Source organism: Gastrolobium bilobum, unplaced genomic scaffold (genome assembly GCF_033153095.1).
Source record: "Gastrolobium bilobum isolate Gb01-03AN ecotype WA unplaced genomic scaffold, APGP_CSIRO_Gbil_v1 utg6234, whole genome shotgun sequence".
Taxonomy (NCBI): Eukaryota; Viridiplantae; Streptophyta; class Magnoliopsida; order Fabales; family Fabaceae; genus Gastrolobium; species Gastrolobium bilobum.
Genome location: NW_026897242.1, coordinates 82,274 through 154,362, shown reverse-complemented (window position 1 = coordinate 154,362; position 72,089 = coordinate 82,274). Strand labels below are relative to the sequence as shown.

Genomic DNA, 72,089 nt, shown 5'->3' with positions numbered 1-72,089 from the left:
CAGCTTAGACTGATCTGTTACATCAGAAAAGAATGATCCTTGGGAAGTTGTTGGGTTGACCACCGTTGTCGTTGATCGACCACCGTTGACCGCGTCGCCCACCGTTGACAGCCGTCTCCGACGAATTTTCCGATGAATTTTCCAATGACTTTCCGGCGACTTTTTCGGCAATCCACCACCGTCTCCGACGACTTTTTCGACGACCCACCGCTGTCTCCGGCGACTTTTTCGATTCCGCGAAGCTTTGTTTTTCTTTAATCTTCTTTCTTCCCAAGATGGAGTATTTACACTATTCATCATCCATCTTGAGGGGGAGCACTGTCCATGTTGCTGATGGTCATTCCAGCACAATTGTCTTTGCCGATGATAATTCCGGCACTGTTTAGAAGTTCCTCTTGAGGGGGAGCACTGTCCATGTTGCTGATGGTCATTCCAGCACAATTGTCTTTGCCGATGATAATTTCGGCACTGTTTAGAAGTTCCTCTTGAGGGGGAGCATTATCTATGTTGCTGATGGTCATTCCAGCACAATTGTCTTTGCTGATGATCATTCCGGCATCTTCCATGTTGATGTTCATTTCGACGCCATTTTTAGCACATTGTTGATTTTTGGTTTCTCATTTAGGAGATTTATTTTGATGTTATGTTACTTGGTCTTCTTGTAATAAGCTTGTAGCATAGTCAAGAGGAAACCACGGCTGCTCACCAACTGTTAAATGAAATGTCTGAGAGGGATCTTGATGCTGATGTCCTGGTCAGCTCAGTTGTCTTGCCGATGATAATTCCGGCACCATCCATGCTCTGATGTCCATTCCAGCACTGTCTCTTTATCAGCTCTTCAGACTGATGGTCATTCCAGTTGATTTGTTGTACATGGTCATTTCATTTCGTTGATGTAGCATTGTTGTTTTTGGTTCCTAATGGGAGTATTATTTATGTATCAAGCTTGTAGCATATGATCTATATGCTACAGCTTGAGGGGGAGTGTTAAGAGTGTTAGTGTTAATAGTGTAGAAGTCCCACATTGAGTGTGTCTCTTTGTATTCTTCAATTGGTTTGCTATATAATAGCACCAATGTTGTGTAGTTTAATATAACAAGGATTACTATCATTTCCTCTTGTATCTATGATATTTAACACTTTATACGAAGACGGATTTTAAAATCTTTCAATGGTTTTAGTCAATAACAAAATACCAACAAGGGTTTTATTGTATGTTATATCATAATAGTAACTTTGGTTAATAAGTCTCTAAAAGGCACTTGCTGAAACTCAAGCTGGAAACGTTAAGGTCCCATAAATTATAGCGAGATGTGAACATGATCAGAGTGTCATCGAAGTTTTTCCTATAAAAGTGACTCATAATTTCATGATAAAAGTAAAACAGATGATATAATTGAGGATACCGCAGAAAAGACTGATGAATGCATTTATTTTTCTGTACAAATGAAAATGGCTATCCAAATAGAATATGCACAAAATGCCAAATTAAAGCATGATTTTCACAATTGTACCTGGAAGAATGATAACAGATTCCTCCTTTGCAAGTTTGAAACAGAAATCAATATCATCGCTAATATCTTCCAGAAGGGAAATGTTTAGTTTCACCTGCATTCCATTCAAGAATAAATAAAGATGTATCTTTATGTTTTCAAAGAACTCCAATTCTAATATATCCTCAATTTCTTACCATCATAGCCATGGACCCTTCTGGTTTGCAAGGGCAAAATATGCATGGAATATCCTCTATCTCTTTACAACATAAATCTGAGGTATGCTTCAAATTGTCAATGGTTTTCTCGAAGAAAACCTCTTCTGTCTGCGAAATTATACGAGGCACAGCCGCCTGTAAAACCAGAAATGCTATCAATTAGATAGAAGAAATGAGTAATATATGATTTCATGTCATGGAAAGAAATTCTGGCTGAGCAAGAATTTTGGATGAAGTTCAGACATATATCAGCACTAAATAACTTGGATTTGACCACGATGTAGCAGCAGCATGAGAATAAAAACCACTCTCCATTAAACTCCAACCAGCGAGAGTGAAGTGAGGGCCATCCTTGTATGCAGTCTTACCCTAGCATATTTGCAAAGAGGCTATTTCTGGAATTTGAGTACTACATTAAAATGACTTTGAGTTCTCAGAGCAGAATTGAATATTTTGTCAGCAAAATGTCTTTGCAAGAATAAATATAAATACAGTCTGTTATGGCTTTCTTTGAAATGTGACACTTTTTTTCTAATTCATGCTTCTATATTTATCATCATACAAATTTTGAATGGAAACTCTTCCCTTTTCTTTCTTCCTTTTTTTATTTTTTGTATTTCCTTTTGAGATGGTAGTATCAAAGCTTTAAGTAAAATTGAGTTGCTTCAATTAGAACATTATTGTTAGCCAAAGAGGACATGCATACATTTCTTTACTTGAAAATAAGAATGCAGAGAGAAAATTAGAAAACCTGGATGAAAGTGGCCGGACCTCCCAAAAGATCAAAGTACTTTTTAATGCGCTCAACTACCTGCACAAGAAACAAATGATTTTCAACATCACATCAGAAGGAGATTGAACACAATGAAGAACCATTTTGAATTTAGAAGCCGCAGTAAAATCTTTACACTATTAAATTTTTATATTTTAAAGTACTAAAAGTTGAATCCGGTCAATTATTGAAGTTCAATATAGAATAGTACAAAAGAGTGAAGCAAACAAATTGGAAACAAAGGTAGATAGACAAAAACAAAATAAAGCATTACATAGATATATTGGAACCACCAACAAACATACTGACAAAAGATCAATTCCCTTGCCAGCATAAAGGATAATATGGTGCTATAAAGCTCCCCATATGAGCATGGTCTACTGAAGGGTCAGATCCATTATATGGATGTAGAAGGGTCAGATCCCTTGTGTGAATCTATAATATGCAGCCTTACCTTGCATTTGCAAGAGGCTGATTACATGATTTGAACATATCAACCGTTGTGCCAAGGCTCCCCTATCCATGTCCAGCATAAAAGAACATAAATCACAGAGCAGTTATAAGATCAGTCAGGGATCTCTTCCCAGATTGAATAATGGACTTCTAATTGCAGTTTGATTGTTCAACTACCATGTGATCAATGATGTAAGAGTTAAGATATAAAAATATAAAAATATTATTCAAGGAAGTACCTTGGGTTTTCTAAAAGTGCCACATGGATCATTTGTCACAAACCAACCAAGCCTCCATCCAGGAACTATCCATCTCTTTGACAGGGAGCCAAGAGTGAGAACAGGAACAATAGAGCCAAAAACTCCCATTGGAACAAAAGGATTGGCACCAAATGCAAGGTGACCATAAACTTCATCAGCAATTACAATAGTTCCAAGCGTTTTTGCAGTTGTTGCAATCTAAGTCCAATATAAAAACGATTTCAATAACTCCTGTTAATGCTCTCAAATTTTAGAAACAAGTTCTCTGACTCTCAAGTTATTTGGTCTGGGGCCATATATCTGAAGCAACTAACCTTCTCCAAATGATTGTAACTGTATACATTTCCACAAGGATTCCCTGGGTTTATAATCACCAATGCAACTGTGTTCTGATCTGCAAGAGCTTCAACAGCATCCAAATCAACCTCCCAACCTTTCTCTGGTAGCAAATCATAGTGCCTCACTTCAACTTGTCTAAATGCAGCACAAAGTTCATAGATTGGGAAGCCAGGTCTTGGAAGCAAGATGTTTGCACCGGGGCGAGCAAGCATCGCCACTGAAACATCAATAGCTTGTGTGCATCCACAAGTGATAAAAACATCATCAGTTGATAACTGGTAAGGGAGATCACGAGACAGATATTCAGCAATTGCTCTGTCACCAACATGCAAAGTAACTTAGTTGGCATACAATTAAAAATAAAATAGTATAAGAAGATGAAACAAAAACACAAGCAAGTTAATTCAACTACAGGAGCAAAAAGGTCACAAACAATATTCCAACACTGAATGTAAGATATTATGTTCCCATTCTAAGAGGTCTTTTTTCCTTAGTTAATAACATAATTGAATAGGAACTAAAAAACATTACATTGAAGCTAAATTGTTACACCAGACCCAGCAATGAATGAAACTGTGTTAATATGAATATCCCCCTACCCACTCCTGCCACAAAATAAATAAATAAACTAAATAACCCACTTAAAGACAAAAGAAAATGAGAAAAGGGGAACAGAAAAAAAATCTAAAACAAGTTAATGAGTACAATTAATTCAGTAATATCAAAAATAGTACAGAATTTCTATGCCAAATTAAGAATAAATTCCAAGTGATTAAGACAGAAAGAGGGCATCCAATTCAACACCACAAGCCTGAAAATAGTGACCAATAAGTCAGAACTCAAAAAATGAACAACAATAGTAACAAGGGCAAGAAAATTAAAAAATTCCCAAACGGCGAGAAAAACAAGGAAACATTACTTTCTGGCCTGAAGAAGACCAGGAGTGGGAGCATAGCCATGAAACTTGTGAGTTTGAAGAACTTCAACAACAGCTTCTTCAGCAACCTTTGGGGTGTGGAAGCACGTGGCAAGTGTTGGGTCACCCATGCCCAAAGATATAACTCTCTTGCTATCATCATGTTTGTCATCAATGCTTTCCATTAGAAGGCTGAGAATACCCTTAATGGTGATGGTTGAAGTTGCTTTTGATTCATGGTTCACTGCCACAACACCACTTTCCATGGCTAAGCTTGGAGTTTTTGTAACCTCTTATTAGCTTAGTGTTTTGGGACTTTGGAATGCTTATTATATACAGCGATGGGCTTTCTATTACTCTCTGAGAAACCACAATTTGGTTTATCTGTGCATGAAAACAAAAACATGTCAGTTACGTCTATCAATTTGAGTGTTTTAGAAACACAACTTGGGAAAATCAAACTTTGTTGTCTTATTAAATATGTGTGGAAGGAAACTAATCATCATGGCTACCTTTTGAGCCTAACAATGTATGATTATTTATTTAACTAAACGACAATGGACAACCAAGATAATGTAAATTTAACCATTGACTTACTGAAAAGAACTTTTCATGGTAAAAAATTTGATAACTCAATTCATTAGTCTTATTAAATCTTGTCAAATAATGTGAAATTAACTCCCGGCTTATTGAAGAGAACTTCTCATGTTTAAATTTTGATAACCCAATTCGTTAATCTTTATCAGATCTTATCAAATGATGAAAATTTAACTATTCACCTAGTTGGTGAAATTTTTTATAGAAAGTAAATATATATGATTTGAGTTATGATGAATTATTTTTACAAATGATGTACAGATAAAGGTGTTCTTTATATTTTATCGTAAAAAATTCTAAATTGTTGTCATGATATATTAAGGATTATATTACTCTTATATTATATGAGATTAATAAAACTTCCTATAAATTTATCGATTTATGTGGCTTTCTCTTTTTTTTAATAAATAATAGGGCCACCATATAATTGTATCTACAAACTATGATGCACGGACACGGACATGGGACACGACACGACACGACACGCCGACACATAAAATGTCATATTTGGACACGTTGGGACACGTTTTGATATTAAATAAAATTTTTAATATATATAATATAATTTATATTTAATACATATAAGAGTCCATAATAAGTCATATAACCAATCAAATATTTAAATTTTATAACATAAATATAAATATAAATAAATTTTCGTACTTTGTTAATTTTTCATGTCAAATTTCATAACAGAAAAAAATTAATTTATAAATTATTTCTTTTATATTTAGTTAACAAAATAAAAATAAATTTATTTAAAAAAAAAAACGTGTCCGAGCATGTCCGAACGTTGACTGCGTGTCCAAAAAAGTTGGCCGCGTGTCCGAAAAATGTGTCGGAGAGTTGACCACGTGTCCTCAAATAATAACCGCGTGTCGGACGCGTGTCCGAACGTGTCCGTGTCGGACACGTGTCCGACACATAAATTTTTTCTCAGGGAGCTTGTTCGTGCTTTATAGTCTACAAATGAGATAATATATTTTCGTGAGAGTAATATAACTCATATATTAATAGTCCATAAAAAATTATAGATTGTTGTAAAATATGAATTATTTAAATCATGTTATCGTTGGTACTAATAGTCTAATTATTTCTCATTCATGATTTCAGAACCTCCACATTAATAGAGTATTACTCCCTCATTTATGATTATAATTTTATATATTGACATTATTTGAATTGGATATTACAGCTGAATGAGAATCATACTTCTCTTCTCCTTCTCTGTTTATTTGTATTGTCATTTCTCTCCCTTCATTTTATTACACGGATGTAATTTTGAAAAATTTATTAAATTCACACAGATTACACAAAAACAATGATAAAAAAAGCGTTATTATTTTAAAATTTTAATTTTTAAATCAATACTCTTATTCAGGACATACTATTAACCTTAGTAAACATATAACTAATGACACTCTATAATGTAAAAGCTTGAATTTTGCAAGACAATTTGACCATAATCTAATTATTGATACTAAAAATCAATATGAATTTACTCCAAAGTTCCCTTGCTTTTACACACTAATATTCAATCCTTCTGAAGATTCAGCTCAAAGTTATACACTTATATACCCATCCACTCAATCTTTTTACTTCCTTAAATCTTCTAATATGTTATTTTAACAAAATCACAGTTATTTATAATTAACAGTCAGTAATCAAGATAATTAAAAAAAAATCATTTTTACGATATTTATTATTAAATTATAATTATTAATTGTTAATGAATGACTACATTTTTTTTACATTATATGATTGAAGAATATTATATTGCTTACCTATTTAATCTTCCAATCCTTACTACTTTTTATCATCGTTGATTACATTAAAATTAAAGGTAAAAAAACAATTGGTGTAATTAGCTGAGAAAAATAAGAGAAAGATAAATAAAATAAAAAATATTATTATGATTGAGAATATTGATTTGAATATAATCAACAGTGATAAAAAAATAATAATGATAGAAAAATTAAATAGATCGGTGATATAACTATTTTAATATCATTATATTAAAATGAATGGATAGGTTATTTTATTTATTATTATTTATTTATTTATTTTTATTTATTTATTTTTAATATTATTAAATTAGAATTTCAATAAAAAAAACAGAAATAATAAAAATAGTTGTGATAAAAATGAAAAACCAAATTTGTACTCTACCTGCTCCTCGAGATTCCAAACAAGATATTTGAAGTCTTGGTTAGCTTAGTCTTTCAAAACAAATCCTTTGTATTCAACTCCAAGACGCAAATGGATGAATGATATAGGATTTGTTTTCTATGCGTGTCGTGTGTCACCCCATTTTCCTGCATCGCAAAAATTTATAGGTTTTGTGGTTGGGTCAATCGGTGTGAGTTCTGACATGGAAAGCCCCGTGAACAAAATGTCATTAATTCTTTTATGGAAATAGTGTGTCATTTTTTTTAATTTTTTTTTTTTTGAAATATTTGAATCGGTTCTATGTTTCACGATTAGTTTGATTCAGAGAGAGTTTAGGATTAAGATTTTAAACTCCTCCCAAAAGTAGTACTAGAGAGGATCGAACACATGCTCTCTCACCTCTACTTGCTCAGCTCTCATGCGCCAACTGAGCTATCACCATTATTATTTTTTTTGATGAAAGAGCTACCACCATTTAGTATAGTGTGTCATTTTAAATGACACAAAATTATCTCATTTTAAATAAAAGAGAGAGACAAATTATAAAAGAGAAAGCGAATTTTTTTTAATATATAGATTCCACTTTTTTATAAAAGTGAAATTACATAAAATATATTATTTAAAATGATACACTTTTTTACTTCTTTTATTTTTGAACTCATTGGATAAGTACGATGATTCATCCTATCTATTTCTCGTTCATGATGTTGACAAGATACATAATAAGCATTAATATTCGTACAATTATGCTTCTGATTGGTGTACCATACGGCACTTCCTCTCACGATCATCGTCAATAAATATTTAGAGTAATTAATACATAAAAGATTCAGTATATTTATCATTCATTTTATGATACGTAATCAAAAAATATTATATTATCTAAAAAGAGAAAAATTAAATGACAACTGACCAGATGTGATATTCATACAAAATAAAAAATAAATGGACTTAATCTTCTATGCATCAGTTTTTCTAGAGATCTATTCGATCACCGTTGTCATTTTAAACTTGAAAAGATACATGAAAGTTAGATAAGTCATGTGGTAAACGTGTGTTCGAATTTTTCCGAAAACCCTGTAGACTTTCTTATAAAATATATCACTATACATAGAAAAGGAGAGTTTGCAGTCAATTAAGATTTAATATATGTGTTATTTAATTATTATCTCCTTTACATACATAAAAATATAAAAATATATAAAGTTTACGTGGATCTATTTGTAAAAAAAGGGAAAAAAAGAAACCGTTAACAACATGAAAAACAATATATATATATATATATATATATGAGAAATGTTATATTTATATATTTTTTGTTTACAAACTCTAATAATCAAATTTTAACTGTTGATTTTTGTCAATCTGATGATTATAATTTAGGGAAAAATGTTTCCGCAGTTAATGCAGAGAAGATATCTGCATTTATTCCCAAAACGACGTCGTTTTGGTATTGAAATCTTAAAAAAATATAAATATAAAGACTATTATAACCCTAAAATGAATTAAAATTTCAAAAACACCATGATTTCCGTTCCAAAACGACGTCGTATTGACTTACTGCAGATAACTTATCTGCAGTAACTGCAGAAAAAGCAAACCCTATAATTTATTAGTAATTAATAATTAGTTAATAAGTGAAATTATAACCGTCAGATTAATGAAAATAAATGGTTAATATTTGGTTGTAAGAGTTTGTAAATGAAAAAAAATTATAAATATAATTTTTCCATACATAATATATATATATATATATATATATATATATATATATATATATATATATATATATATATATATATATATATATATATATATATAAGGGTTCTCTTAACTCCAGAGTAAGATTTAGAATTTTTCATCTCAACCGTTGATGGACGAAAATCAACGGTTATTATTTGTAGTGTAATTAATAATTAATTAATTAGTATTACTTCCTAAAGTATAACTGTTAAATAGGCGTAAATCAACAGTTAAAACGGAGAGTAAGACTTGTAATTACGTTGTTTTAGTGTATTTTTGTATTCTCTCTCCTCCACTTTTTTTTTCTTCCTAATTTTATAAAAAAGAAAAATGTTAAAAAATAACAAAAACACATCAAAACAACGTAGTTTTATTAAAAATGGCACAAAGTTATTTCATTTAAAATTACAAGTACTTTTCCTATATATATAGGCAATGAGTTTTATAAAATTTATGTTGTAGGAAAAGTGATTGTGTTATGTTATAGAGATTCGTTTTGCGTGCTGTAGTTTTTTTTTTTGCTTCAAAAAATGTGGGCCCCACAAAATATTGTGTGTGTAGAAAACTTTTTCTTGTCTTGTTAAATGATGAATGCAAATCTCATAGGCAAAATGATTTGTAAAGTGACTATATATAAGGTTTGGTGCGGTCAAAATTTTATAATTATGAATTTCTGAGAATACATAGTTATAATGTTAAAAGTTTTTTTTTCTCTCTTCAGAATTATAACCATGTATTTCCGGGAATATGTAATTATAATATTAAAGTTGTTTTTTCTCTCTCTCTCTCTTATCGACAACTTTTCGGACATTGTCGGATGACGTAGAAAGAGAAAAACAATAACTTTAACATTATAACTATGTATTTCCAAGAATACATAATTATAAATTTTTGACCGCATCAAACCTTGTATATAGTTACTGTACATTCGAAAACCCATATATATAGAGGGGTTTACATTTCTCCAGCCGCTTAATGTCCAACAGTCAAATATTTATATAGGTGATAACATTAAATGTGGGGAGTCATAATCATACACCTGTCATTGTTGGACGTAAAGCGATTGGAGAAATAATTTTATAATATATATATATATATATATATATATATAGAGAGAGAGAGAGAGAGAGATAATTTCCTACAAAACAGCAAATCACGAATTATAAAACAAAAAGGCAAGGCACGGAAATCGAAGGGTCACCAACATGAGAAAACACTTATCCAGCAACAAGAGAAGTGCTTTTCCCACACACACACACACATATATATATATGAGGTAGGATCCTTTGACATCGGTGTCAAATTTGAAGTTTGACACCTCATCTGAGAGCCGTTAGATCATAAAAGATCAACGACTCTGATTTGTAAGCATGTGATACCATCGATATTTTTCGATCTAACGACTCTAAGATGAGGTGTCAAACTTCAAATTTGACACCGGTGTCAAAGGATCCTACCTCTATATATATATAGGGATAGGATCCTTTGACACCAAATCTTAACCTTTGATTTTTGTCAATCAACGAGTATTATTTATTGAGAATTTTTTTCCCCCACTAAAACAAAGGAAATAATAAGAAATTTACAAAAAGAGATTGTTTTCAAAGCAGCATTACTCGAAACAAAAGAAACAAAGTGGATAAATATTTTCCTAAAAAAAGAAAAAGAGGATGTTCATGTCAATGCTTATACATTTTGGCCCAAACCCGTCTTAGAAAAACTTCCATGTGAATAAATATTTTTAAGGCTTATTTTGGTAAGTTCCCATAGCAAATCTAACCCATGCATTTATTATTTTTGTTATTATTAGAAACCACGATTTATGTATGGTTAATCTAAGACAATGATACCAATGAATGTCAAAGAATTTCAACAAATTATACTTGCAGGATTTAGTTAAGGCCGTTTGGTGCACCTGAAAAGGGAAATAAAATATAATAATTTATCATATTCTGTCTGTATCAGTTGTTTGGTGTGTTCAACATATAGGATTAAGTTATCAAATTGGTTAATATTATCCTAGCCAGAGTTTGATAACTTATCTCAAGGGAGGTTTGGGGTAGAATCTAGTAGGATAGGATAGCAAAAATAATTTTTATTTTTCCCAACAAAACCCTTGTAATGTCACAAACCCCTTCTCATTCACCATCAATGTTGCCTCCATATGCCTAGATCAAAATTACCCTAGCTAACGTTGTCTTCAACTGTAACAACCTGTTACGTACTGGTAATGTTATCATTGCATATGGTATTAAGCGCAGTTACAATCACAGTAATTGAGTTAATTAAATTACGGGTCAACTTTTTCTTTTATTACATCCTTATATTTAAACATTAACCATTTCCGTAATCAACTAAAACAACACCGTAATTGTAAGTGCAAAATTTGCAGAAGCATAAAACTTATTTATTATAACCCCTTCAAGCAATAACATTAACTCTAGGTCATAAAAATACTTATTTCCAAAATTTTCACAGTGGTAATCAATTACCATTCTTGAGGTAATCGATTACCAGAAGTTGCAGAATGAGGAAGTAGCTCAATTTGGGCTCCCCTGTTTTTGGTAATCGATTACCTTGACATAGGTAATCGATTATTGAACTAGGTAATCGATTACTTATGCAAAAGTAATCGATTACTTTGATCACAGTGGCTCAAATCTTGCGTCCCCTGTTTCAGGTAATCGATTACCATACACTTAGGGTAATCGATTACCCTACTGTGAAAATGACAGATGACATCATTTTCTTTATAAAAAGGAACATGTAATCTACTCCTAACACTCCAATACTAATTACACAACTTACACAATAACTAATGTAGGCTCTAGGCCTTTCCATCATGCATAATCTAATACCAATCATTTACATCATTCACCACTTGTTTTGCCATGTACACATCACATGACTCATTTACAACAATATATCTCTAAATGCTTCAAAACATAATGTGTGGCCATGGACAAGTCTCATGCTCACCAAAAAGGTCAATGTAAACAATAGGCATAAATATACACCAACATAGATTTAGAATCTAGTCATGAACACCACAAAAACATGGAAATCTCAACATGCAACATGTTCATGTTCTAAGTCCAAAATGCTAAATGTAATGCTATGTGCATCAAATATACTCCTCCAAAATGACATGCTCTCCATATGCACATCATGCTCAACTCCTCCATTATGCGGGCCTCTTGCCCGAAGGTCTTCCATGCTCACCATAACCTGAAATGATGTCCCCAAATGCAGGGTGAGATATACAAATATATCTCAGTAAACCAAGGGTACAAGAGGATCACTCCATCCCATGACTCACTCAATGTGCATACAAGGTGCACTCTACATGAAAGTCACTCACAAGATGATGAGGAACAACTTTGTAGTTGAGAGTTTCTCTCAAAAGTGTCTAGAAAAAAAGTTAAAAATTCAAAAGCTCACTTACCCTTACAATGGAGGAGATCTCGGCGGGAGAAGAAGAAGAAGGAGAGAAAAAAGTGAGGAAAAATTGATTTTTCATGTCACTTTGTCCATTTGTCACTTAAGTGGGTCCCACACGTCAATTTACTTTCTTAAATAACCCAATTTAACCCACAAATTCATAACCTACGTATTTTTCTCGTTCACCTCATATTTTTACTTCCTAGAAACACTGATCATATTTTTGTGCTTATAGGTACAATTATACCGTAGTATTTTACACCGGTAAAATCATTATTCATCAAATTTTCTGAAACTTGCCTGTCCACTCGATTTTTCGTTCTGAATCCATTTTCGACATTATTTTTTCCATTTGAGACCTTCTACTCAATTTTTCTTGCCTAGGGTTACGTGTTTGGTAAATTACCATTTTGCCCTTTTTACGCATTTTGGCCATAATTTCAAAATTTTCACTAATCCTACCCTTTGATCATCATTATCTCATATAATTATACATTTACAAATACGAGGTGTTGTATCAACAATGTCATTGCCTACAAATTATGCACCTCCAATCGAAAGAGAAAATGCATTCGTATTTGTCGCTGATATCGCATAAATCTATACTTGTCAAAATCGACCTGTGCTAGGGTTTTAAGAGAGTTTGAAGTTATAGCGCTTCCCAAATAGTACCAATCAAACAGAGAACGTTGTGACACATGAAGACGAATCAAATTCATTTATAAAGAAATTACCACACTGGGTTTGTGGTATTTGGCCCTTAAACTCTAAACACCACCTCCCACACATTCCTTCCAGATAAATATTTTTAGGGCTCGTTAAGTCACCAAGAACTATAGTTCAGCCCGAATATACTTGCCGTCACCGAAAAGTTTACTCATCCTAACTTCTCTGACGACTATTCCTTTAACGTCTGTTGTTGTATAAATTACTCTGGTGGTTCCTTTGTCGTCTCCGGTGGAGCCGACATCTCAACAACCACCATATGCAGTTGCACCAGTGCCTCCAACCGCCACTGTTCCACCACCTTCAACACATTCATTGCTAGAAGGAATGCCTCTACCACCTCTGGCGACTATTCCTCCACATTACTAGTACTAGAAAATGCTGAAATTGCGACGAGATTAACGTGGTCGCAATTTGCAACAGGGAACCAATTGCGAACAAAATTTTGTCCAAATTTTCGACGCAAAAAATTGTTCGAAAATACCATTGCAGATCCGTCTCACGACTGTCACAAATTGCAATGGAATGATTTGCAGATGAAAATTAAGAGACATTGTGACAGAAATTTACGACGAAATATTTTTCGACGGCCTTGCGACCGTCTCATACATTGCGAGTGAACCTTGTGACGGTGATGAGACTGTTTTTGCCATAAATTGTGATGGATTTTGCGATAGAAATCCGGATATGATTTGATAGGGATTTTGAAATGGAAAGTCATTATTTTTTGCAATGAAATATAATTCCATAACAAATTTTGAAATAAAATTAGGGGTATTTTATAATACCTCAATTAATCAATTATGAAATTAAAGAGATACGGTGTCGAATCTGGACCTTTGGGATGCTATAATTGCCCAAAGCTAACAAGCCATAGGTAAGACCAGTAATGGTAAACATTCTTTGTAATTTTTAAATAAATAGTATGAGGCACATATATATTGTGCTCAACAAATAACTTGGAGACATCAAGCTTTCATGATTGGGAGTTCTAGATATTGATGAATGAGAAAGTGTATATAGTATCAATCTCCGTAGAATGAAGCAGAAACAGATGAAATTTTCCTTAGCATCATCATTTTAATTACATGTATGTTCTGTAAATGAGAGATAGACAACTGACAATATGGTTGGTAATGGTACTTCATTTATAGGGGTATACATATAGATTATGTTTAAAAGGGCAAAAGGCATAGAATTTAGGAAGTTGGAGCTATAAGCAGGGGAAGACTACATGCAGGAGATGAAGTAGCTAGGAGAAGAAGTCAACCCACCATCATAAGGTAAAAATTATGCATGCATCATTATTGGGACACAACAATAGATTTGTGCTCAACAAATAACTTGGAGACATCAAGCTTTCATGATATGGAGTTCCAAATTTTGATGAACGACCAAGCGTCATGCCAAAATCAAGTCCATCTATGTAACTTGGTAGCTAGAGCTTGATAGCATTCTTCATAATGTCATCATTAAGATAGAAAGGCACAATCGTACTTGCTGATGGGCACAAGCTGACCTAACATAATATATTCAGTGACATCTATTAAGTTAACAGTCTCAACATATACTTCAGTATCAAGGAGAATATCAATAGTCTCTTCAAATGAGCATCTCATCATTAATTGGTCCAATATCATTCTAGCATGGTACCATGACATGTAATTGCCATCAAATTGTAAAGAAAGAATGGCAACACAACACCACAAAAGGGGGTGAATTATGGTTAACTTTTAATCCAAGAAACAAAGAAATTCAAACCCCTTTTTCAAGGAAAGAAACCAAAATGTGATAATATAACAAACAAACAATCCCTTCTCCAAAAACAAATTAAAACCAATCTAAATAACACTATAAATCAGAGAATAATAGCGAAAATTAAAAGGATAGGAAAAAGAAAGATCAAGAGCCAAGATTTATCTTGGTTCACTCTCAAACCACTAGAGAGCTACATCCAGACCGAGGTCATCGATCCATTATGCTCAGAAATTTCAACCGGTGCCTGAGAAATCGATGTGCAATTGAAATTTTACAAGATCTTTGATCAAACTCTACCTATAACCCTATAGGATCACTCCAACTATGGCAAACAAAATTATAACATTCCAATCACTCAAAACAGATGTAGAGCAACCTCTCTATGTTCACAATTACAAAAAAAATCAGAGAAAAAGATGAAAAATAGAAGTGTATTGAGCTTTTCCCTCAAAGTATGCAAAATAAGCCTAAATGAGTATAATTCTTGGGTTCTACGTGTTTCAATATTTTTGTCTATGCAATTATCATTAGAAACCCTAATTATATGTTTATATAGGTGTCTGTTAAGTTACTAGTCATTTATAGCCGTTGGATATCAAATTTGATCATTAACTTTCTTGATTTGATGACAAAATAAAAAGTTGCAAATTCAAGCTCACCTATCATGGAAGTTTCGGCCAAGCATGTAAAGGAATGAATAAGACAAGCCAAAATAATACAATTTCAAGACAAAATAAACTTAGCCACCAAATGTGACTTTTTGCAAAAGTTATAAAATCTATAAAATTCAATTTACATAATCATCCTTAAGACAATAATCTCATTTGAGTTTCCTGGTAAAATTATACTACGATATTTCATCCGGTAAAAATCACTAATCATCAATTTTTTCAAAAATTACCTATACACTCCAAATTTCGTTCTGAATCCAAATCCCACATTATTTTCACCAAATAATGTCTGATTACATCATTTCATAATTTTATGGTTAGAATAACTATCAAATTACCATTTTGCCATTCGAACGAATTTTTACCTCAAATTTAGGTTTTTTACTAATTAAATCCTCTAATCCACAATTTAATCATTAATAATGCATTTTCAAATATGTGAGGTGTTATAATGTGCAGCTGCTAGGTCACTTCAAACCAATCAATGAGGATCTAAGTTTCAGATTTCTTGTGATATTTTTATTTACTTTGTTCGTGAAGTTAGGAAAGAAGGGATATTTTGATCTGTTGCATACCCCAATAGCAGGTATGAGATGATGGGAGTATCAGTGCTGAAAGGGATTTGGGGAATGGAGGTACATTTCAAGTAGAAGGTAAGAAAAACAAGCCTTCTTTTGTCAGCTTCGTAGATAGGAAGGATATATGCACATATGTTGGGAAAGATACAATTAATTTTGGAAAATCCTGTCCCTGTCGTGCTTAAGTGATAAAATAGGGATAAAATGGACAAGTTAGTTAAATTACTACCGGTGTTAACTTAATTGAAAAAAAATCAGATGGGATAAATGATAAGAAAAATAGCACAGGGGTATAAGTAATAAAAGAGTAAATTATAGGGGAATTTATGAACTTTTCCCTTTATTTTTATATCACTTTTATACAACTCTCATTTCTTTGTTTCCACTTTCTTTCTTCTCTTTTTCTTCCCTTTAATTTTCTTTCCTCATCCAAACGAAGGATAAATAGAAATTTTAATAATAGAAGAAATAGGCAAAGGGTAAATTTACATGCTAAGTGAACAAGTAAAAATTGTTCTCATTCCTTGCGTGTGTTTCCACAAACCAAAGGTATCCAGCTAACAATAAAAGAGAAAAATATAGAGAACCACAATTTATTGAAACCATTCCAAGAATATGTAATTCTAATGGAGTAGTTGAGATAAGATGACTGCTTTTGCAAAAGCAGTGTAAATGGCCGACACATGAATGCAAAGAATTATTAATAGCCATTTTATTTTTAGATTTCGTAGTCTTTTGACCATTTTCTGGCATGCCTTTGACAAAAATATTTTATCCGTTTCATACCCTCTTCAAGAGCAGATTGGTCAGCAGCAAAAATAATACGAAGCCAATCTTTTAGCCCCACTGCAGTTCCTGCAGATTAAAGAATTTTTGTTTTGTTTCTTAAAAAAATTCAACAAATTTGTGAGTCATGCTAAAACCAAAGCCAGCAGTCAATAGCAGACTAAATCATTTATCAATTGAATTTATTTTAATCTACTATATGATTTAATTATTTTAAATTTGCAGCTTATTTTCGTTTAAACAAATCATTGAAATTGTTATCTAAGGTGTTCCAATAAATGTAACATACAATTTCGTGATAAAAATGAAACTGATTATGAAATTGGTTATACTCAAAATGAGTCCAACAAGTGCAAAGGATAAAGTCTAGTGCACAAAACTTCCCCACTTTTGGGCATAGAAGTGAGGGTAAAATTTACCCTTATATTTTTCTTAAGTTAAACTTATAACCTTTCAGTCACAAGAATAATCTCACCGCTGCTACAATGCTCACCCTTTATAAGCAACGAAGACTAACAAAAAAAATATTTTCCTTGTACAAATGAAATTGGTCTTAAAAAAATTGCACAAAATATCAAACTAAAGCATGATTTGGGCAATTGTACCTGGAATAATGATAACAGATTCCTCCTTAGCAAGCTTGAAACAAAAATCAATATCATCGCTAATATCTTCCAGAAGTGAAAGGTTTAGTTTTACCTGCATTTCATGCAAGAAGATTTTAAAAAAATAAAATAATATATCTTTATAAATGACATCTATTCTGTTCTCAAAGAATGTCAAATTGTGGTGTATCCTCACCATCATAGCCATGGACCCTTCTGGTTTGTAAGGGCAAACAATGCATGGAATATCCTTTATCCCCTTAAAACATATATTTGAGGCATGCCTCAAATTCTCATTGATTTTCTTGTAAAAAACCTCATCAGTTTGCAAAATTATGTGAGGCACAGCTGCCTGTAAGACCAGAAATGATTAATCAGATAGAAGAAATAAAGAAAAGATGAATTCATGACATGAAAGAAAATTTTGACAGCAAGAGTATTGGATGAAGTTCTATCATATATCTGCATAAAAAAAATTTGGATTTGACATTGAACTAGCAGTAGCATATGAAAAATATTTCAAAATGAATACTGTATCAAGCTTTAAGTAAAATTAAGTTGCTTCCATTTCTTTGCTTGAAAAAAAATAAAAAGCTTGCAAAGAGAAAATTTTAAAAACCTGGATGAAGGTGGCTGGACCTCCCAATAGATTAAAATACTTTTCAATGCGTTCAACTACCTGCATAAGCAACATATGTTTTTTAACATCACATAAGAAGGTGATTGAATATAATGAAGAACCATTTAGAATTTAGAAATGTTTATATATTAAAAGTACTAACAGTTGAATCCAGTCAATTAGGGAACATCAATATAGAATATATAGTACAAAAGAATGAAGCAAAGAAAGAAGAAATAAAGATACATAGACACAAATAAAGCAATATATACATAGCTATATTGGGAACCACCTGCAAAGATACTGAAGAAAGGTTGATTCCCATTTTTAGCATAAAAGTTCATAAATAACAGAGCATTTATATGATCACTCAAGGTTCTTAATTCTCAGATTGACTAATCTAATTGCAGTGTGATTACTCAAGTACCATGTGATCAATGATGTAAGAGTAAAGTTATAAAAATATAAAAATATTATTCAAGGAAGTACCTTGGGTTTTCTAAAAGTGCCACATGGATCATTTGTCACAAACCAACCAAGCCTCCATCCAGGAACTATCCATCTCTTAGACAGGGCCCCGAGAGTGAGAACAGGAACAATAGAGCCAAAAACTCCCGTTGGCACAAAAGGATTGGCCCCAAATGTAAGGTGACCATAAACTTCATCAGCAATCACAATTGTTCCAAGCCTTTTTGCTGTTTTTGCTATCTAAGTCCAACATACAAAAAAATTTGTAACCCCTGTTAAAGCTGTCAAATTTTAGAAACATATTCTATCGGCTATTGATCATTTTACCACTCTTTTGAAATTTTGAGTAAATATCTTTTTTGGTCCTCAGCAAATCTTACGATCCCGCATTAATCCCTAACAAATAAAAAGGCTATTCGTGATCCCTAAGAAATTCAAAATGGACCCATTTAGTTGAAATCGTGTTCCCTCACAAATTCAAAATAGATCTATATTAGTCCCCCAAACGGACTAAAATGGGTCCACTTTGAATTTTTTCGGATCATGAATAGCCATTTTATTTTCTAGGGACTAAAGCAAGCATCATAAAATTTGTTGAAGACCGAGAATGATATTTACTCTAAATTTTTTTTATCATTTTTCCCCTTTCCAAATCACATACCGATCTATCCCATTTTTAAAAAATTTAACAATTTATCTCTATTTGATCAAAATTTGACTGATATTTAATCAAGTAAATAACTTATTAAAAACAATGATTTGATTAAACTTTAGTCAAATCAGGACAGTTTGATATATAATTTAAAAAAAGGGACAAGTTCTTATATAATTTTAAGTAAATATTATTTTTGGTTCTCAACAAATTTCACGATACCTGCTTTAGTTACTAATAAATAAAAAGGCTATTTGTGGTCCTAAGAAATTCAAAATGAACCCATTTAGTTGAAATCGTGGTTCCTCACAAATTCAAAATAGACCCACATTAATCCCTCAAAAGGACTAAAATGGGTCCACTTTGAATTTCTTAAGGACCACGCATATCCTTTTTATTTGCTAGGGATTAAAGCGGGCATCGTAAGATTTGTTGAGGACCAAAAATAATATTTACTCTATAATTTAAAACCGAGAACAAAGTAGTAAATATTTTAAAATATGGACAAAATGATAAATCGGCCTATTCTATCTCTAAGGGGCCGTTTGGTTCAGGGAAATTTTTTGGAATAGTAGGGAAATAAGATAGATAGAGAAATGATTGGAAAGATAGATAAAGTGAGATAGGTAGAAAAATGTAAAAAAAAGTTGTTTGGTGAGAAAAAACTTTACTGGGAAAATTAGGTAACTTTATGAAATCAACAGTGCATTAAAAGCCAGATAACCGGTTTTTCGAAAAATCCCACCTTCAAATTGGGTTTCTAAACTGTGCGGATATCTATGTTTCTCATAAATCCAGACAAATTGGATAGATGGATTTTTGGTGAAAAACGTTGAAACAAACATGGTGTTTCTAAAAGTCATACTTGAGAAAGATAGATATCCGTTGAAAAGCTTCCAACCAAACACCACCTAAAGTTATTTGGTATGGGGCCATGTATCTTATGCAACTAACCTTCTCCAAATGATGGTAACTGTATACATTTCCACAAGGATTGCCAGGGTTAATAATGACCAATGCAACTGTGTTCTGATTAGCAAGAGCTTCAACAGCATCTAGATCAACCTCCCAACCTTTCTCTGGTAGCAAATCATAATGCCTCACTTCAACTTCTCTAAATGCAGCAGAAAGTTCATAGATTGGGAAGCCAGGTCTTGGAAGCAAGATGTTTGCACCGGGGCGAGCAAGCATTGCCACTGAAACATCAATGGCTTGTGTGCCTCCACATGTGATAAAAACATCATCCGATGATAACTGATAAGGGAGGTCTCGAGACAGATATTCAGCGATTGCACTGTCACCAACATGAAAGTAACTTAAGTGACATTAGATACAAGAAAAGAGGGACAATAACCATGAACAAAATCTAAAACAAGTACTTATGATGTTTCTTTTTGGTCAAGAAACAAGTATATGCTAGTTCGATACTTCCATGTTTCTTTTTGGTCAAATAACTTTTTGCTAGATAATTTTATAGAAAATAAGTTTTTCATTTTGCGTGGAACAATTTTGTCATGTACACATATAAAGTGAATAGAATTTTTTTTTTTTCTTCTCTCTTTTTCTTAGTGCTTCTCATTCATTTTTTTGTGTATTGTATAAAATATTTTTATCTCATCTAACATGAGATATATAATCTCCTAATTTTATCTCAAAATCTATTGTTGGATTAAAAATTTATATTATTTACATCATATTTATAAAATACGGCATCAATTCAATTCTTTTAGTACATCATTAATGTGCTTCAAGATTAATTAATAAAACATATTCTCCAAAAAAAAAGATTAATTAAAACATACTTTTGAAAAATATGAAAGTAAAAATTATTTGATTAAATTTTTACGAGATTTGACCTAGACAATCAAGGTGACGGAGAATTATAATTCATAGTTGGAATGATAAAAAACAAATCACATTTTATATATTTATTGAATAGTTGTAAACGAAATTTTAATTTAATCTGAAGTTCTACTTTTAAGTGATCGCAATACTCTTAATAATGGGACATCTAGAAAAATTTGCGTGACAATGATGGAACTCTAAACTAATTGATCATAAAAGTTGTAATACGATATCATAAATCAATTATTCATAAATTCAAGCTATTAGATTTATCGTGTTATAAATCAATTATTTCAAAAATTTAAGTTACTGGATGAATACATATATGTATTTTAATATCATATTTTTAACAATTTTTAACAATATAAGTTCTGTTGGACTTCCTCCTTCAATGTTATGCCCAAGCCTATCGAGGGATTTCTCAAGAATCCTAAACCTTAAATCCTAGATCTCACCTCCTCTATATATATTCATTAGTTGTGGGTGGAGGCGAGGTTAGAGAATAGATTTGAGAGAAAATTATTTGAGAGATTTGTGAGCAAAGCTTTAAGCTTTGTATTTGAGAAATCTCTAGAGAGAGTTTGAGCGAAACATCTCTAGGGTAGTTTGATTATCACCATTGTTGGAGAGGTTGTGTTAACCACCACATTGGTGTATTTTGATTCTCTGTATCCATTATTTTCATAGTGGACGTTTGATCTGGACTAGGTCCCGTGGATTTCTACTTCTTCAATGGAGAAGGTTTTCCCACGTTAAAACTGTTTGTGTTCTCCTTCTCACTCTCCTGTTTGCGTTTTTGATTTTCCGCTACGCTGCCAGACTTGGTGAAGTTCAGGCCAAGGTAATTGCCGAGATCCGAGATCCAGGATCTTGTTGATTGACTTCCGCGAAAAGGCTGCTTAGCCGAGCTTGAGGGAACCGAGTTCCCAACAGTTGTATCAGAGCCCAAGTTCGACGGGTTCTAAGGGAGACGAGATGGAGACCAGTGGTATAACCCATAATGGAGATATGTTCAAGCTGACCGCAGACAATTTCACCTATTGGAGACCGATGATGGAAGATCATCTCTACTGCAAAGATTTACATGATCCCATTATCCTTGATGAGAGACCGGCAGGCAAGACCGATAAGGAGTGGGAGAATCAGAGTCGTAAGGCGGTAGCTACAATCGGAAAATACATAGACAAAAGCCTCTTTGAGCACGTGTCCAAGTTCACGAACGCGTATGAGTTGTGGACGAAGCTGGAGTCCATGATTCAGAAGAAGACTCCCAGGAACAAAGCACACCTGGTTCGCCGACTTGTGAAGTTAGAATACAAGGATGATGACATGAGCATGATTGAACACCTCAACACCTACAAAGATATTGTGAATCAGTTGTCAAAAGCTGAGATGAAAATTGATGATGAGATGCAGGCTTTGCTGCTATTGAGCTCGCTGCCAGAAAGCTGGGATACTCTGGTGGTGACTTTGAGTAATTCGACTCCAGATGAAAAATTGAAGATGGATGTCGTAACATATAGTCTCCTGAATGAAGAAGCCAGGAGAAGAGAACGAGGAGTTTCGAGCACGTCTGAGGCCAATGTTGCTGAGAACAGAGGGAAATCCGACTCCCGGTGTAGAAGCAAGAGCCGGGGTCGAGATCGTGATAGAAGAGGAAAGTCCAGACGCCGATCAAAGCCAAAATATGAGTTGAAGTGCTTCTACTGTGGAAAGACAGGTCATAAGAAGCCAGACTGTTGGACCCTGCAGAATGACGAGAAGAACGGCTCTGTGAAGCCGGATCAGATTATTCCCAAGAAGAGAGAAGACAAGAGCACAACTACGGTGGCTGCCAACCCGGATGCTGAGATATTCCTACTTGGTGAGGATAATTATTTGAATGTTGCATATGATGATTGCACCTGGATTGTTGACTCTGGTGCCTCCTTCCACGTTACTCCACACAAAGATTTTTTCTCCTCTTACCGAGGTGGTGATTTTGGAGTCGTGAAGATGGGAAATCAAGTGACCAGCAAGATTGTTAGTGTCAGTGATGTAACCCTAACCACAGATGTCGGATGCCGACTTGTGTTAAAATATGTAAGGCATGTTCCTGACATGCGATTGAATATAATCTCAGTAGGCAAGCTTGACGATGCCGGGTTAGTGAACTACTTTGGTAGTGTTAGATGGAAGCTGGCCAAGGGAAACTTGGTTGTTGCCTGAGGTAAGAAGAAAGGCTCCTTGTACGTGATGCAAGGAAAGATCAATGGCGGAGAAGCCAATTCTATCCGAGATGGACCTAGCTTGGAGCTATGGCACAAACGCCTCGGCCACATGAGCGAGAAAGGGCTCCAGCAGATCCTGAACAATAAAGGATTACTGACTGGGTTGAAAGGCCAATCGTTGGAGAGTTGCACGCACTGTCTAGCTGGAAAGCAGCACCGAGTTTCATTTGTGAGACCAGATCAACCCAGAAGACGCAAGTATATTCTTGACCTCGTCCATACTGATATTTGTTCCGTGTCGAAGAGATCTCTTGGAGGAGCTCAGTATTTTGTTTCATTCATTGATGATCATTCCCGCAAAGTGTAGGTATATTTGTTGAAGTTTAAAGACCAGGTACTCCAATCCTTTAAAGAATTCCATGCAATGGTTGAAAGGGAGACTGGCAAGAAATTGAAGGTGGTCTGATCTGACAATGGTGGTGAGTATTGCAGCCCATTTGATGCATATTGCAGAGCGACCGGGATTCGATTTGAGAAGACGCCCCCCGAGACTCCACAGTTGAATGGACTTGCTGAGAGGATGAACAGTGTAAGAACCCGCACCGTTAATTAAGGAATTTAATTAATAAATTATGAGAAAATAGGAAATGATTCCATAATTGACCCTAATAATTATTATGCGGCTTTAATAATTATAGTAAGTGGGTAATAATGCTGAAAGTCGCTTTTCGGAAGAAAAGTGCAGATACCGGTTCTGCTAGTCGGTATAAATGAGTACCAAAAAAGTATCCCAGAAAAATATAATAAGTGCATGATAATTACTAGAATAATATGTAGGACTTGTAAAACGAGTTTCAAGTCCGAATAATGAGAACTGGTGCTAGAAACCGGTACTGGCTTGGAAAAGCGCCTACCGGAAAAGTGCTCAGAAAATTATAAGAAAAATATGATAATTCTTGGAAAAATGTGTAGTTTCAGATTTCAAAGTTTGGGATTAAAATGCTAAGCGTAGTAATTAAAGTTAATACTATGTGTTAATCGGGTAAGTGACTATAAATACCCATTTCTAAGGGCACAATGCCCTAGAAAACAGATTTGAACGTGAGTGTGTGAGGGTGGCTGGTCAGCTTGGCTGTTCCTTGGGGTTTCTTCTCCATTTTGGGTCCAAGACACTTCCTTTCTTGATTTTCTTCACACTTTCACTTGGGAAACACTTGGTGAGGGTGAGAGCTAGCTTTGGGACTCCATTTCTAAGAGCTAGCTGTTGTGTGTGAGGTTTTGAGGCTGACTTGGATTGGTTGTTTGTGGGAGCCTTTGTTTTGACATTGTGAGGTCCAAGAAGCTTTCTTTGTGTTGAAAGGTCCAAGCTTGTTGATCCATTTTCGTGCACCTTGTTGAGTCAGTCTTGAGGGGCTGATTGTGAGCTCCAAAGAGCAACCTCTTCTTCTGTTTTGAGCTGGGGTATGTGTACCAACCTTTGAACTTGAGTTCCATGCTTAAAAAATGAAAGCTTGATGCATCTAAAGGCTGAAAGATGATAACTTGTTGTTGGGTAATGTTGAACACACCTAGAAATGCATGTTTGGTGCTTAAAATCGGTAAAAACCCAGCCTTGATGGATATCTTTACGAAATGCAGTTTCTGCATTCTATCGTGAAATATCCGGATATCTGCCCGATGAATATCCAGATATGTAATATCCGGATATGGGATTTGGATATCCGGATATTTCCAGTGAGATATCCGGATATGTAATATCCGGATATGGTCCCGAGGAATATCCGGATATTCTGGGATTTCGAAGAACAGTAGTTGTGATGTGTGTACAGTAGGCTATTGGGGGTTTGTGGACCCTAGATTGATGACGTGGAACTTCTGTAATTAATGAACTAAGTTAGAATCATTGTGATTAAGGATTTATGGCTTGGTATGGAGCCTTAAGATGTAAAACGTAAGGAAAGGCGTTGTCTTTAATTTATATGCTTGTGTCGCATTATTATTGATATAGTTTTGGTCCATAACAGATTGTGAATCTGCTGTGTTTGGACTTTGAGCTGTGGACTCTTGGCCTTGGGTGTTAGCTTGCAAGGTAAGCTTTCGTGTCCTCGGTTTAGCCATATTGTGGTTCCACCATGTCCCATAGGGGTGTGGTTGTATGCATGCTGTGTTACATGCTTTGAATATTTGAAATGTTGTTGAGCTTTATGTGTAATGGCTTTTAATATGCATGTGTTGTTTCATCTTGACGGTAAGCCTGAGTATGTAGCGTCATACGATATGGTGATCCGGGGTGAATGCAAGTAGCGTCTTGCACTAATGTGGGTATTTGGCGTATGTAAATCCTGCATTTCTCTGGCCAGTAGAATAGAATTGACACACATGACATGATTATCTGCTGCATTGCACTACTTTAGAACTGATGATGATATCTGCTTTTAAACTTATATTGCACATGTAAGTGAGCTTGGGGTGGAAGATCCTTGAGGACCCCTTGTCTTACTGAGATTTCTTGTTTAGATATCTCACCCCACGTTTGGGGAATGCTTATTTCAGGTTCCGGTAGTTTGGTGACTGATGCCTCTAGCGGCAAGAGGCCAGAGCTTAGTTGATGATATTATGCTGTTTGCTGCCATAACTGGTTATGGATGCTGTTTATGTTTTCCGTTATTTATGTTTACGTTGTTGTTGAGACTGATGTTGGGCGTGTTGCCTTATTTGAGTGAGCATGGGGATTGTCCATGACACATTATGTTAGTACCTTAGATTGGAGTTGTATAAACTGTTAGATGGTCCGGTCTACGTTGTTGTAGTTCCGTGACTAGAGCCACACATTTATTATCTATGTTATGAGGTATGTTCAGTTAGCTGTTTTATTGCAATTACATACAGACGTTGTTTTATTAATTGATTAATAAGCAAGTTGGTAATGATAATGACATCATAATTGAAAAGAAAAAGACATTCCGCATTTTTATTAAGCGCTACTTAATACGATAGTATGATAACATTGCCGGATATATACGGGGTGTTACAAACAGGACTATTGAAGAGAAGGTATGAAGTATGTTATCCAATGCCGGATTGCCAAAATCATTATGGTGAGAAGCCGTCAGAACTGTTGTTGACTTGATCAACCTCTCACCATCACGGCCACTTGAAGGAGAAATTCCAGAAGAAGTCTGGACAAGTCAGAAAGTGGCCTATAATCAACTGAAGGTGTTTGGATGCCGAGCTTTCGTGCATATCCCTAAAGATGAAAGGGCTAAACTTGATGCTAAGACTAAAAAATACATTTATCTTGGTTCGCAGAGATGTGAGTTTGGGTTCCGACTTTGGGATCCAATCAATAAGAAGATAGTGAGAAGTCGAGATACAGTCTTTCATGAAGATGAGACCATTCATGACATCTCGAAGCCCAAAGTCCAAGTTACTGTTAGACGTGAAGAACCCATCCCTCCTGTCCGAGCTAAAGTAGGGGGAGAAAATCAAGAGAATGAAGAAAATGATGGATAGTAACAAGCTGATGATGACCAAGATACTGAGGTCCAAGATGATGATGAGATCCGGGATGAGAATGATGAACCGGGTTCTCAAGCTGAAAAACAATCGAGATATCCAATTCGAGAAAGAAGATCCTCTACAAGATACCCATCTGATGAATACATCGTCGTTGTTGAAGACGATGAGCCTCAGAGTTATGATGAGGCCGTGACGAGCTCAGAAAAAGAAGAATGGGAAAAGGCAATGCAAGACGAGATGAAGTCTCTGCACGAGAATCAGACTTATGAGCTGAATGAGTTGCCAGAAGGAAGACGAACTCTGGAAAATAAACGGGTCTACAAGATTAAGAACGAAGAGAACGGGAAGAAGCCGAGATACAAAGCCCGGATTGTAGTGAAAGGCTGCAATCAGAAGAAAGGAGTAGACTTTGAGGAGATCTTTTCTCGTGTGGTAAAAATGACCTCGGTCCGAACCGTGTTAGCCATGGCGGCTTTGATGGACCTCGAGGTAGAACAAATGGACGTGAAGAAGGTATTTCTTCACGGTAATTTAAAAGAGAGATATATATGGAGCAACCTGAGGGGTTTCGAGCTTCAGAAAAAGAAGACTTGGTATGTCGGTTGAAGAAGAGCCTCTATGGCTTGAAGCAAGCACCTCGGCAGTCGTACAAGAAGTTTGAATCATTCATGACTGATCACAAGTTTGAGAAGACAGAAGCCGACCACTGTGTATTTGTGAAGAGGTATGAGGTCGAAGAGTTTTTGATTTTGTTGTTATATGTTGACGACATGCTTATTATAGTATAGGGAAAGACAAATCGAGGATAGCTGCCCTGAAGAAGGCATTGAGCTCGTCCTTCGCAATGAAGGACCTCGGCCCTGCAAAGCAGATTCTCGGAATCAAGATTATCCGAGATAGACAAAAGAAGTTATTGTGACTATGTAAAGAGAAGTATATTGAGAAGATTCTAAAGAGATTCAGCATGGACAAAGCCAAACCAGTGAGCACCCCCTTAGCCGGACACATAAAGCTGAACCAGAAGCAATGTCCGAGTTCTGATGAAGACAAAGACGAGATGCTAAAGATCCCATATCAATCCGTTGTCAGAAGCTTGATGTATACAATGATTTGCACTAGACCCGACTTGGCATATGCTGTTGGAATGGTAAGCCGATATCTATCGAACCCCGGCAAAGAGCACTAGAAAGCAGTGCAGTGGATCTTCAAGTACCTCCGAGGTACGACCAACTTATGTCTCCGATTTGGAGAAGGCACAACCGAGTTACAAGGCTACTCGGATTCTGATTTAGGGGGAGATTCCGACTCGAGGAAGTCGACGACGAGATACATGATGAGATTTGTCGGATTAGCTGTCTCTTGGCAATCAAGAATTCAGAAGTGTGTTGCACTATCAAAAACCGAGGCTGAGTACATTGCCGCGACTGAGGCAAGCAAAGAGATGTTGTGGATGACAAAGTTTCTCATGGAACTCGGCCATGATCAAGACAAGTACGAGCTGGGTTGTGACAATCAAAGCGCAATCCATCTTGCGAAGAATTCGACCTGTCACTCCCGCACTAAGCATATTGATCTGAGGTATCACTGGATCCTGGATGTGGTGGAAGGTGGAGAGCTCGAACTCGTCAAAGTGCACTCTGACCAAAATTGGACCGACATGATGACAAAGCCGGTCCCAACAAGGAAATTTGAAGACTGCTGTGAAGGAGCCGGGTTGATGCTGAAGCCAACACATTGAAGTCGGAGGGGGAGATTTGTTGGGCTTCCTCCTTCAATGCTAAGCCCAAGCCCATTGAGGGGTTTCCCAAAAACCCTAAACCTTAAACCCTAGATCTCACCTCCTCTATATATATTCATTAGTTGTGGGTGGAGGTGAGGTTAAAGAATAGATTTGAGAGAAAATTATTTGAGAGATTTGTGAGCAAAGCTTTAAGCTTTGTATTTGAGAGATCTCTAGAGAGAGTTTGAGTGAAACATCTCTAGGGTAGTTTGATTATCACCATTGTTGGAGAGGTTGTATTAACCACCACATTGATGTATTTTGATTCTCTGTATCCATTATTTTCATAGTGGACGTTTGATCTGGACTAGGTCCCGTGAATTTTTACTTCTTCAATGGAGAAGGTTTTCCCACGTTAAAACTGTTTGTGTTCTCCTTCTCACTCTCCTGTTTGCGTTTTTGATTTTTCGCAGCGCTGCCCGACCTAGTTCAGGCCGAAGTAATTGCAGAGATCCGAAATCCAAGATCTTGTTGATTGACTTCCGTGAAAAGGCTGCTTAGCCGAGTTTGAGAGAACCGAGTTCCCAACAAGTTCCTCTTGAGTGATGTTATATTTATAATCTATTTTTATCTTATAATTACTTTTATGCTTATTGAATCAAAATTAAATCAACAATTACAATATGACATTAAGTGATAGTTTTTATTTAAAATTTAAATTAGAAAAAAAAATCTCTTACTTTCTTTTTTATGATTTTTATTGTGTATCTCTTTTTCTCACTTAAAATAATACAATTTTATGTTATTTAAAGGACAAACCCTTAAAGAGAAAAAGAAGAAAAAGAAAATAATATAAGAATAATATAATTAAAAGAATACACAACTAACATGAGCATATTAACAACTATGTTGAGAAAACATACCTAAATACACACAGAACAAAAACAATGTGAAGGACAAGAAATTGAAATTCAAAAACCCGCAGGGAAACATTACTTTCTAGCCTGAAGAAGACCGACAGGGGGAGCATAGCCATGAAACTTGTGTGACTGAATTGCATCAATGACAGCTTCTTCAGCAATGTTGGTGGTGTGGAAGCATGTCGTTAAAGTTGGATCACCTATACCCAAACAAATAACTCTCTTGCCACCATCATGATTCTCATCAATACTTTCCATAAGAAGGCTAAGCATACCCTTAATGGTGATGTTGGACACTGTTTTCGATTCATTGTTCGCAGCGACACCACCACCTTCCATTTCTAGCTTGAAGTCTCTGTAACCTCTCAGGCTTAGTTTTTGGGACCTTGGTGTCTCACTATGGCATGTTAATGCTTTTTATATATAGAGCCATGAGGTTGTTCTCATTTCCTTAATTAATAGTTTGGACCATCGCACCTCTTCATTTGCGAACCATCGCACCTCTTCATATGTATGTAATGTATGCATATGTAGGTAGGTATATTTGTCATGAATTGAAATTTTATGTTTAGGCCCAGTCGCTGATGATATGTTGCGATTATGGGCCCTGCTGAAGTGCTGATAGCCCATTTGCTGGAGGGGTGTGTTTCTTGTGTCCATTCACTTCCCTCCACGTTATCCTTTTAAACCACCTTTCTCGCATCATTGAACATTGATCACTTTTTATTTTTCCCCTTTTACTTGTACCGTGAGAGTAGGGGTGTAAATGGGTTAGGCCGAACTACAGGGGCCTACGGCCTAACCTGTATTAAGTCAGACTTAACCTATTATAAATAGTAAAATAGAATAGACTTCGGTTTTTAAAAAAATCTATTTAAAAAACAGGTCATAAGTTTTTTTATATATATCAGGCCTATAAGCTTACAGGTCGGCCTATCATATAATTTATTTAAAATATAATAAATAAAATTATTATTTTAATAATTTTAAATAATAAAATAATATTATTTTAGTTATTCTTTTAATTGTTGAATATTTAATAGGCTTAAACAGCCTAATAGGCCTAGGCCAAGACTTTTATTTTTTAAATACAGTTCAGGCTAGACTTATAATTTGAGATTTATATAGGCTAATAGACCAAGCCATAGCCAATATTTTTTACACAAACCTTCACTTATTTAAAGTAAAACCTAGCCTATTTACATGGATACACGGGAGAGTTGATTAAATAGAGGAGAGAGCATTTACCTGGTTATTCGGTGACTGTTGCATTCTGATTGTAAGCGATGGAAATTCATATTGAAGCAAAGGACAACATCTTGTAGGAACAAGAATCCCCAACTGAATTAAGTTACAGAACCATTTCTTTCCTCTGTTCTGATACACTAATATTATCGTGGGGTGTTACAACATTAAGAAGGAAAAATGGGTCAAATAAGAGGGGTGGGAAAGGGAGATGGAGATTACAAAGGGAAAAGAAAATTGACGTCGCACATCACCTAAAATCATTGACATTTGTTCTCAGTTTTTATGAGTGTCAACATTCAAGATTATATATTCAAAAGTTTTGTCGACCATCACTTGTCATATGGTGGAAATTATGGACATGTATTTAGACGTGGCGAAAGGTTATTTTGTAACTTCTTTCTTTTTTTCACAAATAAAATTTAGGTGGAATTAGACGTTCTACAAGACACATTACATTAGCAAGAGAGTCTTCACATTAGTCAGAGGAATTCAAACTCACACCCTAATAACTAATTTTGTTCCATTACGAATGTGGATGGGAGTAGTTTCTAACAAAGACAGAAAAACTATATTAAAAATGAAAATTAAGTTCTTTTAGTATATTAATATTTTTAATTAAATTTAAATAAAAATACTATATATATACTTGTTATTAATAGAAATAATATATCTTTGTGTATCATCATAATAGCGGCATATATATTATTGGATAAAGTGTGTGTCATTTTAAAGGATGTAAAGTTGTGTCATTTTAAGAGAGAGAAAGAGATAGATAAAGGATGAGAGAGAGTTGACAAAAAAAATAAAGGTGTGGGTCCCACTTCTTTGTGAGAGTGAAAGGATATAAGTTGTGTCATTTAAAAGGATAAACATTTTTCCCTATATTATTTTACGTAACGGTGATTTATTCATTTTTATCACTTTTTATATACAAATCTCATTTCTTTCTTCCCATTTTCTTCCCTTTAATTTTCTTTCCTCATCCTAATGAAGGATAAATAACGATTTTAATAAATAGAACAATAATTAGGCAAAGGGTAAATTTACATGCTAAGTAAACAAGTAAAAATTGTTCTCATTCCTTGCATGAGTTTCCACAAACCAAAGGTATCTAGCAAACAATAAAAGAGAAAAATATAGAGAACCACAATTTATTGAAACCATTCCAAGATTGATTTAATACATAATATGCTAATGGAGTAGTTGAGATAAGATGACTGCTTTTGCAAAAGCAGTGTAAATGGCCGACACATGAATGCAAAGAATTATTAATAGCCATTTTATTTGTAGATTTAGTAGTCTTTTGACCATTTTCTGGCATGCCTTTGACAGAAATATTTTATCCGTTTCATACCCTCTTCAAGAGCAGATTGGTCAGCAGCAAAAATAATACGAAGCCAATCTTTTAGCCCCACTGCAGTTCCTGCAGATTAAAGATTTTTCGTTTTGTTTCTTAAAAAAATTCAACAATTTTGTGAGTCATGCTAAAACCAAAGTCAGCAGTCAATAGCAGACTCAATCATTTATCAATTGAATTTATTTTAATCTACTATGATTTAATTATATTAATTTTGCACTTATTTTCGTTTAAACAAATCATTGAAATTGTTATCTAAGGTGTTCCTATAAATGTGACTTACAATTTCATGATAAAATTGGTGATATCCAAAATGAGTCCAACAAGTGCAAAGATAAAGCCTAGTGCACAAAACTTACTCGACTTGTGAGTATAGAAGTGAAGGTAAAATTTACCCTTATATATTTCTAAACTCAAACCCATAACCTTTCACTCACAGGCATAATCTGATCGCTGCTATAATCATCACCCTTTAAAAGCAGTGAAGACTAACAAAAAAAAAAATATTCCTTGTACAAATGAAATTGGTATTAAAAAAATTGCACAAAATATCAAACTAAGGCATGATTTGGGCAATTGTACCTGGAAGAATGATAACAGATTCCTCCTTAGCAAGCTTGAAACAGAAATCAATATCATCGCTAATATCTTCCAGAAGTGAAAGGTTTAGTTTTACCTGCATTTCATTCAGGAAGATTTTGAAAAAAAATAAAAAACAATGACATCTATTCTGTTCTCAAAGAATGTCTAATTGTGGTGTATCCTCACCATCATAGCCATGGACCCTTCTGGTTTGTAAGGGCAAACAATGCATGGAATATCCTTTATCCCCTTAAAACATATATTTGAGGCATGCCTCAAATTCTCATTGATTTTCTCGAAAAAAACCTCATCAGTTTGCTTAATTATGCGAGGCACAGCTGCCTGTAAGACCAGAAGTGATTAATCAGATAGAAGAAATAAAGAAAAGATGAATTTTTGACAGCAAGAGTATTGGATGAAAACTTGGATTTGACATTAAACTAGCAGCAGCAAATGAAAACTATATCAAAATGAATATTGTATCAAGCTTTAAGTAAAACTAAGTTGCTTCCATTTCTTTGCTTGAAAAAAATAAAAAGCATGCAAAGAGAAAATTTTAAAAACCTGGATGAAGGTGGCTGGACCTCCCAAAAGATTAAAATACTTTTCAATGCGTTCAACTACCTGCACAAGCAACATATGTTTTTTAACATCACATAAGAAGGTGATTGAATATAATGAAGAACCATTTAGAATTTAGAAATGTTTATATGTTAAAAGTACTAACAGTTGAATCCAGTCAATTAGGGAACATCAATATAGAATATATAGTACAAAATAATGAAGCAAAGAAAGAAGAAATAAAGATACATAGACACAAATAAAGCAATATATACATAGATATATTGGGAACCACCTGCAAAGATACTGAAGAAAGGTTGATGTTTAGCATAAAAGTTCATAAATCACAGAGCATTTATATGATCACTCAAGGTTCTTAATTCTCAGATTGACTAATCTAATTGCAGTGTGATTATTCAAGTACCATGTGATCAATGATGTAAGTGTTAAGATATAAAAATATAAAAATATTATTCAAGGAAGTACCTTGGGTTTTCTAAAAGTGCCACATGGATCATTTGTCACAAACCAACCAAGCCTCCATCCAGGAACTATCCATCTCTTAGACAGGGCCCCGAGAGTGAGAACAGGAACAATAGAGCCAAAAACTCCCATTGGCACAAAAGGATTGGCCCCAAATGTAAGGTGACCATAAACTTCATCAGCAATCACAATTGTTCCAAGCCTTTTTGCGGTTTCTGCAATCTAAGTCCAACATACAAAAAAGTTTGTAACTCCTGTTAATGCTGTCAAGTTTTAGCTAGAAACGTATGCTATCAGCTAATTGATCATTTTTACCGCTGTTTCAAAAAAAACTTTTTTTTTTTTATCATTTTACCCCTTTCTTTCTTTTTTTTGGTAATATTGAGGGGACATTTTACCCCTTTCAAATTAAGTATCAATACGTCCCTTTTCTTAAATTATTTATCAATTTATTTTTATTTGACCAAAATTTGACCACACTTATTCAAATGAACTTTAATCAAACTTTAGTCAAGTAGAAACAATTTAATATATAATTTGAAAAAGTAATACTTTCCGTAAAAGGGTGCAAAGTTGTAAAATAAATAAATAAATAAATTAAAGGTTTAAAGTTTTTAAAATTACTTTAAATAACTTTATCTAATGTTCATCAAAATACACACAAAAAAGTATGTGGGGCCCAAAAAAAAGAAAAAAAAATATAGGTCCATATCTTTTATGTGTGTTTTTTGGTGAACATTAAATAAAATTATCCAAAGTAACTTTAGAAACTTTAAACCCATAAATTAAAATAAGGACAAAATAGTGAATCGGCTTATTGTATCTCTAAAGTTATTTGGTATGGGCCATATATCTATAACCTTTCAAAATATTTTAGATACACTCGTCGCACTACTGACTCGATGCGACAGGCCAATCAAAATGAGGCATTTTCTGCGATGTGTGTACGGAAAAGAAAAAAAAATTCAAGTGTCAATTTTTGAATGAAAGTCGTAGGTAGACTTGGTGTACTAAAAATAATCCCTCTTCCGAAATATTTTAGGTACACCGATCGCACTACTGACTTGGTGCGATGAGCCAATCAAAATGAAGCATTTTCTGTTATGTGTGTACAGAAAAGAAAAAAAAAATTAATCCAAGGTCAATTTTTGAATGGAAGTCGTAGGTACCGGTGTAGTGAAAATGCTCTCCTAACCTTTTCCAAATGATGGTAATTGTATACATTTCCACAAGGATTCCCAGGGTTAATAATGACCAATGCAACTGTGTTCTGATCAGCAAGAGCTTCAACAGCATCTAGATCAACCTCCCAACCTTTCTCTGGTAGCAAATCATAATGCCTCACTTCAACTTGTCTAAATGAAGCAGAAAGTTCATAGATTGGGAAGCCAGGTCTTGGAAGCAAGATGTTTGCACCGGGGTGAGCAAGCATTGCCACTGAAACATCAATGGCTTGTGTGCATCCACATGTGATAAAAACATCATCAGATGATAACTGATAAGGGAGGTCTCGAGACAAATATTCAGCAATCGCACTGCCACCAACATGAAAGTAACATAAGCGCCCGAAGATATAAGAAAAAGGGGACCATAACCAAAAATAAAATCTAAAACAAGTACTTAATTATCTTGTTTCTTTTTGGTTAATAAAAGTATATATTAGTATGATCCGTCCACTTCATTAGTCATTTATATGTAAAACATCAAATTATATATTTAATGGAAGATCAAGCTTTTAAGGCTTATATTCATTAGCTATTGATCTCACTTGCCTTTAATGACTCTAATTTATTAATGATGTGAGAGCTTAAATATGAGCAAGGTTAATAATGAATATAATAAGACTTGTTAGACTTACATTAATACAAATTGATTTTTTGTAGGCGTGTAAGTTGATCCTTAGGAAATGTCGGTTTATTAAGTTAAAATTACTCATACACCGTTAAATAACTTTTTACTAGATAATTTTATTTCAAAATTTATTGTTGGATTAAAAATTTCTGTTATTTACATCATATTTATAAAAGGGGCAGGATATTCTTACACCGATGTAAGAGTTACAAGTCTTACACTCAATCTTGATCATTGATCCACTTGTATCTAATGGCTCACATTACTAAAAAATTTGAGCCCTGGGATCAGCGGACAAGATTGAGAGTGTAACTTACACTGGTGTAAAATGATCCTGACCCTTTATAAAATATGACATGAATTCAAAATGAGTAGTACTTCATTACTATGCTTCAAGATTAATTAATATGTACTTTTGAAAAATATGAACTTAATTCTGAAAATAAATAGTTACGAAACGATGAACCGATTAAAATATTTAAAAATAAATAATGAACACGTAGACGAGTACACACAAACCAACAACAACATGAAGGACAAGAAAATTGAAATTTAAAAACAGAGAGGCAGGGAAACATTACTTTCTAGCCTGAAGAAGACCAACGGTGGGAGCATAGCCATGAAACTTGTGTGACTGAATTGCATCAGTGACAGCTTCTTCAGCAATGTTGGTGGTGTGGAAGCATGTCGTTAAAGTTGGATCACCAATACCCATAGAAATAACTCTTTTGCTACCATCATGATTCTCATCAATACTTTCCATTAGAAGGCTTAGAATACCCTTGATGGTGATGCTGGGCACTGTTTTTGATTCATTGTTCACAGCCACACCACCACCTTCCATTTCTAGCTTGAAATCTCTGTAACCTCTCTGGCTTAGTTTTGGGACCTTGGTGTCTCACTATGGCATGTTTATGCTTTATATAGAGAGCCATGAGGTTGTTCTCATTTCCTGAATTTAAGAGTTTGGTTTCTCCAAGACCCCACCCACGTCAATTATTCACTGCATGAAAGCACTCTATTTGAGTCTTGTACTACAACGACTTTTTGAAAAGGAGTTAACACGTTTCTCACCTAGCAATAAACTTTCAGTCCTTATGTTGTATTAAACACCCACTAAAATATAGAGCACAAAAATTATTTAAACTCAAATAATCGATCTCCATCGAAATTTCTAATATACTATCATCGTATCTATATATACATAGTTTGTAATTTCTTTTTGAAGGAAAATCATACCCACTACTAATTAGTGCAACGGTAGTACCAAAAATATTCTCAATGTCTACCTATAATATATACAAAAAGAAGACTTAAGTTGCCTTTATAATCTTAATTCTGTTTTTTATATATATGATTAAGAAGAAGACTTGATTATTTTAAAATTTGCTTAGAATTCAATTTCGAAAATTAGATGAATTTGAATAATATTGACAATTGAAATTCAAAATTATATGTGATGATATTAGGAATTGATTATTAGGAACACATTCTCGTAACCAAATGTTGTTGATATTAGTAGCATTTACGCTGTGCTTATATTATAATTCCATTTTATAATCACGTTGATTTCATGTTAGTAAGTTATTTTCATGTATATGATACGATGATAATTAATTATGATAATATTAATTAATTTTTATTAATAGTTTTTATTTATTATTTGTATATAGAGGTGTCGAAATAATTCTAAATTAATCCATTTAACCAATCATATTTTGAGTAGCAAATCACAACCCATCAATCCAAATCAAGCCGCCCCATATACAGGTGGGTTATATAACAAGTTATGATCAAACCCGGACGAGTTGATTCAAGGTTTATTTTGTTAAAATTAAGTGTGTTTGTGGGTTTTGGGTTACACATTTTCTTTATTTCCTTAATCCTCTCCTTCAAAGTTCGCGGCAATCTATGTTTGAACCACTGGACATTGAGTCTCAAATCCACTCATTGTCTTTCTCTTCAAGCCCGAGCAAGGCGTCCTAGTAACTAGGTGTGCTTAGATCTGAGATCTCGATGAAAGAATCACATTTGTAGCTACGAGGACTTGAAAGTTTCTCGGATGAACATTCATAAGGCTTTGAATGAGAGGTATCAAAAGTCTTCCTCTTCAATAATTCAGTAAAGAATCTCAATGTTCCGCTCTCCAAACCTGAAATCTTAAAGAGTCATTCTTGGTCCAAAGCCTAGTCTAATTTTTCTTCGTCCAAAGCCTAGTCTAATTGATTAGACGAGAAGAGAAAAGGAAAATTGAAAATATCTTTCTCAAAACGAGACACCAACTGCTTATTTTTTTTTTTTTTTATTTAACGGGTTGACCCGCCTAGTTTTGTTCAATTAGAGCATGCTAAGATGAGTTGACTCGCTTTGCCACTAGTGTAAAATCTTCTCTTATTATTATTATTATGTGGGAAAAATCTTTACATCGATGTAAATTACGCTCTTAGTCTCAATCTCACTTATATCTAATGGCATACAAAATTAATAAATTAGAGCCGTTAAACATAAATAGGATCAACAGTTAAGCTTGAGATTATAACTTATAATGCTATAAAATAATTCTAGCATGATCAAATTATACTAATGATATAAGAATAAAAAATATAGTAACTATAAATTAAGTGTTACATGATGGAACCGAAATAATCACATACACGATCGCAAATCAGAAAAGAGAGAAAAGGGAAGAAAAGTGGAGACACAGATTTACCCTGTTTCACCGAGTGTGGGCTACGTTTAGCAATATGCATTATATTCTCCACACCGCACTCTTTACAGGCTACAACACAGTTTATAAGAAGAATATGTTGGATATATTAGTAATATAATTCAATAGTATGTTCACATACAAGTCCAATAGGTGAAAGTATGGTTATTTGGATCAACATGGGCTGGAGCCTAGTAGCTTGCATTATCTCTAGGATTTCTTAAGTTGGAGGTAACACTGATACGAAACTAATAAACCAGAACCGTCAGATATCTAATAACGTGGATTTATTTAATGGCTCAAATATCTAAAAAACCAGAACCGTTAGATATAAATACGATCAATGATCAAAATTAAAAGTGTAACTTACACGGGTGTAAAACGATCTGGACCCACACACACACACACATATATATGAGAAAAATATTTCTCAAGCATGAGATAAACTCATTTTTCTACACTCACAGGTATAAGAGAGAGAAGAAAGAAGAGAGGAGAGAGAAAAAATATAAATGGGTCTCATCACTCAATATATGAGTGTAGAAAAATGAGTTTATCTCATGTTAAATGATAAAACAATTCCCCACATATATATAGGGGTTTACATTTCTGCAGCTGATGTACGTGCAACAATCAAATACTTGTTATATATATACTTGAAAGCATTAAATGCGGGGAATCATAACAATACAAAGGATGAAAGCATTAAATGAGGGGAATCATAATTATACACCTGTCGTTATTGTACGTAAAGCGGCTGCAGAAATGATTTTATCATATATGTATAAGGAAAATATACTCTTATGTTGTAGGAGAGTGTTTTTCTCTCCTACACATACATCGATTTCCGTATTATTATTTTTATCTTTTTTTTCTTTTTTATAAGTGGGTGGGTCCCACACATATTGTCTCTATAGCATGAGAGAGCTTCTCTCCTATTGCATGTGTGTGGATTTATTTCTCTCATGTAGTAGGGGAAAAGTTATCTTATGTTGTGAGACAAATAAAGTGGCATTAATTTTTTTTTTAAAAAGAAAAAAAGAGGTACATATTTTCCATCAAACATAAGTAGAATCTACTCGTTAGAACCCTAAAACAAAGCAATTTTTTTAGGATAGATTTACATTTATAAACTTTTTATTTATAAACTATTACAAACTATATTATGTATTCCAAGGAATACAAACACTTAAGTGTGTAGTTTGTAAATAAAAAATTTATAAATATAATCAACCTCGTCTTTTTATATTATTTGTGGTTCCTCGTGAAACACGGGAATCTTTTTGCAACATGCATTTGTGGCATATAGCACGCAATAAGCACTATAGTAAAGTTCAGACGTCACCTTACTCTAGTAGTCTTTTTATTTTATTTTTTAAGTATGACGTATCTAATATTTTAGGGAAAAACTAATGTTACGTAACATGAGATAAAGTTTTTTACCCACTCACCCATTGGTTTCCGCACCATCATTTTTTATTTTTTGTTTTTATTATATGTATGGGACCCACATATATTTTTGTTTGAGTAGGAAAATGTTTTAAGATTATGTTACATGATACTAGTTTTACCCAATATTTTATTATCTATTATTAATATATCGTAAGTTTTAAATATTTATTATAAAATTAAAATGAGTAAATACTTAAAAATAACTCGACTAAAATATCATACACGTAATGAAACGATATCAGCTACCGCGAAAGTCAGATTTAATTTAACTTTATTAATGTGTTAGTGTTTATTATGGTGTGTAAATTAATTCAGCATGCCCCGCGTATCTCACCTAATCAGGATTATGCTACCCAATAAATGTTTAGGCGTTTTGGATGTTGCTTTTGCTGTGTTTGTCTTTGTTGTATAATTTTATTGTAAGCAGATCTTGATTTGTATATAAAAGACTAATACTCAGTGAGATGAAATTCAGATCAACTTTATGTGTTCATGTTATTTGTGAATTTTCTCACGTATATTTGTCCAAGATACTCTATCAAGAAATAAACACAAAAAAGTTTAACAACGGCTTATACGTAAGAGGTGTTTAATTAATATACGTGGTTTAATGACATATGAGAGGTTTAGTGGTTATTGGTTATGTGATTTTTGAGATGAGGAATGCTATTAAAACCGGCCCGGTCATTGACCCGGTCGAGGTACCGGGTCACTGGTTCAACCAGTGGGTCACTGGTTCAATCGCATGACCTGGTAATTATATGCAATTTTATAATTTATTTTAAAAAATTATAAACATACTCAAATATCTAAAAAATATAATAAAAATTTCAAATATTTTAATACAAAAAATAATAAACACATATTATTATCAAATAAAGAATCAAACAAAAATATAATGATCGTGATACGGGGCTTTAGGTTCTGAAAATGACATCTCTAACTATAAATTAATTCAAAATTTTATGTATAGTACATAATTGAGATAATATTAGTGTTGTAGGTACATAACTTATATAAATCAATAAGCAAAAAAATATTCAAATATGGCTATTATGTTTTTTTTTGAAAAAAATAAAATTTGAATTTTATTTTTTTAGACCGGGTCGGGTCACCGGTTTTTATGAAAACCGGCGGGTCGAACCGGGTCGCATCGATTTTGATGCATGGTCGATCCGTTGCTTCAACCGGATCGATTATATGACCGATTTACCAATTTCCAAGTCGATCGGGGGTCCATCCGCGTTTAATAACTATGGATGAGGTTATATAATGGTGTTGACTAATTGATTATGGGAGCAGTTACTTTGGAAAATAAAAGCAGAGGAAACCAATCATTGTCTTTACTTATAAAGGTGAGTTTTTTTGGTTTTCCAATTATATAGAAAGCCTAAGAAACAAACAAAAGATAACGGTTTCTATCAAATTGAAGCAAATGGAAGAACTTGAAGCATTCTTCAACAATTAAGATTTTAGAATGGATAAAGGTAAATATTATCTTTCACTACTATAGTGAAAGATGTGGGAATTTATTGTTTAATTTTTTATACTGAATATTTTTTATACTGAATAATGTATTTAATATATCTTCGAATTTAGTTTTATGGTCCAAACTTAGTAAAGTTAGATATATACTTTTTAAAATTTGATAATGATAATTTATTATAATTTTGATGATAACAACAAGTGAGGTGATGTCATCTAAAGTATTTCTTGAGTTTTTGAAAGTTGTTGCAATATTTAATATGTGAATTGCTCGAAGAGTTAAAGTCTGAAAAAGAATAAGAACTAAATAAAAATAATGTAGATAAAGGATATTTTGATTCTTCTCATCTGCCTCTAATTGCTAAAGAAGTCAGGGATTGAATTGAAAATCAAAATAACAAATAACATGAAAAAAATTGAAATTGGAAAGTTGATTTTAAATTTAAATCAATTTTAATTCTCTATTCTAAAATATAAGAAAAATATTTTTCAACCAAATATATTTAATTGAGAGAATCTGATATTAGATTGAAGAGAGTTCCCTTTCGACTAAAAATAAAAGGTGCACAATAGCTTTGGTATTGTTAAAAAAAAGGAAAGTCCATTCAATATTGTGATTCTTTATTCCAAATGGTACGTTCAAGAGAAAAAACGCATCCAATACAATTTGAAAATCAAAGCTTGAACAAATTCATTGAGTCCTCGTGCTAGGTTTGATTTGTACTTATTTACTTATTGATTAGAAACATGTAAGGTAACTCTCAAATTATTGCTTTGTAGTTTTTATTTTGTTTTAGTTATTATTGGAATGGAAAATGGGGGAGCAATTATCTATAGATAATTAGGGACTTGTAATTTGGGACTTAGAGTTAAGTAAGGTTAAGTATAATAGTTATTTCCCGAGTAGACAATAAGGAAGCAGTTATCTTGTTATAAACTAAAAGTGCATTTACCATTCTTAATATTCGACAATTGGGGTAAGAAAATTGAGATGTCTAAATCTAGAGTAGGTTTAGTGAATTCTTGTATAAGGAAAAAATATGTTTTTTTCTTGTACTTTACAAGCGAAACCGTGGGGTGTGTTAAAAAGGCTAGAGTTAGCTTGAGAGGCAGGTTGGAGAAATGTTTTGGTTGAAAGTGACTGTCAAACAGTCATTGTATTGTTTTCTAAGGAAGGCAATGAAGCTCGTGAATCACACATAGTTATTCGAATACGAGCATTTATTAGTCATCAATGGAATGTTCGGTATATGCATGTTCTTCGGGAGGGCAACTAGTGTGCAGATTGTTTGGCAAACTATCTGTTGATGCACCTGGAGTTACCTGATAAGGCTCACTTCTCTGACCCCCCGCCCTTCCCAGGACTATGGTGTCATCTTCAGGCTGACAGTAGGCGTGTGATTTTTGCTAGACGTGCGCAAACTCGCTAGGAGCTTTTTTGTTTATTTTTTTTTGTTTTCTTTTTCTTTGCTTTCAGTCTTTTTACTTCAATGTATAAAAAAAAAAAAGAATTAAGCTTGACTTATTATAGTGGATTTGTCTCTTAATTCAATGGAGGTATCCAAATTGAGGTTATGAGTTTTTTTTCTCGTTTTGTGATTTTTCTCACATAATTACTTGAGTTATCTCTTTACATTATTCTTAATTGTTCGATATTATTGTAATATAAATATGCATTGGTTTAACTGGAAAACATTATATAACTAAATTCACCTTGAATTTATTTGGGACCAACAATGAAAATCACATTCCTAATAATATTATGTTTAAATAAGTAGTAGGGGATGGAAAGGTTAATATATTATGTTTTTAAGAAGGTAGTATATTTGAACAGTTAAGGAAATTTTCTAATAAAAAATTAAAAAAAGAACCTATGTTGTATGGGATAGGATATTCATTCAACCAATTTTTCTAGTACCAATCTAATCACCATTGGATTCAAAAATTATTTTTCTTTTTTCTTTCTTCATTCCTATCTTTGAAAGCATGCTTAGTTTAGTTACAAACCTTGTTTTTATGTTTCTAAAAGAAACATCTAAAATTTCAGTTGGGATGGGAAGTATAATACAATATGGTGGGTTTAAAAGAAGGTGACTTACCCTTCTACCCCTCAATTAATTAAAATTTATAAATTTGCTCTCGTCTCAAAACTACACACCAATCTACCCTTGTTTGACCATTGACTGGACCAAGTAATCGACTACATGAGCCACGTAATCGATTAAATTTTGAGGGAATAAGTTAATCGATTACATGAGCCATTTAATCTATTAACTTACGAAAGGTTGTTTTTGTTTTAAAAAAACCCTCATTTTGGCCAAAAAGGGTTAAAAAGAAACAAGGAAGTCGACTACTTCCTAAACCCTAACTCCCAAATTAGTGAATTTTGCTAGAAATCTTCCTCAAATTGTGTCGTGGTTTCTTTCCCCAACATCATTCTCTCTTTTCTCCAAGTAATCACTATGTATTTTTCTATTGGCTTATTTTTTTCTTGCTTTGATTTTATGAATTTATGAACCCTAGATCGAAATGACTTCCATTTCCTTTAATTGGCTTGATTTTTTGCTTTAATTTTATGGTTGTCTAGTTTAGGTTTTGAAGGTTATATATGGTTTAGGGTTTATGGTTGTATAGGTTTTGAAATTCTTTGGTCGATTTTCAGAAGTGATTTTTTATTATTATTATTTTTATATTTGTGTTTTGTGTTGTTGATCAATTTTCATGTGTTTCTGTACTTTTGTGCTATTATCATGGTTGATAGATGACCCTCAAAGACACAAGCAACCAAAAGACTGTTCAAGCATTGCCACGACAAGTCTTCTTCTTCAAGAACGGTTGAGGTTGACCCTATAGACTTGCCATATGGATACCTGCCCAATGATGATCCAACAGAGCATGCAAAATTTATGTCTAATTTTATGAGCAGAGGAATTTGTGAGCCGAAGTTGATGGATTCATCATTCTTTTTTATGAAGGGATTTGACACAGTGGCACTATTGGAACATGCACATTTGAGGTTGCTTGCAGAGAGATCATGCTGCTATTTTGAGGTTATAGTGAGGGTGTTCTACTATAACCCTTGCTATTCACGGGGTGAGCTGACATCCTACGTTTGTGGCGTGGAGATAGTGATGAAAACTCCCACATGGACAAAGTTGTTAAGGCACTGTAATAGCCCATTGTACACCTGTATTATTAACATTGATTATGATATTAAGCACAGTTACAATCACAACAGTTATTTAAAAATATGAGTAAATTTTTTTCCTTTTCATTAGGTAAGCGTTTGAAAGCAAAATAAAACTAATGAAATAAGTTGTGATCATAACTAAATTTTATACACGGAATTAACATTACACGTGCTTAACTATCATACATTATTTATTTTAAGTTACTAAGAGATTCCCATAAACTCACCTAGCATAAAACTCACTTTTACGATTTTCCTATAACTGAACATACTTCTGTTTTCTCATCACTGTGTGTAACATACTTATCATTAATTTCCCATATTTTAGTATGTTAAACTAGACTCAATTACCTTTTCAACAAGGTATCACATGCCTCAATTAGAGTTTGCTAGCTTCGGTTATAACCATTTGAAGTTGGACAAGTAAAACTGTCGGCCAACCCAAAACATAGCACCAAATCTCCCTCACCATTTCTGCGATTCTGGAAAATTTACTAAACTAATTGCTCTCAAATTTTTAAACAGAATACTAGACTCCTTGAGATTTAATTTGATGTATCATGAGCCTAATTTGAGTAAGAATTGAGAGATAAAATGTTTTTGGAAGTCACGGACCCGAACAGCCTCTACACTGGACCTCTTTGGGCGGTCTGTGTTCTTTTCATTCCATAGGACGCTATACAACTCTAAATGGTACCAAATTTGACACAACATAGCTAACATCTCAACTTTTAAAATAATGTATGGCACGTCTCTATTGGACCTATGTAGAGGGAGATATGCTCTCCCTAAGTTGGCCTAAAAATAGCTCATTTATTAAAAATTTCGATGACATCTCCTTTGTTTATTTGACTTATCCCACTTAAACCAAAGTGTATCTACTCATCAAATGGTACCTAATTGACAAGGGTGGCACACAAGGACCGATAAGCCTTGGTTCTCGTACAACCTACAATATTTTTACATCATTATCATTCCCTTTATAATCAATTTCTTAAGTCCATTTACATCTCATTACCAATTTCAATCACATAATTCCATTGCATGCATTTTCTTCATTTGACAATATAATCAAAACTTAGAATAGGCCTATTGTCCTTCCATCACATCCATGGTTTATAATTTACACAAGATCCGTAATACTTTAATTACAATTCTCCAAATATAACTACAAATGAAATACTCCAAAATAAATAAATACATCATTCCTAGACTTAACCAAAATAATACTACATGAACAACAAAATACATGGGATACATAATGTAAAAACCTGCACCGTTTAATTAAGAATTTAAATAATTTAATTATGAGTTTAGAAAATAATTCCATAATTGATTTTGGATAAATATAGAAAGATTAGAATAATTATCGAGGAGGTCAAATAACGCTTAAATCGTTTTTCTGATGAAAAGTGCAGATACCGGTTCTGCTTCACGGTATAAATGAGTACCAGTGAAGTATTCCAAAAAATTTATAATAAAATTACAAATATTACTAGAAAAATATCTAGGTCAAGGATATCAAGTTTGGAGTAAAAATAATAAGCGATGATGTCAGAACTAATACCGGCTATGTATAAAATGCGTACCGGTAAAGTGTTTCGAAAAATTATAAAAAAAATATGATAATTCCTAAAAAAATTGTCTAGCTTCAGAATATAAAGTTTGGTAGAAAAATGATTAGCGGAGCTATTAGAACTAATACTGTTGATTAGTGGGCACACATGTATAAATAACCATTTGCACTAAACCCTAGGTTAGTTTTTCTGATTCCAAGGTTGATCTCATGGCTGCCACCTTCTTCTCTTCATGAAAACTTGAGCTTTGTGCATGAAACTTAACCAAAAATCCACCTTTCACCATATTTTTCTAACCTTGTGTCATTAAACGATCGTCATCCCTTGTAAAGCTTGAGTCTTGTGAGGGAAAGATCATGTCTTGAGAGTACGTGCTATTGTTTTCATAAGTAGGAAGGCTGACCACTTGAGTTCTTAGTGTGTGATCCATTGATACACTCTAGGAAGCTCCAAGAATCAAACTTTGTGAAGAAATAACCTACCTTGGAGAGGAATTTTCGTGCACCACCAAGTCAGTAGCTTGGAGTACCCTCAAAGTCCTCAAAGCTTCCCCATTTTTCTGTTTTCAAAGGTCCATAGGTAACTACAAACCATTTCCTTTGTAGTTTCTCTAAAATGAGTTAGTTTGTGAAGTAAGAAGTGAAAATCTTAATGATGTATGTAAAATATGGTATAGTGATGTTTAAGCATGTGGTTTAAACTGTTGTTTGATGAAAAATTGGACCTTGGACCCTTGAAAGCCATGGAACCCACGAATTATGCAAAAAAATCTACAGTGTTCGTGTTCTGTCCGCGTGATAATTAATTACCCTGTGCATGGTAATCGATTATCATGTGAGTAATCGATTACCCTGTTCCTGGTAATCGATTACCGTGTGGAGTAATCGATTACCCCCTATATGGTAACCGATTATCCCCTGTCAGAATGACCAAAAACCAGTTCTGATGCGTGGGAAGTCCCAATTGGGGTATGGTACCCTGGGGAGATAGTGATATTATTGAAAAGTATAAATACAAATAATAGTGAGGGTTAATATGCTATAATTATGGTTTTGAAAGGACTTGAGTCACTAAATGAAAAAAAAAACATTGCTCAATTAATGTGAAATTTGGGATTCTGAATATTAATAATGTTCTTGATATAAGACAGATTGCAATTGTTGAATTGTGTGACTGTTGGTGTGTTTGTGTATACCGAGCCTTTGGATAGGGATTTTGGCACTATATGTAAGTTTTCGTGTCCTCGATTTTACCCACTGCTGGATCCACTAAATCTCATGGAAGGATGGTTTATATACATGATGTGTTTTTCTTAAAATATATCTGTTTACATGCTAAATATTGAATATTTTGTTGAGCTGGATTATTATTATAGTGCATTTGCCATATGTATATGTATGTAGGGCTTTCCACACGAGACGGTAATCCCTTAGCATGTCAGGCCACATGCAAGATGGTAACTCCTTGTGTAAGGTACTTGGTGGACTCCTTGTATTGTGGTTTGTAGACGTGTGTAATCCCTACCTTTTATTCTTTGGCCAGTAGGATGCATACACACATGACATGGACATATGCTGCATTGCACAGAGTTTGCCATTATATTATTGTTATCATTTTTGAACTTCTATTGCATATATAAGTGAGCTTGGGGTGGAGAGATCCTTGAGGACCCCTTTTCTTACTAAGATTTCTTGTTATAGATCTCACCCCGTGTGGGGTACATTTTCAGATACAGGTACTTCTGAGGTTGAGACATATAGCAGCAGGAGGCCGGAGTTGAGTTGATATGATGCATGCACCTTGCTATGTTATTATGATTTTTGCCTTACTATTATACCTTTATGACTTTTGTACTTGAGACATGACTTGATGACTATGTTACTTTATTTGGTTAGCATGGGGGTTGTCCATTCCTCAGTTGAATAAGCTGTGTTTATTTCAAACTGAGTTGTATTATTGTATCAGGACATGTTGGGTCTACATGTTGTAGTTCTATGATTTGATACATTATTTATATTATGAGGTTATTCAGTTTAGTGATTTATTGTAATTTACATACAGGCGGCTTTTGAAAAAGAATAAGTAAATCCACTTGGTTAAGATGAATGAAACATAATTGGAAATTTTTAGCTTCCGCATTTAATGAGCTGCGCTTATTACCATTTATATGTTTAATACACCGGGTGCACACGGGGTGTTACACATAACTCATTAAACCCAAATGTTCATGCACTTAGTCTAGCCTATGCACAATACTCCAAAATGAAAAATGGCATAATATGTCATGCTCTCCATATGCTCAACCACTCCTCAACATGTGGGCCTCTTGCCCAAGACCCGTGCACCGCTACAACCACCTGAAATATAACCCCATAATGCGGTGTGAGATATACGAATATAACTCAGTAATCCAAAGGTTCTCGAGGATCAATGACTCACTCAGATATAAAATACAATAATAAACTATAACTACAAAGATAGAGAGATATAGAGAGATAGAAAGAGATAAGGATATAGAGAGGGATGTCGAGAGATAGGGGGTAAAGAGATACATAGAGAAAGAGATATAATGGAGCAGGAATGGTCTGAGCCAAAACCATGCACCCATCTGGCCCAATGGCCTCCGCATACAGTATACGAGCTCTCATCCAAGAATGTGTTCCCGGAACACCATCCACGGCGCCCCCAACCTTAACTCCCGAGACCACTCAATTGGTCATACCATCAATCATGCAAAAGTGACTCAATCACTTACCAATATCCTTTTGGTCAAAAACCAAAGGCAATCCACCAAGCTTCAATCTTCAAGGATCAATTCCGTGGGAGGAAACCTACAATGATCACAACTTATGGTCATCAATCAACTTGTCACACAAGTCAAAATACAAAGCAATAAACTCCCTCCCCCCAACACTTAATCAATTCGGCCATCATGGCCAATTTTACAAGTTCATGTTGTTAATTTCTTTTTAACATTCCTATGGCTTCCTTAGCCTACCACAACATCATATCAAGCTCACAATTGCATTTAATCATAACTCAACATCATTTTCCCTAAAATCTTCATTATGACCGAATTCAACACAATTCAATGGCTAGGGATTTTTCTCACAAACTCAAGGCATCATACACTTATACAATCCACTTAAACTTGATTCAAATCATCAGAAGTCCAATTATATAATTTTTGCATCATTTTCTCCTATTTACACCTAAATGACTGAATCATCACATCATGGAAATCAAAAGATTTTCAATTCATTTTCACACATCCAACACACCATACACCTTATAATTAACTACTACAACTAATTCACAGCTCAATTTCTCAATCACACAACAATCCAATTTCACAAAATCTCAAGATCATCATCCAAAATCCACTAAGTTACAAACTTTTTCACAAGAATTTTTATGAGCTTAATCATCATAAAATATCATTCCAAGACACATTTATCTAATGTACAATTTTAATTTAAGGTCCCCAACTACACCAATCACACAACACATAGGTTAGGTCTTCAAAATTAAATCTCACAAATCAAACAACAATAAGTGGTGAAACTTACCAAGAATCAAGGCATAAGACTCTTTCAAACAATACCCAAGCAATGGCTCGCAACCAACTCCAAGAACACTAAATTTCTCCAAACTTTTGTAGCAATGGGTGTGGGATTTCTCAAAATCTAGAGGGTTTCAAGAGGAATAGAGGTGTGGGTTGTGTTTGGAAGGTTGTTTACTTAAAATAGTAAATACCCTTTTTGGTCCTCAGCAAATTTCACGATACCCGCTTTAGTCCCTAGCAAAGAAAAAGGCTATTCGTGGTCCCTAGAAAATTCAAAATGGACCCATTTTGTTGAAATCGTGGCCCCTCACAAGTTTAAAAAAGACCACATTAGTCCCTCAAAAGGACTAAAATGGGTCCACTTTGAATTTCTTAGGGACCACAAATAGCCTTTTTATTTTCTAGGGACTAAAGCGGGAATCGTGAAATTTGCTAAGGACCTAAAAGGGTATTTACTCTTACTTAAATTTTCATGACAAACTTTGATGATTTTGGTGAGAGATTGGTGGAGAAATCAAGCAACCAACTTTGCTCCCTCCAACGGTGTAGGCCACGGGTTTTGAATGCTGAAGGGGAAGGAAGATGGTGCATGAATAGTGATATGCACAAGTGGCTTAAGTCACGTAAGTGGGTGGGTCCTATAACACCCCGTATATATCCGGTAACGTTATCATATCATCGTATTAAGCTGCGCTTAATTAAAAATGCGAAATATCTTTTTCTTTTCAATTATGACGTCATTATCATTATCAACTTGCTTAATTAATCAATTAAATAAAATCATGCCTGTATGTAAATTGCAAAAGACAGCTAACTGAAATACCTCATTAATTAAAATAACATATATATGTCTCTAGTCACGGAACTACAACACGTAGACCGGATAACCTACTAAGTTATACAATTCAACTCAAGGTACTAACATAAAGTGGCATGGACAAACCCCATGCTCACCCAAATAAGGCACAAGCCCAACAGAAGTCTCAACATCAACAGCATAATAAAAGCAACTAAAAACATAACATCAGCAGAATATCTAGCATCCAACATGCCAGCATAATAAACAGCAATATCAGCAACTAAGCTCTGGCCTCCTGCCGCCAGAGGCATCAGCCCCCATACTACTAGAACCTGAAATAAGCGCCCCAAACGTGGGGTGAGATCTCTAAACAAGAAATCTCAGTAAGACAAGGGGTCCTCAAGGATCTTCCACCCCAAGCTCACATACATGTGTAATATAAGTTCCAAAACAGTTTAACAATATCATTTCCAAAATAGTGCAATGCAGCAGATAATCATGTCGTGTGTGTCAATACAATAATCTACTGGCCAGAGAAATGTAGGAATACGTCTATTACCCACACAGTACGCGCCCTGCCGTATTTACCCTTAGGATACCATCCCATCGGGTGAACACCACATACATATCATAAGCCATCGCACATATCAGCTCAAAAGCATTTCAAATATATCAAAGCATGTAATACAGCATGCATATAAACCATTCCCCCATGGGGTATGGTGGAACCACAACATAGCCAAACCGAGGACATGAAAGCTTACCTCTTAAGCTAACTACCCAATCCAAGAGTCCACACAAGCTCAAAGCCCAAACACCGCAGTATCACAATCTGTTATGGACCAATAATATATCAATAATCATGCTCTACAAGCATACAACATAAAGACCATGCATTTCCTTACGTTTTACGTCTTAAGGCTTCACACAAAGCCACAAGCTCTTAATCACTTGATTCTGACTTAGTTCAGTTATTGCAGAAGTTCAACTTCCTCAAACTAGGGTCCACAAACCCCTAATAGCCTACTGTATGAACAGTGCAACTACTGTTCTTCGAAATTCCAGAATATCCGGATATTTGTCGGGGGCATATTCGGATATCAATATCCGGATATCACAGAACACATATCCGGATATCAATATCCGGATATACATATCTAGATATTTCGCGACAGAATGCAATTCTGCATTTTTGCGAAGATATCATCCAAAGGTTCCTCTTTTACCAATTACAGAAGCTTAAACATGCATTTCTAGGTGTGTTTGACATTACCCAACGTTAAGTTGTCAACTTTAACTCATTACATTCATCAAGGTTCCATTTTTAAACAAGGAAACACAAGGTCATAGTTGATGGAGCTTACCAACAACTCAAAACAGAGAAAGAATGCTCTTGGAGCTCACTCTTCAGCTCCAAGGGTACTGACTAGAAAGAAGAACGAAAAGGCACACTACCAAGGCTACTTCTCACCGAAAATGGCTTCTTGAATCCTCCAATGGCTTGAACAAAATCTCACACCAAGGAACACACCAACTCAGCCCCTCAACACCTCACTAGCAGCATCTCACTCAGAACACAAAGCTTATCTCCCACCCACAAGTCTCAACCACACCCAACCATAGTGTTTTGATGAAGAAGAGGTAGAGAAAGGTGGTTACTTTGGAGGTTTCAAAGAGAAATTGAAGGTGACAAGAAATGGAGGTTGATCAGCAGTCACAAAACTTCACGTAGAGTTAATAGCATGGCCTAGGGTATTGTGCAACCCCTTATATATAGCCACTTAACAACTAAACACACAATATTAACATTAATTGCTACGCTTAGCATTTTATTCCCAAACTCAGGATTCTTAACCTACTCAATTTTACAAGAATTATCATATTTTTCTTATATTTTTCGCAGCACCTTTCTGGTACGCGTTTTTCCCACAGCCAGTATCAATTCTGGCACCAGTTCTCATTATTTTCACTTGAAACTCGTTTTACAAGTCCTATATATTATTCTAGTAATATTCATGCACTTATTATAATTTTCTGGGATACTTTATCGGTACGCATTTATACCGACTAGCAGAACCGGTATCTGCACTTTTCATCCGTAAAGCGCCTTTCAGCATTATTAACCACTTTCTATATTTATTTAGAGCCTTATAATAATTATTAGGGTCAATTATGAAATTATTTCCTAATTTCACATAATTAATTAATTAACTTCCTTAATTAACGGTGCGGGTTCTTACATTTACCCCATTTTTTTAGGATTTTGTCCTCAAAATCAGAAACATACCTGTCCCGAAACTCGGGGTACTGCCGGAGGAGCTCGTCCTCTCGCTCCCAAGTACACTCCTCAGGAGTTCTTCTTGTCCACTGCACTTTGACCATCGGAATGATCTTGCTCCTCAGCTACTTCTCGCCACGATCGAGAATCTTAAGTGGTCAGACGGGAGTTTTCAAGTTCTCCCGAACCTCCACATCATACGGCTGCACCACGTGCGAAGGATCCGCTGCATACTTCCGAAGCTGAGACACGTGAAACACGTCGTGGATGTTGGCCAAGTTCGGAGGCAAGGCAAGCCGGTAGGCAACAGGTCCTACTCTACCAAGGATCTGGTATGGCCCAATATATCGCGGGCTCAGCTTCCTCACTCCGAGTGCCCGTCCAACACCGGTGATAGGTGAAAGTTTCACAAACACGTGCTCGCCCCCACTGAACTCCAGTGGACGATGTTTAACATCATAATAGCTCTTATGGCGATTCTGCGCCTGCTTCAACTTTTCCCTGATCATCTAGATCTTCTGTGTGGTATCTTGGACAAAGTCCAAGCCAAACAATTCACGATCTCCAACCTCAGACCAGCAGGTAGGAGTTCGACACCTCCTACCATACAACGCCTCGTAGGGCGCCATGCTCAGGCTAGCATGAAGCTGTTGTTATACGAAAACTCAACCAACGGAAGGTACCTATCCCATGCCTAGCCCTGCTCCAACGTGCAAGCCCGCAACATGTCCTCCAAGGTCTAAATGGTCCTCTCAGCCTATCCATCAGTCTGAGGGTGATAGGCGGTACTCAATTTCAACTGCGTACCAAAAGCCTCCTGCAACGCATCCCAGAACCGAGATATGAACTTCGGGTCCCAATCACTAATGATAATCTCGAGCACCCCGTGAAGTCTCTCAACCTCGCGAACATAAAGTCTGGCCAACTGCTCTGTAGTGAAGCTCACCTTCACCGGAAGAAAGTAGGCAGACTTGGTCAATCTGTCCACAATGACCCAGATATAGTTACAACCCGCCTGAGTCTTAGGCAAACTCACTACGAAGTCCATGGAAATGCTCTCCCATTTCCATTTCGGAATCTCAAGAGGTTGAAGTTTTCCAAACAGCTTCTGGTGTTCAATCTTCACCTTTTGGCAGATCAAACACTTGGACACATACACAGCTATGTCCTTCTTCATTCCTTGCCACCAGAAATTTCCCTTCAGGTTTTGATACATCTTTGTAGCACCAGGGTGAACAGTAAACTTACCCTTATGGGCCTCTGCCATAACCTCTTCAGTCAAAGGACCTCGAGGAACAATGTTGGACGTTTAGCAAGTGCACTAATCGTACAAGTAATAAAATGATGAGTAAAGATCGTTCCCACGAGGAATTGTGAGAATAAACTCTCTTGCACTTTAGTGTCTAAGGGTGTACTCATCACTCAATCTCCACTGCACTCAAACTACTATAAGCTTGCCCATCTTCTCACTTTCCATAGTGACAGTGATTCATAAGCAGAACAAAAGAGGCTTTGGTGGTATGACTTGACTAGGAATAAGATTCTGTATAGAAGAAGGAAAATGGCTTGGCACATAGTTGGCTAAAGGTAGGATTTGATGTTGCAGAAGGTTAGATAGATGAATCAGATTCAGATAAGAGGAGGATCACTGTTGAATTTATCTATGTACTCCTTAATCCTTCTCATTCTCTTCTTTCTTTTCATTTACTCTTTTCACCAACTTTCTACAACTTTTCTTTTTCTTGAACTTCCTTCCTCCTTTTCTTCCAACTTTCAACACTTTGTGTTGTTTTGATTTCCCTTTTTCCTCATCTCCTTTTTTTTTTCCTTTTCCAAACCAGGCACTTTGTGCCTTTACTTCTTTTTTTCTCTTTTTCATTCTTCTTTTTCTCCAAATTTCCAACACTTAACACTTAATATTTTTGTTCATTGCAGAAACACCCTTATCTGAACACATAATCTGAAAATTTAAGATCTGGAATAAATGCAGGGCTCTTAGTTTTATCACAAAAAGTTTGGCTTAAGGCTTCCATACAATAGAAAAATTTGGTTCAAAAGAAAAATGCCTCAATGAACTCTACTTTACAAACCATGAACTATTTCAAGTTAGAAACAGGGCAAGTTCTAGAGTTACTCATACAGTGAAATGCTCTCTGAACAAAAATTTTCTGTATAGGCTCTATGTCTCACAGTTCAGAGTGCATGCTTGAATTCCTCTATATACATCAAACTGCTCTCTCTACTCCTCACATAGCATGAGTATTGCAAACATATCATTTAGTACACATGCAAAGATTTCAAATTGCATCAAAAAAAATTTTGATCAATCATGTAAAACTTTGATCATCCTATCCTCATAAAATTCACTTCTTTTCCCACTTCATCATCTTTTGTGGGGAAGCATTTTTACCAACTTCTACCTCTCCTTCATTCTTATTGTTCTTCCCTTCCTCTTCTTTATCAATATTAACTATAACATCTCTAACAACTACTTCCTTCTCACTTTTCTCATTTCTTATGTTCTCTACTTCATCATCAGAGACTACATCTTCAATCACAAACTCTTCTTCATTCTTATTATTTTCCACCTTCTTTTTCCCTGGTTGAAGTACCAACCCACTTCTTGTCATAATTGCTTTACAGTGCTCCTTAGGATTCACTAGTGTATCACTTAGAAATTTCCCTTGTGGTCTCTCTGATATCTGTCTTGATAATTGACCAATCTGGGTCTCCAAATTTCTGATTGATGCTTCCTGATTTCTGAAAGAAGTTCTGGTCTCCTGCATGAATGCAATTGTCTCTTCCCTAAATGAATTAGAACCCTGAATATAATCCTGAGTTGTCTTAGATAACTGAGCAAACGTTTTCTCCCATGCAGCAGGATCACTTGACTGCTCCTTCATATGTGGTGGTGGAGGATGTAATGGTGGATTCAATTGATGGTTGGAACTATAGCTGAATCCTGGGTGTTGATTCTTGTTTTTCCATGGTGGCATATACACATTCTTTCCCTGATTGTTGTAGTTCCTTTGATTATTCTGATCATACCACACTCCATTCACCTCTGCTTGTTCTGATGATCCCCCATAATCACACTCCTCTGTCACATGGACCTTGCCACAGATAGCACATACACATTTGGTTTCCACAGAGGCTACCTTTTGTGAAGAGAGTTGCTTGATAAGGGTATCTAATTGTTGCTGTTGTTGTCTCTGTGTCTGCATCAGTTGATCATTCCTTGCCAACAGAGCATCATACCCATCCAACCTGATGACTCCTGTCCTTCTGTCAAAAACTGGGGCATTATCAAATTCCTGAGATGCCAATGACTCAAAGATATCCAAGGCTTCTTGAGGGGTCTTGGTAGTCAATGATCCACCCGCAGTGGAATGCACCAAGGTTCTAGTGTTAGTGGTCATTCCTTGCAGGAAGATTGCCGCTTGTTGCCATGCCTCAATTCCATGCTGTGGACATTTCCTCAACAAAGTCTTGAATCTCTCCCAAGCCTCATAAATGGATTCTGACTCTTTCTGCTTAAAGCTTGTAATCTCATCCTTCAACTTGGCCCTCTTGGATGCTGAGAAAAACCTTTGCAAGAACTTGGTTTGCAAATCATCCCAAGTTGTTATACTTCCTTGTGGCAATGATTGCAGCCATCTCCTTGCATCATCCGTCAGTGAATGAGTGAATAGTCTCAACAGAATTGCATCTCTTGTGACACCATTTATCTTCACAGTATCACTCAACAATAGGAAGTTCTCTATGTGCAAGTAAGGGTCCTCTGCACTGGTTCCAGCAAACTGATCCTTCTGCACCAAATGTATCAAAGCAGGCTTCAATTCAAAGTTGTTGGGCTCCACTGTTGGGCGCACAACACTCCCAATTGGAGGAATCACTGCAGGAGTCATGTACTCTCCCAATGTCCTCTGTGGTGGTGGTGGTCTGTGATTCTCTGCCATTATATCTTCCTGATTAACCGTACTTGATTCACCAATTTCTTGCAACTGTCTCCTTTCCCTGGCTGCCCTTTTGTGCTTCCTCAATGTCCTTTCTAATTCTGGATCATACAACAACAAATTCGGATCAAGTGTACCTCGCATATACCAGAATCAAAATTGACCAGAAACTTAACATAAACTAAAATACTGAAAATAAAAGGATTCAATCTCAGAATTCTATAGTATCAGTGAGTGTTGAAAAACAAATTCCCCGGCAACGGCGCCAAAAACTTGTTGGACGTTTAGCAAGTGCACTAATCGTACAAGTAATAAAATGATGAGTAAAGATCGTTCCCACGAGGAATTGTGTTCAAACACCAATATACCATAGAAAACTAATTTGAATCAAATAAAAGTTTGTAAAAATCATGAATAATTTGTCACTAGAAAATTGATTGTAAGTAATTTGACACAAAGTAAATGTGGATTAGGAATTAATAAAATAACAAGTAGTCAGAAAACAACTTTCCTCCACAATAACCTATGTAAAAAAACTAATCATATGATGAATTCCTTTCCATGTAATGTTAATCAACCTTTTACTTATCATCAAGATGTAATCCCTTACTACCTTGATGGATACATTAATCAGAAACCCCAATCCCTTGGTGATCTCTTTCTTAATACATGCATGAAATACTAAAGTTTTAAGATTACATCAGAACTCTAGCATCAATCCCTTGAGTACTAGAATTCTGATGTTGAGATTATCAAATACAGAATTTATATAAACATCCCTGTTCTATATTACTTCCTTGATAGAAATAATTAAATCAGAAAATCTCAAATCAACACATGGAAAATACTTCATCATATTAATCAAATCAACATAGTATTATTATGGAGTTCTATTGCATCCAGACTACAAAGACTCTACTCAGACATGACTAAGGAATAAATAAGAGAAGAAGAAACAAACTTCATTTCCATGTTGAAAGTCTTCAATCTCCAAACTATTACAAGGAAATCCTAATACAAAAACTAAGAGAATTTAGAGAGAAGTCAGACTAAGTTTAAGAGAGAGAGAGTTCAGATCCCTCAGATCCAGATTTTTTCTAAGTGTCAAGGCTTTGCCTTATATAGTGTTACAATTAAAAACAGAAAACTGATGTGGGCGCTAAAACGTCCATAAGTGACCGTTTTAGCGTCCATGCTTTACGTATGTTCAACTGTTTTTAACTGATTCCAACGCTAAAACGTTAAGGAATGACCGTTTTAGCGTCCAAACATGGTGAATGCTCAACTAACTTTAACTGACTCCAACGCTAAAACTCTTGATTTGGACGTTTTAGCGGTGAAGACCAGAATCTTTTTCCACTTTAGGGCGCTAAAACGCTTATTGCAGAACGTTTTAGCGCCCAAGACCAGCAATTTTCCATCTTTTTAGTGCAGCAGCGCGCTAAAACGCTCTGTGTGGGCGTTTTAGCGCTCATCACCAGCAAGTTTTGGCCTCTTCCTGTAGCACGGCGCTAAAACGCTCAGTGTGGACGTTTTAGCGCTCAACACTTAGGCAATTTTTCTCCTCTTGAGCTCCAGAATCTTCTTCCTTCTCCAGTTGTCTTTCAAGCTTGCTTTTCCTACAAGAATCATACAAATTTCCAATAAAGCTCTTGAACTTGTAATTGAGGACATCTTAGGACATTAACCTTGTTTTTCATCATTTAATCACACAATTTGATCCTAATTCCTGCTAAAAACCATGATGAACTAAGGGTTCATCAAACAACAATCCGCTTCTGAAACAGCAGAAGTCCATCCTCATTCCAAGACACACCATCTTGGTTCTTCGCGTAATCGAGACATTCCCTCTACACTTGCGCCTCTTGGATCTTGTCCATAAGCTCATTCCTGACTCTCACAGTCTCCATCTCGAGAAGTGAACCCCCAAATAAAGAAGTCACCTTCAGATCTCAAAACTTCTCTATGATGTCGAAGTCACCCATCGTCAAACTGGATAGACTCACGGATTTCTGACTCAAAGCATCAGCTACCACATTGGCCTTGCCAGGATGGTACTTCAACTCAAAGTCGTAGTCCTTCAGAAACTCCATCAATCTCCTCTGTCTCATCTCCAACTCCTTCTGATCAAACAGATACTTCAAACTCTTGTGGTCACTGAACACAGCAAACTGCATACCGAACAGATAATGCCTCCAAATCTTGAAAGCAAAAACAATCGCAGCCAACTCCAAATCATGAGTCGGGTAATTCTCCTCATGAGGTTTCAACTGCCTCAAAGCAAAAGCAACAGCTCTACCAGACTACATCAAAACACAGCCCAGCCCCTTTCCAGAAGCATCACAGTAAAGCTCAAACTGCTCCTCAGGATCAGGAAAGATCAACACAGGTGAAGTCGTCAATCTCTCCTTCAACTCCTCACACGCGTGAGTCCACACAAATGGAGTCTCCTTTCGGGTAAGGTGAGTCAAAGAGAGAACCATCGTGGAGAATCCCTTGATGAACCTCCGATAGTAACCTGCCAAACCTAAGAAGCTCCTCAGTTCCGTAACTGTCTTGGGTCTCTCCCAATCCAGCACGGCCTAGATCTTGTTGGCATCCACTGCAACCCCATCTGCTGAAATCACATGCCCCAAAAACTTGACTGATTTGAGCCAAAACTCACACTTAGAAGGCTTAGCATAAAGCTTTTTCTCCTTCAGCACTTGCAGAACAATCCTCAGATGCTCTGCATGCTCCTCCTCAGTCTTGGAGTAAATCAGAATGTCGTCAATGAAGACAATCACAAACTAATCCTGATACGGCTGGAAAATCCTGTTCATGTAATCCATGAACACTGCGGGTGCATTTGTGAGTCCAAAATGAATCACCAAATACTCAAAGTGACCGTATCTCGAACGAAACGCGGTCTTTGGGACATCCTCCGGCTTCACCCGAATCTGATGGTATCCGGACCGGAGATCAATCTTCGAATATACGCAAGCACCCCTAAGCTGATCCAACAGATCGTCAATCCGAGGAAGGGGATACTTGTTCTTGATCGTCACCTTGTTCAACTGCCTGTAGTTGGTGCACAATCGCATTGTCTCGTCCTTCTTCTTCACAAAAATGATCGGTGCTCCCCAAGGAGACACACTCGATCGAATGAAATCTTTCGCTGAAAGATCCTCAATATGCTTCTTCAGCTCTGCCAATTCCGGCGGCGACATCTGATATGGAGCTAATGAAATAGGCCCCAAACCAGGCAACAAGTCAATAGAGAACTCTATCTCTCTCTGAGGCGAAAACTTAAGAATCTCCTTCGGAAACACTCCGAGGAATTCCCTCACCACAGGAATGCCAGTGATATCCTCCTGTGTCCCACTCACCAAACCTCCCAACATGACATATCTGAATGCCCCTGCTCTCAAGGCCTTCCTAGCTTGCAGCAAAGAAATAAATGGCGAGGAACTAGCTGTGGAATCACACGGAGACATCACTACGCGCTTTTCACAGCAATCAATCAATGCACAGTTTCTGGACAACCAATCCATGCCCAGAATAATCTCCAAGTTGGCCATCGACAATCCTATCAGATCTACCGAGAACTCACGGCCACCCTACTGAAATGCTACTTCGCGATGGACAGTGGTAGCATCACATATTTCTCCGATGGCGGGGTCACCCGCAATGATGGAGAAAGCACAGACATGGGCAACTCAAGCCCCAAAGCAATCGGTGTTGCAACAAAGGAATACGTAGCCCCAGAATCAAATAAAACATCAACTGATGAATCTCCAATAGACACAGTACCTCTGACAAGGTTCGGAGCTCTATCCGACTGCTGGCGATCCAACGTGTACACACGTCCAGAAACAGGTGGCACTGCAGGTGCCGAGGTAGATGCCAAAGGAACCATCTGCAAAGGAACTACCTGAACGGTTGCAGCTCTCACCGTCGACGATGGACAGTCTCTAGAAAAGTGGCCCTCCTTGCCACACTGGAAGCATACCAACTGCCCCGAAGCACAACGTCCCACATGCTCTTTTCCACACCCCGAACATCTAGGAGTGGAAGGAGGCCTGGCAAAGCTCCCCTGCTGCGGAGAAGTTCTCTTGAATTGACCAAGCGCCTGCCTAGTCGCAAATTGTTTTCCCTTGCCTTTCGGACCAAACTTCCTGTCTCTCCAGGAAATGGAAGTGGGAGTGGAACTACCAGTCCCCTTCACCTCAGCAACCTTGGCCCTTTTGACCTTGCTCGTGATGCAGACATCCTCGATGTCCCGACACTGCTGCACAAGTGTCCCAAAGTCTCTCGAAGCTGCTCCAGCAAGACGATCGGCAATATCCTTACTAAGTCCCATGCGGAACTTAGCCGCCAAGAAAATCGGAGTAGGAGAATCCATCCGAAAGTGTGCAAACTTTACCAGCTCATTAAACTTGGCGAGGTACTCGTCAACAGACAACGAGCCCTGAACCAACCTGTCGAACTCCCCTTGTTTCCTCTCCAGCAAATCATACGGGAAGTACCGACCTAGAAAACAATCCTCAAAGAATGGCCACGTCAAGACATGACCCTGCATCTCGAAAGCACGAGAGGTGTTCATCCACCACTCATGGGCATCGCCCTCCAGCATATAAGTAGCAAACATCAGCTTCTGCGGATTAGTACACTAGATGACCCGGAATATCTTGTCTAGCGCCTGAAGCCATCTTGCTGCAGCAATAGGATCATAAGACCCATTAAAAGTAGGTGGCTTATGCTTGCGAAAAGCATTAAGCCGGCGATCAATCTCATCACGGTCTTTCGCAGGCTATACAAAGGTTTCCATCGCCCCTGTAAAGTGACCAGTGCCATCAACATGGCTCTATCTCTCATCCTGCAGACTAGGTGGAGGCAGCGGCAGTGGTGGCGGTGGTGGAGGTGGTGGTGGCGGAGGAAACTGACCAACAGCAGGCCCAGCCCTCAACTCCTCCAACATGACTCTCATCATCGTCATGTTCGCCAGCCGGTTCACCTCAAGAGCATCCACCGTGGCCTTCTGGTTCACTTCTCTAGCAGCGTCAATCATTGCCACGTTGGCAAATTTAGTGGCCTCCTTCATCTCAGCCAATGCAGTCAGGATTGGGTCGGGTTGACCCTCAACAGTCCCTCGTGTTCTCCTGAATCCTACCATGACTCTGCACAATTTACACAAATTATGAGTTGATCAGGCCCACGCAATGTGATCACATATGCATCATCATAATAAAACCCAACTGAGTAAACACAAAAGACAGACACAACCAAGTATCCTAATCATTGCAATACATACAGGCTTTTCCCTCAAACCATTGCTCTGATACCATAAAATGTAACACCCTGTATATATCCGGTAATGTTATCATATCATCGTATTAAACTGCGTTTAATTAAAAATGTGGAATATCTCTTTCTTTTCAATTATGACATCATTATCATTACCAACTTTCTTAATTAATCAATTAAATAAAATCAGGCATGTATGTAAATTGCAAAAGACAGCTAACTGAAATACCTCATTAATTAAAATAACAGATATAAGTCTCTAGTCATGGAACTACAACACGTAGACCGGACAACCTACTAAGTTATACAACTCAACTCAAGGTACTAACATAAAGTGGCATGGACAAACCCCATGCTCACCCAAATAAGGCACAAGCCCAACAGAAGTCTCAACATCAACAACATAATAAAAGCAACTAAAAACATAACTTCAGCAGAATATCCAGCATCCAACATGTCAGCATAATAAACAGCAATATCAGCAACTAAGCTCTGGCCTCCTGCCGCCAGAGGCATCAGCCCCCATACTACCTGAACCTGAAATAAGCGCCCCAAACGTGGGGTGAGATCTCTAAACAAGAAATCTCAGTAAGACAAGGGGTCCTCAAGGATCTTCCACCCCAAGCTCACTTACATGTGCAATATAAGTTCCAAAACAGTTTAACAATATCATTTCCAAAATAGTGCAATGCAGCAGATAATCATATCGTGTGTGTCAATACAATAATCTACTGGCCAGAGAAATGTAGGAATACGTCTATTACCCACACAGTACGCGCCCTGCCGTACCTACCCTTAGGATACCATCCCATCAAGTGAACACCACATACATATCATAAGCCATCGCACATATCAGCTCAAAAGCATTTCAAAATATCAAAGCATGTAACACAGCATGCATATAAACCATTCCCCCATGGGGTATGGTGGAACCACAACATGGCCAAACTGAGGACACGAAAGCTTACCTCTTAAGCTAACTACCCAATCCAAGAGTCCACACAAGCTCAAAGCCCAAACACCGCAGTATCACAATCTGTTATGGACCAATAATATATCACTAATCATACTCTACAAGCATACAACATAAAGACCATGCCTTTCCTTACGTTTTACGTCTTGAGGCTTCACACAAAGCCACAAGCCCTTAATCACTTGATTCTGACTTAGTTCAATTACTACAGAAGTTCAACTTCCTCAAACTAGGGTCCAAAACCCCCAATAGCCTACTGTATGAACAGTGCAGCTAATGTTCTTCGAAATCCCAAAATATCCGGATATTTGTCGGGGGCATATCCGGATATCACATAACCCCATATCCGGATATCAATATCCGGATATCACTGAACTACATATCTGGATATCAATATCCGGATATCACAGAACACATATCCGGATATCAATATCCGGATATTTCGCGACAGAATACAGTTCTGCATTTTCGCGAAGATATCATCCAAAGGTTCCTCTTTTACCAATTACAGAAGCTTAAACATGCATTTCTAGGTGTGTTTGACATTACCCAACGTTAAGTTGTCAAATTTAACTCATTACATGCATCAAGGTTCCATTTTTAAACAAGGAAACACAAGGTCATAGTTGATGGAGCTTACCAACAACTCAAAACAGAGAAAGAATGCTCTTGGATCTCACTCTTCAGCACCAAGGGTACTGACTAGAAAGAAGAACGAAAATGGCACACTACCAAGGCTCCTTCTCACCGAAAATGGCTTCTTGAAGCCTCCAATGGCTTGAAAAAAAGCTCACACCAAGGAACACACCAACTCAGCCCCTCAACACCTCACTAGCAGCATCTCACTCAGAACACAAAGCTTATCTCCCACCCACAAGTCTCAACCACACCCACCCATAGTGTTTTGATGAAGAAAAGGTAGAGAAAGGTGGTTACTTTGGAGGTTTCAAAGAGAAATTGAAGGTGACAAGAAATGGAGGCTGATTAGCAGTAACAAAACTTCACGTAGAGTTAATAGCATGGCCTAGGGTATTGTGCAACCCCTTATATAGCCACTTAACAACTAAACACACAGTATTAACATTAATTGCTACGCTTAGCATTTTAATCCCAAACTCAGGATTCTTAACCTACTCAATTTTACAAGAATTATCATATTTTTCTTATATTTTTCGCAGCACCTTTCCGGTACGCGCTTTTCCCATAGCCAGTATCAATTCTGGCACCATTTCTCATTATTTTCACTTGAAACTCGTTTTACAAGTCCTATATATTATTCTAGTAATATTCATGCACTTATTATAATTTTCCGGGATACTTTATCGGTACGCATTTATACCGACTAGCAGAACCGGTATCTGCACTTTTCATCCGTAAAGCGCCTTTCAGCATTATTAACCACTTTCTATATTTATTTAGAGCCTCATAATAATTATTAGGGTCAATTATGAAATGATTTCCTAATTTCACATAATTAATTAATTAACTTCCTTAATTAACGGTGCGGGTTCTTACCGGTCCCACTTGACACCTCACTCAATTCAAATTATTTCAAATCTCTCACTTAAACCTCTACTCTCCAAATAATTCCTAAACCATTTGTAAAATTTAAAATTTAACAATCACCAAAGTCTTTTAATTGCCCTTGAGCAGATGAATCCGGAGTGTTCCGGTCATTCAGCGAGGTCATAGTTTTAACCTGGTATGTGCACTGTTGGGACATTTCCCCAAAACCCTAATTTTCATCAAATATTATCAATAATCATAATCCTTAGTTCTATGTACCTTTTCCATCTTGTTTTCAAACCTAGAGCTCAAATTTCACTCGACACATTTTTCAGTGTACCGATGTATTTTTACCCGGTAAAAACACTATTCATCAATTTTCAGAAACTTGCCCAACCACTCAATTTTTCATTATGAATCCATTTCCAGTGTTATTTTTTCCATTTGATACCTTCTACTAACATTTTACTATTTAGGGTTACATGTTTGTCAAATTACCGTTTTACCCTTTTTACGTATTTTGACCCAGAACTCGGGATTTTCACTAATCCTATCTTTTAATCCTTATTTTAACTATAATTAAGTGTTTCAAAAGTAACAAATTACAACACGAAAAGTAACAGATTACTCCACTATCACAAGAAGTAATCGATTACCTACTCTCAAGTAATCGATTACTTTCAAGACAGTGGCTTAAGTTTAGCTTCTACCAAGGTAGTTATGGATTACTCATCTGATTACTCACTGGACAGTGAGCATAACAACCCTGTTTTGCTGCATAATAGAATTTTTAACCCCTCATTGGTTCTCATACATCACCTAAAGGACAAATCATCATATATCATGCAATTTTTTGCTATTTCAAGGCTTACTTCTGTGATTCATCCATAGACCAACTTAAAACATCTTCTAACGTAACTTGTCATGAATTTAACATAATCTTTACATAAATTCTCAATGTAAATCATCAACATCCATATTCATGCATGCATGGTGAAATACATCCTTGAATCTTTCCTTACAATTGTTGATAATACTATATTCATAACCATGTTCCTTTAACCAAATATACATGAATTTTACAAAATGAACATGGTTAAATACCAACTCATGAAAATATATGACCGTGATATAATGTCCAATTATATTATCGATGTTCATTGTTCTCTAAAAAATTACATTGTTGGAATTATACGTGGTACCTATAGCCATCATCTAGGCCTCAAAATACACATCTCATGTGAATGTTCAAAATAAATTTGTTTACATGATATCAACATCAAAATATTAATAGAAAATCCACATGATATGTCATAACATCTAAGTGGGCTTCTTACCACGTGACGTTTCCCCTCCGTCTGTGGAGGTACCTGAAATGTATTCCCCAAACATGAGGTGAGATATAAATCTTAGTAAACTAAGGGTCTTTGAGAGATTACTCCACACTGTAGTTCACTTCTTGTGTATAAATAATAACTGAACATAGTAAACATGTATCATCTCATATCTAAGGAACTTCCTAGAGAACTCTACATGTCTCTTAGGTATATGTACTGTAAGGAACTTTGCTATGTTCAGAGGAAGTTCCTACATATAATACTTACAAGAGACTTCTGCTACGGCTCTGGTATGGTCCTTTCATGAGAATTCTACTATGTCTCATAGGAATCAAACTCCAAGGACTTCTGCTACATCCAAAGAAAGTCAATACTTGCAATACTTTTAAGAGACTTCTACTACATCTCCTAGGCATTAAGCCCCAAGGATCTCTACTATGTCCAAGGAAAGTAATCCCATACATACATAAATCTATTGGTCAGAGATACATATCATACATAATTTCACATAATATGTCATTCATCATAACCATACTTTCAATGCATCATACTATGTCATGCTACTAACATTTACAATGCAACACTACAACCATTACTTCAACGGAGCATGGTGGAACACACAAGGTGATTAGCCCCAAGGTCCAGATGTTTACCTGTAGTGGACTTCTAAAACTTGCTCTTTTCTACTACAAGAGCCTCAATCACAATACACCACACAAGGCAACCTGTGGCACATTGTGGAACTGTGATTAACAATTTATACAACGCATGAAACACTAAGTTATTGGCTAGAAACTCCTCATCGTATATATTATAAAGTAAAATCGTTTGTTGACGTGTCGCGCTCTCCTTCAATTTCAGCTTTGTGTTCACACCTAAAAGAATTTCAAATGTTTCCTATTATAGTAACTTTTCAAATTTTTATTTTAACTTTTAAATTTAAAAACTCAATTAAAATCCCACTAACTCCTGCATTGGTATCTGCCAAGCCTATTAAAATCCCACTAAACTCAATTAAAATCCCATTAACTTTTTAAATTTGAATCTATTAATATCTTAAAGTAGAACAAAAAAAGCTGACGTGTCAACCTCTCCTTCAATTTCAACTTTATGTCACACTTGCATGCCAATTTTAAAAATAAATAAATAAATATAAATAAGTTTAAAATAAATAAAAATTTGAAATTAATATGACACGTGACACGACACTTCGACACGTCAATCCTAAAAAATTATGGATTTCGACACGCTGGGATACGTTTTAATATTAAATAATATTTTTAATTTATATAGTGTATATTTCATTTAATATTTAATAATTTAACAAAAAAAATGAAGCTAAATTAATAATACCCATCAACACGTTATAAAGATAGAAGCTTTAATAAAAAAAATAAGAACTTGGATGAGAGAGATATATAATATCAGATAGAGAGATCAAATCATATTAGAGAGAGAGAGATCAGAGACAAGAAGATACAACAAGAGCGTGATATGAATTGACAGCAATGATGCTGAGATGATCTCTTATCTACTTAAGGGAAAAAAAGACAAAAAAATAAAATTGGTATGATCAGGTGGAAGCTTTATTAATATATTTTAATTTTAAAAAAATAATAATTTTTTTTAAAAAAAAATTAACAAAAAATTAAAAAAAAAATTAAAAAAATTACGAAAATGCCATTTGACCATGTCGGACACGGTCAAATTGGCGTGTCGGAATGGTCAACGTGTTGGAAAAAGTTGACCGCGTGTCCGACACCGTGTCGGAGCGTGTCGCCGTGTCGGAGCGTGTCGGACACGACTCTCCCTGTTTTTACAAGTGTCTGTGCTTCCTTGGCGGTAGACATCAAATTAATGTCCGACTATCATTTTAATTAGAAATTCTTGGAAAGTGGAAAGTCTATTAATGATATTGGAAATTATACTACCTAAAAAAAAACTTTTCAGTTCCTCCTCTCTCTCAATTACTCTTATAAATACCAAATTCCAGAATAGCATCTTTATTTTCCCTCACAGCGCCTTTCTCAGCTTTGATTCTTCACCTAAACCCCATCCCTTCCTTTCCCCTCATTCACTCTCATTCTATTTCTCATTTTTTTGAACATTAGTCACAGACCTGGTTACCTCTTTCCATTCAAAGAGGAAGTAAGATGAGATCTTTAGCAAAGAAGGGATCAGACTGAAAAATTACTTGAAACAGCTCCGACAACACCCTTTTAGAACCAAGGTTCCTCTTCTTTATTTATTAATGCATCTATCTCATTTTTAATTTCCATTTACATGGCTTGCTTTCCTTGCTTCTTTTTTTCATCCATTTTTATTGACCCTTTGTTTTGTTAGTCCTAAAAGAGTTACCTTTAATGGTTCAAGTAATAGATTGTTGTAGGTGGCTAGCGACTAGCGTCTTAAAGAATTTATAAGAAACAGTCTAAAGGTCTAACCTTGCACGCGAAAGTTAGAATCTTTGAGAAAATTTCAAAAGCCAGATTAAGCTCTCTTAGTCAATGTTTTAAAACTCCACCCCGCCCCCCGGGTTGACCCGGGTCAACCCTGACCCCTCCCCTTTGAGGGTTGGAGTCACAAGTTGGACCCTATATGCACATCGACCCCTCCGACCCCCAAAACCCGGCCGGGTTTCAATGACTCCCGAGACAGAGGGTTGAAAGAGGGTCACTGCATGTTTTTTTTTTTAAAGAAAATTCCATGAAATAACGTCGTTTTATTAAAAAACATAAAATAAAAATACTTGCAAACCTAGATCTAATCGTTCTCTTCTCTCCCAGCGACCTAGACTTGTGGTATCTTGATACTTTGGTATCATTAGAATATGAGTTTTGTACTTTGGTATCTTGATACTTTAATTAGGTTGTGTAATATTGACTTGTGGTTGTAATTGGTGAATTATGTTAAATATATTTTGAATCTTTAATGATTGGTGATTTGCTTTTTAATATTTTCAAATAAGATATATATATTTATATTTTTTTAATATATAAAACCGGGTCAGCATAGTGACCCCGTGACCCCCCGGTTGCATCCATGACCCCGGGACCCCTGACCTTGCCGGGTCGATGGCCGGGCCGGGTTTTTAAACACTGCTCTTAGTTCATACCACTAAAATTCCTCACAGATATGATGTCTGTTAGACCCATGAAAGGTGTCATTTTTCTTTAATTATTTCATACATGGATTCCAATTCACTGTCCTCTTTTGTTTGATACTATGCATTTTTTCCTAACAGGTTTTCGCGACTTTTGGTTGAGAATTTTCACCTTCCTGCATTTTTCCCTGTAGATTGTGATCCCTATGGCTTTGACATCTTAACCACTTACAAATTTGGTTTAATGGTTAGTATTTGTAAGTTTATTAATTTAAAAATACTTCAATATGTATAACTCTAGAGTGTTCTGAATATGAAATGTACATGATTATTCAATTGATTGAATTTTTTTCTAATGGCTGTGAGTTACATTTCCGAATCTTGCCTAACTAATCTATTCCTCACTATTATGGCTGTGAGTTACTTTCATTGTTATAAATCTCGAGTATTTTTTATAGTTCTTTCTCATTTTATGCTTATGTTTTAGGGGTATTAGTGAGGAAAATTCGAAAAATGCATAATGGTGGAAAAGGAAAAGATCAAGGCTTTATAACAGTGAAAGCAGACAATCTGCCATGAAACCAACATCATCAATGAAATTAGGGTTAAGAAGAAGAAGAACGACTTGTGAGTATATTTGGTAGAAGACGAAGATATGGGTTACCCTTTTTTGGTTTTTTAATTTTGCAGCTTCCCATTTTCTTTTTTCTTTTTTTTTATTTGTATATGCACCTTGCAATTGTGGTTTCATAATAACTAAAAAGATATATTATATATTCTTTCCTTTTCTTTTTTATTTTTTTATTTTTTTCTCCACCAAACATAATTACTAATATCCTTTGTATATTCAAAAAAATAATGATTTTTCTTTATTTTTTGTATGACTTTTATGATGTATCCTTTGTATATCCTTTTTATTTTCCTTTTTTTTTCTCCAGTGAAATTAAGTAATATTCAAAACTTATTTCGGTAAAACTTTCAAAAAATTAATATACTTTAAATGTGAATAAACTATTGAAATTTCAAAAACATCTCATAATAAAGGAAAATAACTTTTGAAATTATGAAAATAACCTAAAACTTATGTTTGTTTATTATTTCTGTTTCTTTATATTTTCATCTTCTCAAGCTCTACTTATGTAATATTTAAGTTAAAATTTAAAATAATTTCATTGTTTAGTTTCAAATAAGAAAAGGTATAAAAAAATACATATTAAATAAAATATATGCAACCCACAAATACGACCCAAGTAATGCATCATATGAGATATCATTTGGAATTTCTATTGTAAACCTAAATGCCTTGAAAATTTCAAGGAATTTCTATTCTAATTTTGATTGCATGAAAAATTTCAAAGATCATTCTATACCAAAAAATTTTAATATATATACTGTGGAGTAATACCGGCCAATTCCTTATATTTACTGTTAAACAAACTCATCTTTGTATGGTTAAGATCAATGGATTTACTGCTAATATAAAATGCTGACAGTTAGAGGTGGCAAAATGAGATCAGCCCCACCCCGCCCGACAAAACGTTTTCATATTCTTCGCCAAATTATTGTTGCTAGAGTTGAAGTATTATTGAGATTAAATACAATGTATTAAATATATGTTATATATATGTTCTAATTTTATGAATAATTATTTTTATTTATGCAATTAAGCTAACTTAAATATTACCACATAACTTCAACCATGAAATGTTTGTTAGATATTAATCGTATTAACTTAAATATTTTCTAAATCTTCATCTAGTATATGTCACAACTACAGAAAACATATATACGAAGTAATCTAGATACAAGTATAAGAACTTTTATTTTGTGATGATAAATATGTAAACCTATTACATGATGATATAAAATGTTGATAGTTAGAGTTGGCAAGCATCCTGCCCACTAACAGTTTTTTTTCTTATATCTATTGTCTAACAAACCTATTTTTGTGTGGCTTAGATAATCTGATTTTCTGCAGTAAATATTTCAGAAATAAGCATCTAAATAAAATTAACAATCAAATTGTGATAAATGAAAGTCCATATAAATAAAATGAGCAATCAGCACAACATTATTATGATTAAATAATTTTTTCAGAAAAACTAAAACGTAAAAAAAATAGCTTGAATATTTTCTAAAAAGTTTAAAAAAAAACTTCTAATTTTTTAATTCCAATCGTTTGAAAAAACGAGTAATACTTAATTTTGAAGGAGTTTTTTTATGTAGGGTGCTGATTTGAAACAGCATCCAGGAGAACTTAACGTTCTTAATGAAGTCCTCAATATTTAAGGTCAACAAAAAAAAATTATTTGGAGTCATATAATGAGCCAAGATATCAAGTTTCAAGAGTTTGCAGAAGTGAAACTATTGTCACCTCATTTCTTAAGTCCTCGGTGGACCCGAATGTATGTTGTTTTTCTTAAAAATTCATTATTGTGGGTTCTTTATATTGTTACAAATGTTTAGCATGTGTTTTAATCTTCTTCTTTTTTTCGCGACTAAAAAAATTACAAAATGTAGCAATCTTCAATCATGCTTCCGCCAATGATGTTGTATCGGCGGATACAGGAAAAGCTGCGGTATGTATTAAAATTATTATTAATATCAAAGTTAATCAATAAAAATCTTAATTTTTTTTATTTCATACAATTTTTATTTCTTAACAGGATGTTGAGAGTCAAACCTGTGAGAGTACCGGTGTCTTTGTTGACACCTTCTGTGAATCTTACTGATTTCGTTGAAGACAAATCTAATTGTTCGGTGGTGCGTCCTCTTAAGAATATTAAATTGGAGAAGGAGTTAAGTACTCGGCTATTTATTTCAATCAAAATTTAGTATTTATTTCAAACAAAATTGAAGATATTGATACTTGATAATAATGGTTGTGTTACAAATAGTACCTTTAACATCGTCTACAAGGAAGTATTTCAAAGATTAGTGAGTTGATTTGATGTTGTTTAGACACATTTGTTCCAATGTAAGAAAAAAATATGACTCATACATGCCTATTTGGTTAAGTTGCTTTCAAATCCCTTTCAGACAACGTTTTTTGGGTTCTTAAAAAAATTAATCCAAATTTTTTTTTGCTGAGACTATTACTTTTGGGTGTTAACATATTAGCGTAATCTATTTAATGAGTATTTGCATTCTGTATCGTAGGCATAAATGTGATCAGTGGCGGACGCAGGTGAGCGCATATGTCCGCAAGTGTGGACATGAAATTTTGAATTTTCGTTTTTTTTTAGCCATGTAGGTCTTTATTTGTCTCTTGGTTCAATATTTATATTAGGAGTAAATATCCTTTTAAGTCCCTAA

The 72,089-nt window shown here is 35.2% G+C and overlaps 3 protein-coding genes and 1 non-coding gene across 4 annotated transcripts in view; 1 reads left to right on the top strand and 3 right to left on the bottom strand.

The window, feature by feature from the left end:
• LOC133305126 (probable aminotransferase TAT2) overlaps positions 1 to 4,757 on the bottom strand; it is a 6,596-nt gene extending 1,839 nt beyond the window's left edge. Inside the window, exons 1-6 of the mRNA XM_061505261.1 lie at positions 4,455 to 4,757; positions 3,511 to 3,850; positions 3,176 to 3,394; positions 2,463 to 2,522; positions 1,691 to 1,846; positions 1,515 to 1,608 (exon numbers count right to left, since the gene is read on the bottom strand). Coding sequence (XP_061361245.1) covers positions 1,515 to 1,608; positions 1,691 to 1,846; positions 2,463 to 2,522; positions 3,176 to 3,394; positions 3,511 to 3,850; positions 4,455 to 4,717 — 1,132 coding nt within the window. The 5' untranslated portion in view covers positions 4,718 to 4,757. The remainder of the gene's footprint in view (positions 1 to 1,514; positions 1,609 to 1,690; positions 1,847 to 2,462; positions 2,523 to 3,175; positions 3,395 to 3,510; positions 3,851 to 4,454) is intronic.
• Positions 4,758 to 16,852: 12,095 nt separating this feature from the next.
• LOC133305128 (probable aminotransferase TAT2) lies at positions 16,853 to 29,817 on the bottom strand. Its single transcript, XM_061505263.1, has 7 exons — positions 29,555 to 29,817; positions 20,219 to 20,558; positions 18,634 to 18,852; positions 18,145 to 18,204; positions 17,722 to 17,877; positions 17,526 to 17,619; positions 16,853 to 16,989 (listed from the first exon to the last, which is right to left on the bottom strand). Exons 1-7 carry the CDS (start codon positions 29,815 to 29,817, stop codon positions 16,853 to 16,855), a joined length of 1,269 nt encoding a protein of 422 aa, XP_061361247.1.
• A 2,201-nt stretch (positions 29,818 to 32,018) lies between these two features.
• On the bottom strand, positions 32,019 to 36,404 carry LOC133305127 (probable aminotransferase TAT2). Its single transcript, XM_061505262.1, has 7 exons — positions 36,142 to 36,404; positions 34,905 to 35,244; positions 33,713 to 33,931; positions 33,230 to 33,289; positions 32,852 to 33,007; positions 32,666 to 32,759; positions 32,019 to 32,149 (listed from the first exon to the last, which is right to left on the bottom strand). The coding sequence occupies exons 1-7, from the start codon at positions 36,402 to 36,404 to the stop codon at positions 32,019 to 32,021; spliced, it is 1,263 nt and encodes a 420-aa protein (XP_061361246.1).
• A 19,665-nt stretch (positions 36,405 to 56,069) lies between these two features.
• On the top strand, positions 56,070 to 56,176 carry LOC133305134 (small nucleolar RNA R71). Its single transcript, XR_009750721.1, has one exon. It is a non-coding gene; the product is annotated as a small nucleolar RNA R71 (small nucleolar RNA).
• Positions 56,177 to 72,089: the final 15,913 nt, after the last annotated feature.

What these genes read in the sequence shown, in the direction of transcription:
- LOC133305127 (XM_061505262.1), bottom strand. Translation starts at nt 36,404, where the DNA reads ATGGAAGGTGGTGGTGTGGCTGTGAACAATGAATCAAAAACAGTGCCC. An exon ending in GGTCTTCTTCAGGCTAGAAA is followed by an intron (nt 35,245 to 36,141) that starts GTAATGTTTCCC and finishes TGTTGGTGGCAG; the next exon opens with TGCGATTGCTGAATATTTGT. An exon ending in ATTACCATCATTTGGAAAAG is followed by an intron (nt 33,932 to 34,904) that starts GTTAGGAGAGCA and finishes TGTTGGACTTAG; the next exon opens with ATTGCAGAAACCGCAAAAAG.
- LOC133305128 (XM_061505263.1), bottom strand. Translation starts at nt 29,817, where the DNA reads ATGGAAGGTGGTGGTGTCGCTGCGAACAATGAATCGAAAACAGTGTCC. An exon ending in GTTACCATCATTTGGAGAAG is followed by an intron (nt 18,853 to 20,218) that starts GTTAGTTGCATA and finishes TGTTGGACTTAG; the next exon opens with ATAGCAAAAACAGCAAAAAG. An exon ending in ATCTGTTATCATTATTCCAG is followed by an intron (nt 16,990 to 17,525) that starts GTACAATTGCCC and finishes TTTAATCTGCAG; the next exon opens with GAACTGCAGTGGGGCTAAAA.